The 72,089-nt window shown below is 38.4% G+C and overlaps 4 protein-coding genes across 4 annotated transcripts; all 4 read left to right on the top strand.

Annotated features, from left to right (window-relative positions):
• The first annotated feature begins 1,926 nt into the window (after positions 1-1,926).
• Positions 1,927-2,946, top strand: TAAR1 (trace amine associated receptor 1). Its single transcript, XM_049874259.1, has one exon. The coding sequence runs from the start codon at positions 1,927-1,929 to the stop codon at positions 2,944-2,946; it is 1,020 nt and encodes a 339-aa protein (XP_049730216.1).
• A 29,988-nt stretch (positions 2,947-32,934) lies between these two features.
• LOC126085680 (trace amine-associated receptor 2) lies at positions 32,935-40,797 on the top strand. The gene is made up of 2 exons (XM_049901287.1): positions 32,935-32,981; positions 39,798-40,797. Exon 2 carries the CDS (start codon positions 39,805-39,807, stop codon positions 40,795-40,797), a length of 993 nt encoding a protein of 330 aa, XP_049757244.1. The 5' UTR covers positions 32,935-32,981; positions 39,798-39,804.
• Positions 40,798-50,927: 10,130 nt separating this feature from the next.
• Positions 50,928-51,962, top strand: LOC126070235 (trace amine-associated receptor 3). Its single transcript, XM_049874245.1, has one exon. It carries the CDS (start codon positions 50,928-50,930, stop codon positions 51,960-51,962), a length of 1,035 nt encoding a protein of 344 aa, XP_049730202.1.
• A 12,518-nt stretch (positions 51,963-64,480) lies between these two features.
• LOC126070229 (trace amine-associated receptor 4-like) lies at positions 64,481-65,524 on the top strand. Its single transcript, XM_049874231.1, has one exon. The coding sequence runs from the start codon at positions 64,481-64,483 to the stop codon at positions 65,522-65,524; it is 1,044 nt and encodes a 347-aa protein (XP_049730188.1).
• The last annotated feature ends 6,565 nt before the right edge of the window (positions 65,525-72,089 follow it).

Below are 72,089 nucleotides of genomic sequence, written 5' to 3'. Positions count from 1 at the left end.
AGAAAGATGTTTACCTGTGTCTTATTGACTATGCAAACACATTCGACTGCGTGGATCATAACAAATCATGGATAACATTGCGAAGGATGGGAATTCCAGAACACTTAATTGTGCTCATGAAAAATCTTTACATAGATCAAGAGGCAGTTGTTCAGACAGAACAAGGGAATACTGATTGGTTTAAAGTCAGGAAAGGTGTGTGTCAGGGATGTACCCTTTCACCATACCTATTCAATCTGTATGCTGAGCAAATAATACGAGAAGCTGGACTATATGAATAAGAATGGAGCATTAGGATTGCAGGAAGATTCATTAACAACCTGTGTTATGCAGATGACACAACCTTGCTTGCTGAAAGTGAAGAGAACTTGAAGCACTTACTGATGAAGATTGACGATTATAGCCTTCAGTATGCATTACACCTCAACGTAAAGAAAACAAAAATTCTCACAACTGGACCAATAAGCAACATCATGATAAATGGATAAAAGATTGAGGTTGTCCAGGATTTCATTTACTTGGATCCGCAATTAACAGCCACGGAAGCAGCAGTCAAGAACTCAAACGATGTATTGCCTTGGGCAAATCTGCTGCAAAGGACCTCTTTAAAATGTTGAAAAGTAAAGGCTAAGGTGCGCCTGACCCAAGCCATGGTATTTTCAATCACATCATATGCATGTGAAAGCTGTACAATGAATAAGACTGAAGAAGAATTGATACCTTTGAATTGTGGTGTTGGCGAAGAATATTGAATATACCATGGACTGCCAAAAGAATGAAAAGAATGAAGAAATCTGTCTTGGAAGCAGTACAACCAGTATGCTCCTTAGAAGCAAGTATGTAAGACTGCCTCTTACATACTTTGGACATGTTGTCAGGAGGGATCAGTCCCTGGAGAAGGACATCACGCTTGGCAAAGTACAGGGTCAGTGGAAAAAAGGAAGACCCTCAAAGAGGTGGACTGACACAGTGGCTGCCACAATGAGCTCAAGCGAAACACAATTGTAAGGATGGTGCAGGACCAGGCAGTGTTTCTTTCTGCTGTGCATAGGGTTGCTGTGAGTCGGGACTGACTCGACCACATCTAACAACAGCAACATATATGTATGGAAACGCTGGCGGCGTAGTGGTTATGTGCTACTGCTGCTAACCAAAAGGTTGGAAGTTTGAATCCACCAGGCGCTCCTTGGAAACTCTATGGAGCGTTCTATTCGGTCTTATAAGGTCCCTATGAGTCAGAATTTACTCACTGGCAATGGGTTTGGTTTGGGCTTTTATATATGTGTGTGTGTGTGCTTTACAAACTGAAAGTAAAGGTATGTAAGCTTCTTTTTATTCCTATAAGCTATAAAATAAGAAATGCCTTATATCTGACAAAGTGCAAGAGTGGGGCCATAGTGGGCACGTTTAAAACATTTCGATTTTCTTAAACTAAGATTTTATACTAAACTTTCTTGCAATTTATATCTACCCTTTAGAGTGTAAGCCTCTGCCTCTAGATTCTGACTTTCTATGGGCAAATAATGTTTCCATAATTAAAGCATATGAAATATTCATTATTTGACCTTGGCTGACCTACAAAAATGGCAGTTTCATAGAGTGCAAAGTAATAATTTATCTTTGCATTCCAAGCATAGCATCTACACCAAGTAGATGTTAACAAGATATTTGTTGAACCGAACTTTTGAACTGAACTTGGAAATAAAGCTCTTTCCAACATGATTTATTCTTCAGCAAGAAGTAGTAGGTAATACGTTTGAAGTGAGAGGAACCAAATTACCCCTAACTGACTCTTCTTTTTTTCCCCAGGTTTCTGAGATAAGTACGTGCAAATGGAGGAGACTGAATGCTAATCTAATTATGGACTCAGGGAAAAGATTCTTTCTGACACAAAGGGGAAAATAAACTGGTACATATCCTTCAGGGATGATGTCCTTTTGCCACGATGTAATTAATGTTTCTTGTGTGAAGAGCAACTGGTCAAATGACACCCGTGCTACCCTGTACAGTTTAATGGTGCTTGTAATTCTGACCACACTGGTTGGCAATCTGATAGTTATTATTTCTGTATCCCACTTCAAGCAACTTCATACCCCATCTAATTGGCTCATTCATTCCATGGCCACCGTAGACTTTCTGCTGGGCTGCCTGGTCATGCCCTACAGCATGGTGAGATCTGTTGAGCACTGCTGGTATTTTGGAGAAGTCTTCTGTAAAATTCACACCAGCACTGATATTATGCTGAGCTCAGCATCCATTTTCCACTTGTCCTTCATTTCCATTGATCGCTACTATGCTGTGTGTGACCCATTGAGATACAAAGCCAGGATCAGTATCCTGGTTATTTTGGTGATGATCTTCATCAGTTGGAGTGTCCCTGCTATTTTTGCATTTGGAATGATCTTCCTGGAACTAAATGTCAAAGGAGCTGAGGAGATATATTACAAACACGTTCACTGCATAGGGGGTTGCTCTGTCTTCTTTGGCAAAACACCTGGGGTATTGGCCTTCATGACTTCTTTCTATATTCCTGGGTCTATTATGTTGTGTATCTATTATAGAATATATTTCATAGCTAAACGGCAGGCAAGATCAATTAACAATGCAAATCAGAAGTTTCAAATTGGATTGGAAGAGAAAAATGGAATCTCACAAAGCAAAGAACGGAAAGCTGCAAAGACATTAGGGATTGTGATGGGGGTGTTTCTGATATGCTGGTGCCCTTTCTTTGTCTGCACAGTCACAGATCCTTTTGTGGAGTACACTATCCCACCCACCTTGAATGACGTATTGATTTGGTTTGGCTACTTGAACTCTACCTTCAATCCAATGGTGTATGCTTTTTTCTATCCCTGGTTCAGAAGGGCATTGAAGATGATTTTACTTGGTAACATTTTCCAAAAGGATTCATCTAGGTGCAAATTACTTTTAGAATCAAATCCATAGAATTATTCTGTTTAACTGTTTTTGCCAAACAGCTGGTGATCCTATTTATGACCAGCATAAGCAAATACATGGTACAGCATGGGTCTTTTTTCAGTTCTTTGAGTCACAGCACGTATGGTAAATTAAATTACAATGCTTATATGTAGTTTCCTATTTGGGGCATAGTAAGTGTGATTTATGTCATTCTTACTATGCATATTTAAGGTTTGCAAATGCAGCATTTAAGAATTTAAGAGCCTACATTTTAACTAAAGAACTTTTTATGTCCTTAGATAAACTGCCTTGAGATGACAGTGGCACCTTGCTCAATTGTTCAGTGATAAAGACCACACGGCTGCAACGGGATGCAAATTAAAACCACAGTTTTGCCATTCATTCATTTGGAAATTATATATATATTTATAAAATCAATTCAAGGTATAATTATTAATAATCATATTATTAAATAATTATCTACACATAATTTCTTATTTATCATTAATCCTTATTACTATATATCTCAGTACTTAAATGGCTGGATATTCATTTTTTAATATAGGCTTATCTGATGCTCATCTTTGTAAGAAATTTGGAAAATATAAAAATAAAATAAATTACATCCTGGGAAGCACCATATCATTTAAAGCTCTTAAAAACATTATTTTTTGGTGGCTGCAAAATGTTACATTGTATGGGTATATAAAAATTTATTTTAACCATTTCTTATTGTTGACTAGTTAGATTGTTTCCAATTTTCTTTAAATATATTAGAAAGTTCATGAAGTTTCTGCCCTTTACCTGCTACTGAAGCTCACAAAAATGTCTGGAAGGATTTCACCATATTTCAAGGTTATGTTTGGAATAGTAAGATAGAAAAAATAGGCTATATGGAATAATAAAAAATTCAGTCTTGGGAGCTCCAGGTAATACTGAAAAACAGGCAGTCACCCATCAAAGCAGCTGAACATGAGAGACAATAAGAGGTATAGCCAGGACAGACAAGCCATGCCTAATAAGATGTCATATACCAAAAGAAAAAAGAGGAACAAATATTGGCTTCAAATAAGAAGTAGGCACTCAATTTTAAACATTAACTTGCAAATAAACTTTTTCTCATAGAGATTTCACATAAATTCATACAATCTGAAGCTATGTTAAAATCTTCTATCTATTACAGTCCATTTCAGGACTATATATTTTGTTTCATTGATCTGTCTAGATTTTTGTTTTAGTACATTTAAAAAACTTTAATTGGGAATATGGTAAGACAAGTTGCTCCTATTCACTCTGAGTTTCAAAAACTACCTTGACTTTTTTTGCTTATTAGAACCATTTTGTCAAATCTAAAGGAAGGGAACAAAAGTATTTAGAGTTTTCTATAGTTTTTTTATAGTTCACAGTATGTTTCTGTGGTTTTCTTCATTTGCTCCCACACATTCCTTTTAAAGTTATTTCTAGGTGTTTTGTACTTTGTGTGTGTTTGCCTGTTGTAAATAAATCTTTTTTTTTTTTTTTAATCCATAGTATTTTCTATGTAGCCATTATTTCTGGCATACAGTAATGTTTATTTTAGCTTTTCAGCTGATTTATTGGGTTTTCACTATACAGAATCATATTATCCTCAAACAATGCTAAGTTTTATCTCCTTTCCAATATTATGATTCTTATTTGCAGCCCTTGCTTTAATTCATTAGACAGAGTTTCTAGAGCAATAGTAATAATAGAGAGATAAGAGTCAGTCCTTCTCTTATATGTATTTTAAATTATTATCCAGGTCTTAATATCGATTCCTCAATTTTCTTGGGACAAGTTCATGACTCAGATAATTTTTTTTTTTTAACTTAATGCTAAAGTCCCTACAACCTAGCTTTATTTGTAGTCTATGTTTTTAATACCCATAATAAGAAATAGTCCACCTTCTCAGCAAAACAGGAAAAAAGGGCTCGCTTATGGTTTTCCACAATCCCAGCTTTAACTAGCTTTCATTCGATCAAGCAGAAGGCATTTTTTGTCTTTTGGTTGTCCAGAGTCCATTTCCCATTTAGAACCCAGTCCTATGGAAGTGACCAGCCCCCTGCCCTTCCCCTTAATTAACAGGTAAGTGGACAACTCAGCCTAAAGATTTCAGATTTTTCTCTAGAATTTGAATCTTTACCAGAGGGAAAAGAATAATGAAATCATGTGGGATTACATTCCACCTAAGTGGTAAGATTACGACCAGATTGCTCTTGGTGTTGTTAGGGTTCTTGTTTCTTAGATTCCCGAGCTGCCTAATTGTAGAGTTCTCTAGCCTTTTAATGGATTCTGAGTTCCAGGTAGTCTTCTAATACATTTCCTTTGAGAATAGTTTTTGATTGTAGCCACAGAAAAACCTTATCTTGGTATACACTATTATAGTAAATAACAAGAAAAACATTGCAGCCACATGGTACTCCTGTCCAAAACCAAGTCAACTTCTAATTAAAACAGTCTCATTTTTCACTCTCCTGTCAAGAAGAGTGTTCATAGAAATAGCCACTGAGGTTCAGATAAAAGAATGTGCTGACAAGGAAGTTTGTTGGAACTGATTTATTATTAATAGTAATAAAAATAATAATGATGCCATATTAAGAGACTGGTGAACTGAAAGCTCCATCTGATTTTAAACTTTGTTCTTGTAGTCAGTCATCCAATTTTTGGAGAGTCATAAATACTTGCCAAAAAAGTGGGTCAAACCAGATGAACTCCAACCTATTGTGAATTCTGGTTCGCCAGTTTCTCTCTAGTTGTACAGTCAACAAGAGCTTGAAAATTGACAAATGTGTAAAGATACAGTAAGAAGGATTGTGTTCTTAAATTTAGCAAACTACAAAGTGTGTCAACAAAACAGTTATTCAGTAGTTGAGATATGCACTCAACAAATATTCTTGATGATGCAAGAAGCAGATGGAGGCTTGTTTGTTTGTTTTATTTTGTTTTTAAGATGAGTTACACATGCATTTCCTGGTGTTTCAAAACAGCTCATTGAATACATGGCAGCAGTAAAAAAAATATTCAAAATAAGTAAATTTGTCTATGACAGGTCCCCACCTTCTTTTCCATATCCCAACCTCACTTCCTAAATCTGCCTTCCCAAGTCTCTAAACTTGCAGTGAATTTACGCTGCTCAAGCGTTCCAACTGACTCTTCCATGGAGGCCGGTTCTACTGTGAAGTCCTTTCAGCGTAGCATCTAATTTGTTTCCTTCCCAACAGAAAGAAACCATGGACTCACACAAATAAAACATTGTTAGCATATTTACCAACTAAAGCGACATAGAAGCTTAAAGTTAAACCACTAGCAATGGTTTATCAATGGCAAGAGTTCCTTTTTAAATATATAAAGCAGATAAGCAATAACTAAGATTTTTTTCACTCATTAATGCTTTCACAATGTGATGTGTTGAAGTAGTGCTTCTCAACCCCGGTTGCTGCTGGGGAGATTTTAAATAATATGAATCCTGAGGCCCTATGCCAAGAAAATAACCTGTGATTAAGAGGGTAAATTTGAGAGCCAGTCTGCATGGATTTAAATCCTGGCTCCAATATTGATCAGCTTTTACTTGGGCACAGATACTTAACAGCTCCAAGTCTTAGTTTGCCCACAGGCAAAATGGGGACAAAACATTACCTACCTCATCGGGTTATTAATTATTAGATGAAAAATGCTGCCTAGCACTGGGCCTTACGTATAAAAACACTCAGAGAACATAGCCTGTTATTATTATTATTCCCTGACATTTTATTGTATGTGGTATGGTGGTGCTCACCCAGCATGTGCTAAGATGAGCACACACAGAGAAGTTGACTTAGGCGGACACTGCAGTTGGTTAAAAAAAAAGCTAGTGCAGAATGACATCATCCTCCTTTCTAATAAACATGACAATTGCTATTATGCAAAAAGATAGTAGAAGATTTAACCTAAGGTCTATGCAAAAAGGAGATAAACTGGTGATACATTTATGCGCTGTTAGTCTGCGATATGTCAGCGTTTGGTTTATAGCATATTTGAGAGGCTATGAAGATTTTTCTTTTTAAAAAGTAGTTTGTATAAAATGCATGAAAGCATTGGTGATTCAGTGACAGAATTCCTGGCTTCCACGTGGGATTGCTGAGTTCCATTCCTGGCCAATGCACTTCACGCTCAGCCAATACCTATCTGTTAGTGGGGCTTGCATGTTGCTATGACGCTGAACAGGTTTCAGCTTTCAGACTAAGATGGACTAGGAAGAAAGACCTGGCGATCTACTTCCAAAAATCAACAAATAAAAACCCTGTGGATTACACTGGGCTGATCCCCAACCTATCACAGGGATGGTGTAGAACTAGGCAGTGTTTCATTCAGTTATGCATGGGGTCACCATGAGTCAGAGGCTGATTCGATGGCAGCCAATAACAACAACGTGTGTGTACACACACACACAAAATAACTATATATTTATATGCATATACAATATTTATATCTAGATCTACCAGAAAAATATCTACCTATCTATGTATCTACCCTTCTAATGACTTTAAATGAAAACTTGTGCAACCTCTGAAATATGCTAGCATAGAACAAAGTCCCAAAACACTTTGGCATGAAAGGAGGTCTTCAAGCTTTGGAACCAGTTAAGCATGGGTTCCAATTCAAGCTTTCTTTGTAGTTCCAGATTTTCCTCCTTTGTACCTTTGTCTGTGTAGCCCCATTCACCTGGAAACCTCCTTCCTCATTGACTGACTTTTACTCATTTTTACAGACTCACCTCAAGGGCTACCTCTCCAGGTTATCTATAATTCCCTCAGGCCAGCTTAGGTGTCTCTCTCCGAGCTCCCAAAATATCCTCTTCACTTCTCTGTCAGTGCACTTGCCAATTGTATTATAATGCTGTGTGCGTCCACAGGACTGTACACTGTGAATTTCATAAGTTAGTGTTTTATTCATCTTTGTTACGCCTGTGCTTAGCACCATGCCCCACCCAGAGAAGTCACTCAATGCATGCTTTTAGGAGAATAAATAATGAAGAATAATAACGCATCCACAGTGATAAAGCTAGTAAGAATAAGAGACAGAATTTGAGCCCAAGTCCTTCTGGCTACAAACCCACCCTCTTTCCTATTTCAGGAAGCAGAGCCAAAGAGGATTCATAGCTTTTTCCCAGCCAAGTTTAAGAGGATGTGCCTATACTGGTTCATTTTGGCTGTAAACATGTATTCTTTATTAAAAGAAAAAAAAAAATTAAAAGGTAAAGTATTTAATCATGTTTTCTGAAACAACTAACTAGTTAGTGAGTGATAACAAGAATGACCTAATCCTATGGCCTAATACCTAGGCTGATGTTTGCACTGGAATTATTTGGGATGACTGGACTGGGACTCAGAAATCTGCAGTTTCCACCAGTGTTTCTGGTTCTTTGGAACACATTCGTTTTAAGAACCATTGACTTAGGTCTTTAAGAAAAAAGAATTTAAAGTTTTTTTCAGTTTCTGTTGCAGGTTGAAAATTTAGGGGAATTAAATACTATAACATATTTTAAATGAGCCCAGAGGCCTTGGTTGCGAGTTCCTATTTACAGGGCCTCATTTGTCTCTAGCACCTGCCATAGGGCCTGGTACAGAGTAGTTGCTGCATGAATAGCTCAAGGAAGTTCAAAGAAAGAAGTTCAAGGAAGGGAGGGAGGGAAGATAACTAATTAGAATGCAGTAATTTTGATTCAGCAAGTGAAAAACTACTCTTAAAGTTATACTTTGAAATTCAGATATTTTAATGTCACCGTGTGAACACAACGGTGCTTTAGGGGTTCCCAAATCCTGCCACCAAATCCTGGGGATGAGTGTCAGTGATGATAAACTTCTCATAGGTCAGAGTAAAGTGAGAAAATAAACACAATGTAGCAAGTTTTTCAAATAGAAAAATTTACTCAATTCAGTGCATTGTCTTTTGTCTAAGATTATGTCTTTGCTAAATTTCCAGGATTAAAATGTTCTTTTTTTTTTATAAGAATGTGGTAATCATAGACGAAGGTTTTTTAAATGACCTTAATTAGCAAACTTGTGTTTGCTTCCCATAAGAAAAAGAAAAAAAATATGAAATCCCCAAACTACTATTCCAGTTGGTTAGTAACTCTAGAAGTAAGAAAGGTGTCTTTGGCAACTGGGTCTTATGCTGCCTTTGAAACACACCATGGAGGCATCTGATCGGTGCCAATCATGAAAGAAAGAAAGTAACGAAGACCACTAGCTAATCTCCAGAGTCACAAGCCAGTGGAAACCGATGGCTAAGACAACAACTGAACACAAGCAAAGTAATTCTTGCTTCAAAAAAAAAAGTTGGCCTTGTTATTCCTCCTTTCTTGACTGATAATCTTAATTTATTAGATGTATGTAATTTGCTCATGACTTTCAAATTTGGAATCATTCTTTAAGGGACAAGCGAAATGAGTATCTAATTAAGTTTTTATTTTGGTATCAAAACCGGGGCTGAGGTGTGATATTAACTGAATGATTTTCCCGAGACTTCTGAAAACTTAAATATAGTGGACTCCTTGCCTTGTGCTCACAATGCCAGCTCTGTAAGCATATTTACATGAGATGAGAAAGGCAGAAGTCACTGTTTTGCTTCTCTTGCATCAGCTAAAGTTTTCTTTCTCAAATTTGCACTTTGCCTTTGGTTAATAGTCTGAGAATTCCCCAAACATTCCGCTCCTCAAATAAAGTTCTGTGATAAAAGTTTTTCTGTCTCCACTAAGTACAACTACTTCCCCAATGACTTACGATGGGAAATTATTTCCCATTATAACTGGTACCCTACAGCAGATGCGTTAATGATGCCCTTCGGTCTCTGTTTACGCAGAAGTTTGGCAAATGAGAACAAAGTGAGAGAAATGCTGCTTATACTTGTCTCTTTAGACTAGGGGCTAAAAAAAAAACATTTTTTTTTTTTTTAAGAGTGAGCCAAATTTCAGCTTCGAAGTGTGAAACTGTAAATGAAGTGGGAATTGGTAAATATCTAATCAACACATTTAATTACTGTTATTAACAATTCTCAAAAGACTTTACTTTTAACAAACAGAAGGGTTTCCAAACAGTGAGGTCATTTGCTTGAAATGTGTTGATAACCTTCTTTTCAAACGGCTTAAAGTTTCCATCTTGTTAGTATTTTCTCCAAAGCACAAAAAATTATAAAAAGTTTGGGGAATAAGAAAGTACACATATGTCATTAACTGGTTTTTTCATTCCATGGTTTATATTACAAGGAACAACAAAACGAAATACACCCAAACAAAATGCCACAGTCACACATATTTTTACTGCCATGTAGTCAACTAGGTTTGCAGTTACTTGGTATATTACCCCAATGCAAAGTTAGAATACACACAGCTATAACACAGGTTAGCTCTAAGTAAAAAAAGTGAAGTGAAAAATGGTCATTACCTGAGTAACTGAATCATCTAAATTCATGTCTTCATTACTCCCCTTACCACCACCAGAAAAGACCGCAAACAAAAAAAGCCAGAATCATTTCTTATTATGTACACTGGAAACACACTGGCCTGAGCTTGTATTCAAGCACTGGCAACTATTAACTGTGTGTCCTTTAGCAATTTACAAAACCTCTTTAAGTTTCAGTTTTCTCATTTGTAAAATGGATAATACATAACTTTGAGGATTGCTGCGATGATATATTCATTCATTAAATCATTCATTTATTCATGTGACAAGTGTTTCTTGGGCATCAATTACATGTCAGTTCATTAGGCTAGCTTGATGCTAAGGATACAGATGTGTACAAAACCAGCATGTTCCCATCCCTCTGGAGTTTTCACAGAAATGAACTGAGATTTTGGAAATGAAATGAGATTATATTTGTAAAATGTTAGCATGTTGTGCAATACATAGTTCATAGCACATAGTCAATAAATTAGAGTTATCACTATTATTACTTACAATTCACATTGTCAATCTTTTCACAACTGCAAAGATAAAATTAAACTATATGTCTCTGTCAATTTTGAGCTCAGACTACAGCATTACATGTCACCCTTTCTGTTTAACTGATACAACAAACTGTGAAGGTCATTGTTGTGATCATACACTTGCTGTTTTCGAGTTTCTGTCCTTGTATGGCCAACTTCATATTCAATACATTAGTATTTTTGTCTGTCTATTGGTCTCTCTGCTTCAGAAGACACCGAAAATTCGACATGTGTCAACCAAAACTAAATCATCCTGTTACCTTGATTTTCTTCTCCTATGTTATGGCATTCAAAATGGATGTTAGAAGAGACTCTGAAACTTGCTCTTAAATGTCAAGTAGCTAAAGCAAAAAGAAAAAATGATGAAGCAAAAGAGCTGAACAGATTTCAAAGCAGGGCTCCAGAAGACAAAGTAAAGTATTATGATGACCTATGCAAAGACCTGGAGATAGAAAACCAAAAGGGAAGAACATGCTCAGCATATCTCAAGATGAAAGAACTGAAGAAAAATTCAAGCCTTGGGTTGCAATGCTGAAGGATTCTACAGAAAAAACATTAAACAACTAAGGAAACATCAAAAGAAGATGGAAGAAATACACAGTCATTATATCAAAAAGAATTGGTCGACATTTAACCATTTCAGGAGGTAACATATGATCAGGAAACAACGGTACTAAAGAAAGAAGTTCAAGCTGCACTGAAGGCACTGGTGAAAAACAAAGCTCCAGGAATTGGCAGAATACCAATTGAAATGTTTCAACAAATGGATGCAGGGCTGGAAGTGCTCACTCCTCTATGCCAAGAAATTTGGAAGACAGCTACGTGGCCAGCTGACTGCAAGAGATCCATATTTGTGCCTGTTCCAAAGAAAGGCGATCCAACAGAATGTGGAAACTACTGAATAATACCATTAATATCTCACATAAGTAAAATTTTGCTGAAGATCATTCAAAAGGGGCTGCAGCAGTACATTGACAGGGAACTGCCAGAAATTCAAGATTCAGAAGAGGACTTGAAATGGAAGATGCCATTGCTGATGTCAGATGGATCCTTACTGAACACAGAGAATACGAGAAAGATGTTTACCTGTGTTTTATTGACTATGCAAAGGCATTCAACTGGGTGGATCATAACAAACTATGGACAACATTGCAGAGAATGGGAATTCTGGAACACTTAGTTGTGCTCATGCGGAACATGTATATAGACCAAAAGGTAGTCATTCGAACAGAAAGAGGGGATACTTCGTAGTTTAAAGTCAAGAAAATTGTGTGTCAGGGTTGTATCCTTTCACCATACTTATTCAGTCTATATGCTGAGCAAATAATCCATGAAGCTGGACTATATGAAGAAGAATGGGACATCAGGATTGGAGGAAGGCTCATTAACAACCTGTGTTATGCACATGACACAACCTTGCTGGATGAAAATGAAGAGGACTTGAAGCACTTACTGATGAAGATCCAAGACCACAGCCTCCAGTATGGATTGTGCCTCAACATAAAGAAAACAAAAATCCTTACAACTGGACTAATTAACAATATCATGATGAACAGAGAAAAGATTGAAGTTGTCAAGGATTTCATTTTACTTGGATCCACAATCAACACCCATGAAAGCAGCAGTCAAGAAATCAAAAGACAAGTTGCGTTGGGCAAATCAGCTGCAAAAGACCTCTTTATAGTGTTAAAAAGAAAAGATGTCACTTTAAGGACTAAACGTATGCCTGACCCAAGCCATGATGTTTTTCATTACCTCATATGCATGTGAAAGCTGGACAATAAAGAAGGAGGACCTAGGAATTGATGCCTTTGAATTATGGAGTTGGCAAAGAATATTGAATATACCATGGACTGCCAGAAGAACCAACAAACCTGTCTTGGAAGAAGTGTGACCAGAATGCTTATTAGAAGCAAGGACGGTGAGACTTTGTCTCATATACTTTGGACATGTTATCTGAAGGGACCAGTCCCTGGGGAAGGACATCATGCTTGGTAAATCAGAGGGTCACTGAAAAAGAAGATCTTCAACAAGATGAATTGACACAGTGGCTGCAAAAATGGGCTCAAACATGAGAATGATTGTGAGGTGGTGCAGGACCAGGCAGTGTTTCATTCTGTTGTCCACAGGGTCACTATGAGTCAGAACTGACTCAATGGCACCTAACAACAATAACATGTTGTCCATTGAATGACACTATCCTTGCTTAAACTTGAATTCTTGACTCCTCCTCCTTACCTTTCATATCCAGTCACATATGGGGAATGTATCTTAATTCGGGCCCTAACTTTCCCTCCCATGAAAGCAGAATAAACCTCAAACTGGGTTTATTCCTCAAATATTGATCCTTTCTATCTATTTTCCACACTGTAACCACTGGTTCATCTGAAACACAAATCTAACCATGTATTTGTGCTATCGAACATTCTCAAGTGGTTTTGTATTGCTGTTGTTGTTAGATGCCACCAAGTCAGTTCTGACTCATAGTGACCCTATGCACAACAGAGCAAAACACTGCCCAGTCATGCACTATCTTCACAACTGTTGCTGCGCTTGAGCCCATTGTTGCAGACACTATGTCAATCCGTCTCGTTGAGGGTCTTCCTCTTTTTCACTGATCTTCTACTTTACCAAGCATGATGTTCTTCTTCAGGGACTGGTCCCTCCTGATAACATGTCCAAAGTATGTGAGATGTAGTCTCACCCTCCTTGCTTCTAAGGAGCATTCTGGTTGTATTTCTCCCAGGATGGATTTGTTTCTTCTTTTGGCAGTCCACTGAATATTCAATATTCTTTGCCAACATCACAATTCAAAGGCATCAATTCTTCTTCAGTCTTCCTTATTCTTCGTCCAGCTTTGGCATGCGTATGAGGCAAGTGAAAACATCATGGCTTGGGTAGGCGCACCTTAGCTCTCAAGGTGACATCTTTGCTTTTCAATGCTTTAAAGAGGTCTTTTGCAGCCTATTTGCCCAATGCAATTCATCTTTTGATTTCTTGACTGCTGCTTCCATGGATGTTGATCATGGATCCAAGTAAAATGAAATCCTTGACAACTTCAATCTTTTCTCTGTTCATCATGATATTGTTAATTGGTCCAGTTGTGAGGATTTTTGTTTTCTTTATGTTGAGGCGCAATCCATACTGGAGGCTGTGGTCTTGGATCTTCATCAGTAAGTGCTTCAAGTCCTCTTCACTTTCATCCAGCAAGGTTATGTCATGTGCATAACACAGGTTGTTAACGAGCCTTCCTCCAATCCTGACACCAAGTTCTCCTTCATAGTCCAGCTTCTTGGATTATATGCTCAGCATATGGCTTGAATAGGCATGGTGAAAGGATACAACCCTGATGCACACCTTTCCTGACTTTAAACCACTCATTATCCCCTTGTTCTGTTCAAACGACTGCCCCTTGATCCATGTGCAGATTCCTCATGAGCACAATTAAGTGTCCTGGAATTCATATTCTTGAAAATGTTGTCCATAATTTGTTATGATCCATGCAGTCAAATGCTTTTGCAAAGTCAATGAAACACATGTAAACATCTTTCTCATATTCTCTGCTTTTGGCCAGGATCCATCTGACATCAGCAATAATGTCTCTGGCTCCACATCCTCTTCTGAACCCAGGCTGAATTTCTGGCAGTTTTCTGTTGATATACTGCTGCAGCGCTTTTGAATGATCTCCAGCAAAATTTTGACTGCATGTGATATTAATGATATTGTTTGATAATTTACGCATTCAGTTGGATCACATTTATTAGGGATATGCATAAATATGGATCTCTTCCAGTCAGTCGGGCAGGTAGCTGTCTTCCATATTCCTTGGCATAGTTGAGTGAGCACCTCCAGTTCCCCATCCATTTGTTGAAACATCTCAATTGGTATTCTGTCAATTCTTGGAGCCTTGTTTTTCACCAATGCCTTCAGTGCAGCTTGGACTTCTTCCTTTAGTACCATTGGCTCCTAATCATATGTTATCTCCTGAAATGGTTGAACTTCAACCCATTCTTTTTGTTATAGTAACTCTTCTTTTGATGCTTCCTGCATCATTTAATATTTTCCCTGTAGAATCCTTCAGTATTGCAACTCGAGGCTTGAATTTTTCTTCAGTTCTTTTGGCTTGAGAAATACTGAGTATGTTCTTCCCTTTTGTTTTTCTATCTCCAGGTCTTTGCATACGTCATCATAATACTTTACTTCGTCTTCTGAAGCCACCCTTTGAAATCTCCTGTTCAGCTCTTTTGCTTCATAATTTTTTCCTTTTGCTTTAGCTACTCAACATTCAAGGGCAAGTTTCTGAGTCTTTTCTGACATCCATTTAGGTCTTTTCTTTCTCTCCTGTGTTTTTAATGCTTTCTTGCTTTCTTCATGTGTGATGTCCTTGACGTCATTCCACATCTTGTCTGGTCTTCAGTCATTAGTGTTCAATGTGTCAAATCTATTCTTCAGGTGGTCTCTAAATTCAGGTGGGATATACTCGAGGTCATACTTTGGCTCTCATGGACTTGTTCTAATTTTCTTCAGTTTCAATTCAAACTTGCATATGAGTAATTGATGGTCTGATCCATAGTCAGCCCCTGGCCTTATTCTGACTAATGATATTGAGCTTTTCCATAGTCTCTTCCCATAAATGTAGTCAATTTGCTTCCTGTGTATTCCATCTGGTGAGGTCCATGTGTATAGTCACCGTTTACATTGGTGAAAAAAGGTATTTGTGATGAATAAGTCGTTCATCTTGCAAAATTCAATCATGTGATCTCTGGCAATGTTTCTATCACCGAGATCATATTTTTCAACTGTCGATCCTTCTTTGTTTCCAACTTTCATGTTCCAATCACCAATAATTATCAGTGCATCCTAACTGCATGTTCCATCAATTTCAGATTGTGGAAATTGGTAAAATCTTCAATTTCTTTATCTTTGGCCTTAGTGGTTGATGGAGAAATTTGAGTAATAGTCTCATTAACTGGCCTTCCCTGTAGGCGTATGGATATTGCCTTATAACTGACAGGGTTGTACTTCAGGATAGATCTTGAAATATTCTTTTTGACTATGACTGCAACACTATTCCTCTTCAAGTTGTCATTCCCGGCATAGTAGACTGTCTGACTCAAAATGGCCAATATCAGTCCATTTCAGCTGACTAACACCTAAGATATCAATCTTTATGAGTTCCATTTCATTTTTGATTATTTCCAATTTTCCTAGATTCATACTTCATACATTTCACATTCTGATGGATGGATGTTTGCAGCTGTTTGTTCTCATTTTGAGTTGTGCCGCATCAGCAAATGAATGTCCCGGAAGCTTGACTCCATCTGTGTCATTAAGGTTGACTCTACTTTGAGGAAGCAGCTCTTCTCCAGTCCTATTTTGAGTATCTTCTAACCAGAGTGTCTCATTTTCTGGCCCTATATCAGACAATGGTCCACTGCTCTTTGTAAGGTTTTCACTGCCTAATTCTTTTCAGAAATAGACCACCAGTCCTTCTTCCTATTCTGTCTTAGTCATGGGTGTCCCTGCTGGTATTTGAATACTGGTGGCAAAGCTTCCAGCATCACAGCAACATTCAAGGCCCCCACAGTACAACAAACTGACAAACATGTGGGGAATATTTTCATTAGGTATCTTAAGTTGTACTGATATTTAGTCTGCTTATTCTGTCAACTATTGAGAGATGTATGTAAAAATTTCCAACAATTATTGTTAGTTTTATCTCTTTTTTATCTCTTCCTTCTTCCCTTCCTCTCTTCTTTCCTTCCTTATTTTCTTTTTTTGTGGTATAAGAAGATTTCATTTAAAATATAATTTATTAGTGTGAGGTTTTTTTTTTTTGCAAGCTGGGGGGAGAATAATGGTATGCATAAAACGGAAAACACTTCAGTATAAACTAAGAATCTCAATAAAAAGCATTTGAACAACAATGAAAGCTGCTACAATGAGTACTTTAGCAATTTAAAGGGTTAAGAAGATAGTATCAGCCTGGAGTGACACTACCTACCTTCTTTTGAAGGTTAAAATGGCTTGTGTACATTTAAAAAATTCTTAATATGCATTTAAATTTCAGAAACAGTAAAAAATATTACATCCAAGTCACAGTGGTTAGATTGAGTGATAAACTGTGATGTTTATTTTCCGGAAATGGACATAAGCTACATTTTGAGACTAATTTTCTTACTAAATTAAAGACTAGAAGAAAGTTGTTCTCAAAAGATTTTACTCACGTAAAAGATTTTTTAATTGTCAAATTAAAAAAAAAGCTCATAAGTGGTACGTATAAGTGCGTTTTTGAAAAGCAGTTTCATCATTTTGTAATGATACCTCAATCAACAATGTTCCATAGGTCTTAAACAGTACAATACATTAAGAACAAGAAATTGAGAGTTTAAGGATCAGAAAGGGGGGAATAAAACCATAATTATTTACAGATGATATTATTGCCTATACAGAAAACACAAAAGAAGCTACAGAGAAAATTTTAAAATAATAGGAAAATTCAGCAGCTTGGATAGATATTTGTGCCAGTAATAAGCAAAAGGAAAATGAAACTTAAAAAAGGACACAAATATAAAATTGTAAGCTACCTAGTGTCATGGATGAAATTGTGTCCCCCCAGAACAAAGGTTGAAGTCTTAACTCCTGTTACCTATGAATGTGACCTTGTTTAATGTATGGCATATCTGTATGACAGATCAATGGAGAAAGAAAGATCTAGTCAATAAATGGAGATTGAAAAACCTGGTTTATATTTTTAAAAACAAAATTATATCCTTCTTTCACACCACGCACAATTCCAGATGGGTTGAAAACTTAAATGCCAAAGGCAGAACTTCAAATTTTTCAGTACAAATTATGGGTGAATATTTTTCTGACTTTGAAGTAGGAAAGAATATCTTTAAAAAAAGTCACAAAAAATAAAAGATTGATGCATTTAGCTACATAAACCCAAAAACCAAACCAAACCCTCTGCTGTTGAGTCAATTCGGACTCATAGTGACCCTATAGGACAGAGTAGAACTGGCCCATAGAGTTTCCAAGGAGCGCATCGTGGATTGACTGCTGACCGTTTGGTTAGCAGCTGTAGCACTTAACCACTATGCCACCAGGGTTTCCAGCTACATAAAAGAACTTTTTTTAAATTTTTTAAAAATAATTTTTATTGTGCTTTAAGTGAAAGTTTACAAATCAAGTCAGTCTGTCACGTATAAGCTTATATACACCTTACTACATACTCCCATTTACTCTCCCCCTAATGAGTCAGCCTGCTCCCTTCTTCCAGTCTCTCCTTTCGTGACCATTTTGCCAGTTTCTAACCCTCTCTACCCTTCCATCTCCCCTCCAGACAGGAGATGCCAACACAGTCTCAAGTGTCCCACCTGATAAAAGTAGCTCACTCTTCATCAGCATCTCTCTCCAGCCCATTATCCAGTCCCTTCCATGTGTGATGAGTAGTCTTTGGGAATGGTTCCTGTCCTGGGCCAACAGGAGGTTTGGGGGCCATGACTGCGGGGATTCTTTTAGTCTCAGTCAAACCATTAAGTCTGGTCTTTTTATGAGAATTTGGGGTCTGCATCCCACTGTTCTCCTGCTCCCTCAGGAGTTCTCTGTTGTGCTCCCTGTCAGGGCAGTCATTGGTTGTGGCCAGGCACCATCTAGTTCTTCTGGTCTCAGGATGATGTAAGTCTCTAGTTCATGTGGCCGTTTCTGTCTCGGGCTCATAGTTATTGTGTGACTTTGGTGTTCCTCATCCTCCTTTGCTCCAGGTGGGTTGAGACCAATTGATGCATCTTAGATGGCCGCTTGTTAGCATTTAAGACCCTAGACACCACAGTTCAAAGTGGGATGCAGAATGTTTTCATAATAGAGTTTATTATGCCAATTGACTTAGAAGTCCCCTTAAGACATAGTCCCCAAATCTCTACCCTTGCTCTGCTGACCTTTGAAGCATTCAGTTTATCCCAGAAACTTCTTTGCTTTTGGTCCAGTCCAGTTGAGCTGACCTTCCCTGTATTGAGTATTGTCCTTCCCTTCACCTAGTAGTTCTTATCTACTGACTAATCAGTAAATAATCTTCTCCCACCCTCCCTCCCTCCCCGCCTCGTAACCACAAAAGTATGTGTTCTTCTCAGTTTATACTATTTCTCAAGATCTTATAATAGTGGTCTTATACAATATTTGTCCTTTTGCCTCTGACTAATTTCACTCAGCATAATGCCTTCCAGGTTCCTCCATGTTATGAAATGTCTCACAGATTCCTCACTGTTCTTTATTGATGTGTAGTATTCCATTGTGTGAATATACCATAATTTATCCACTCACCCGTTGATGGGCACCTTGGTTGCTTCCAGGTTTTTGCTATTGTAAACAGTGCTGCAATAAACATGGGTGTGCATATATCTGTTAGTGCAAAGGCTCTTATTTCTCTAGGGTATATTCCAAGGAGTGGGATTTCTGGTTTGTATGGTAGTTCTATTTCTAACTTTTTAAGAAAATGCCAGATAGATTTCCAAAGTTGTTGTACCATTTTACATTCCCAGCAGTGTATAAGAGTTCCAATCTCTCTGCAGCCCCTCCAACATTTATTATTTTGTGTTTTTTTGGATTAATGCCGGCCTTGTTGGAGTGAGATGGAATCTCATCGTAGTTTTAATCTGCATTTCTCTAATGGCTAATGATTGAGAGCATTTTCTCATGTCTGTTAGCCGCCTGAATATCTTCTTTAGTGAAGTGCGTGTTCGTATCCTTTGCCCACTTTTTGATTGGGTTGTTTGTCTTTTTGTGGTTAAGTTTTAACAGAATCATATAGATTTTAGAGATCAGGCACTGGTCAGAGATGTCATAGCTGAAATTTTTTTCCCAATCTGTAGGTGGTCTTTTTACTCTTTTGGTGAAGTCTTTAGAAGAGCATAGGTGTTTGATTTTTAGGAGCTCCCAGTTATCTGGTTTCTCTTCATCATTTTTGGTAATGTTTTGTATTCTGTTTATGCCTTGTATTAGGGCTCCTAAGGTTGTCCCTATTTTTTCTTCCATGATCTTTATCGTTTTAGTCTTTATGTTTAGGTCTTTGATCCACTTGGAGTTAGTATTTGTGCATGGTGTGAGGTATGGGTCCCGTTTCCTTTTTTTGCAAATGGATATCCAGTAATGCCAGCACCACTTGTTAAAAAGACTATCTTTTCCCCAATTAACTGACACTGGGCCTTTGTCAAATATCAGCTGCTCATATGTGGATGGATTTATATCTGGGTTCTCAATTCGGTTCCATTGGTCTATGTGCCTGTTGTTGTACCAATACCAGGCTGTTTCGACTACTGTGGCTGTATAATAGGTTCTAAAATCAGGTAGAGTGAGGCCTCCCACTTTCTTCTTCTTTTTCAGTAATACTTTACTTATCGGGCGCTTCTTTTCCTTCCATATGAAGTTGGTGATTTGTTTCTCCATCACTTTAAAAAATGTCATTGGAATTTGGATCGGAAGTGCATTGTATGTATAGATGGCTTTTGGTAGAATTGACATTTTTACTATGTTAAGTCTTCCTATCCATGAGCAAGGTATGTTTTTCCACTTATGTAGGTCCCTTTTAGTTTCTTGCAGCAGTACTAGTACTTCGTAGTTTTCTTTGTATAGGTCTTTTACATCATTGGTAAGATTTATTCCTAAGTATTTTATCTTCTTGGGGGCTACTGTGAATGGTATTGATTTGGTGATTTTCTCTTCGATGTTCTTTTTGTTGATGCAGAGGAATCCAAGTGATTTTTGTATGTTTATCTTGTAACCTGAGACTCTGCCAAATTCTTCTATTAGTTTCAGTAGTTTTCTGGAGGATTCCTTAGGGTTTTCTGTGTATAAGATTATGTCATCTGCAAATGGAGATAATTTTACTTCTTCCTTGCCAATCCGGATGCCCTTTATTTCTTTGTCTAGCCTAATTGCTCTGGCTAGGACCTCTAGCACAGTGTTGAATAAGAGCCGTGATAAAGGGCATCCTTGTCTGGTTCCCATTCTCAAGGGAAATGCTTTCAGGTTCTCTCCATTTAGAATGATGTTGGCTGTTGGCTTGGTTTTGTATAGATGCCCTTTATTATGTCGAGGTATTTTCCTTAAATTCCTATTTTGCTGAGAGTTTTTATCATGAATGGGTGTTGGACTTTGTCAAATGCCTTTTCTGCATCAATTGATAAGATCATGTGGTTTTTGTCTTTTATTTTATTTATGTGATGGATTACCTTAATGGTTTTTCTAATATTAAACCAACCTTGCATACCTGGTATAAATCCCACTTGGTCATGGTGGATTATTTTTTTGATATGTTGTTGAATTCTATTGGCTAGAATTTTGTTGAGGATTTTTGCATCTATGTTCATGAGGGATATAAGTCTGTAATTTTCTTTTTTTGTGGTGTCTTTACCTGGTTTTGGTATCAGGGAGATGGTGTCTTCATAGAATAAGTTAGACAGTATTCCATCATTTTCTATGCTTTGAAATAGCTTTAGTAGTAGTGGTGTTAACTCTTCTCTGAAAGTTTGGTAGAACTCCGCAGTGAAGCCATCCGGGCCAGGGCTTTTTTTTGTTGGGAGTTTTTTGATTACCGTTTCAATCTCTTTTTTTATTATGGGTCTATTTAGTTGTTCTACTTTCGATTGTGTTAGTTTAGGTAGGTAGTGTTTTTCCAGGAATTCGTCCATTTCTTCTAGGTTTTCAAATTTGTTAGAGTACAGTTTTTCATAATAATCTGATATGATTCTTTTAATTTCAGTTGGGTCTGTTATGATATGGCCCATCTTGTCTCTTATTCAGGTTATTTGTTTCCTTTCCTGTATTTCTTTAGTCAGTCTGGCCAATGGTTTATCAATTTTGTTAATTTTTTCAAAGAACCAGCTTTTGACTTTGTTAATTCTTTCAATTGTTTTTCTGTTCTCTGTTTCATTTAGCTCAGCTCTAATTTTTATTATTTGTTTTCTTCTGGTGTCTGATGGATTCTTTTGTTGTTCTCTTTCTATTTGTTCAAGTTGTAGGGACAGTTCTCTGATTTTGGCTCTTTCTTCTTTTTGTATGTGTGTGTTTATCGATAAAAATTGACCCCTAGCCCTGCTTTTGCTGTGTCCCAGAGGTTTTTATAGGAAGTATTTTCATTCTCATTGCATTCTATGAATTTCTTTATTCCCTCCTTAATGTCTTCTATAACCCAGTCTTTTCTGAGCAGGGTATTGTTCAGTTTCCAAGTATTTGATTTCTTTTCCCTGATTTTTCTGTTATTGATTTCCACTTTTATGGCCTTGTGGTCTGAGAAGATGCTTTGTAATATTTCGATGTTTTGGATTCTGCAAAGGTTTGTTTTATGACCTAATATGTGATCTATTCTAGAGAATGTTCCATGTGCACTAGAAAAAAAAAAGTATACTTTGCAGCTGTTGGGTGGAGTGTTCTGTATAGGCCCATGAGGTCAAGTTGGTTGACTGTAGCAATTAGGTCTTCCGTGTCTCTATTGAGCTTCTTACTGGAAGTCCTATCCTTCTCTGAAAGTGGTGTGTTGAAGTCTCCTACTGTAATTGTGGAGGTGTCTATCTCACTTTTCAGTTCTATTAAAGTTTGTTTTATGTATCTTGCAGCCCTATCATTGGGTGCATAAATATTTAATATGGTTATATCTTCCTGGTCTATTGTCCCTTTAATCATTATGTAGTGTCCTTCTTTATCCTTTATGGTGGATTTAACTGGAAAGTCTATTTTGTCAGAAATTAATATTGCAACTCCTGCTCTTTTTTGCTTGTTGTTTGCTTGATATATTTTTTTCCATCCTTTGAGTTTTAGTTTGTTTGTGTCTCTAAGTCTAAGGTGTGTCTCTTGTAGGCAGCATATAGATGGATTGTGTTTCTTTATCCAGCCTGAGACTCTCTGTCTCTTTATTGGTGCATTTAGTCCATCTACATTCAGCGTAATTATAGATAAGTATGTGTTTAGTGCTGTCATTTTGATGCCTTTTTGTGTGTGTTGTTGACAGTTTCAGTTTTCCACTTCCTTTTTTGTGCTGAGACCTTTTTCTTTGTAAATTGCATGTTCCTCATTTTCAAAGTAGTTGAATTTATGTTTGCTGAGTCGTTATGTTTTTCTTGCTTTTTATTTTGAGTTATGGAATTGTTAGACCTCTTTGTGGTTACCTTAATATTTGCCCCTATTTTTCTAAGTAAAAACCTAACTTGTGTCATCCTGTATTGCTTTGTTTTCCTCTCCATACGGCAGTTCTATGCGTCCTGTATTTAGTCTCTCTTTTTGATTATTGTGATCTTTTACATAATGACTTCAATGATTCCCTGTTTTGAGCATTTTTTCCTTTTTAAAATTAATCTTAATTTGTCTTTGTGATTTCCTTATTTGAGTTGATATCAGGGTGTTCTGTTCTGTGTCTTTGTGTTGTGTTGTTATCTGATCTTATTGATTTTCTGACCAAACAATTTCCTTTAGTATTTCTTGTAGCTTTGGTTTGGTTTTTGCAAATTCTCTAAGCTTGTGTTTATTTGTAAATGTTTTAATTTCACCTTCATATTTGAGAGAGAGTTTTGCTGGATAAATGATCCTTGGCTGGCAGTTTTCCTCCTTCAGTGCTCTGTATATGTCATCCCATTGCCTTCTTGACTGCATGGTTTCTGCTGAGTAGTCTGAATTTATTGTTATTGATTCTGCCTTGTAGGATACCTTTCTTTTATCCCTTGCTGCTTTTAAAATTTTCTCTTTATCTTTGGTTTTGGCAAGTTTGATGATAATATGTCTTGGTGATTTTCTTTTTGGATCAATCTTATATGGGGTTCGATGAGCATCTTGGATAGATATCCTTTTATCTTTCATGATGTCAGGGAAGTTTTCTGCCAACAGATCTTCAACTATTCTCTCTGTATTTTCTGTTATCCCTCCTTGTTCCAGAACTCCAGGCACACACAAGTTATTCTTCTTGATAGAGTCCCACATGACTCTTAGGGTTTCTTCCTTTTTTTTTTTAATTCTTTTATCTCATTTTTCTTCAGCTATATTGGTGTCAATTGCTTTATCCTCCACCTCCCCCACTCTGCATTCCAATTCCTCTATTCCGCTCCTCTGACTTCCTATTGAGTTGTCTAATTCTATAATTTTACTCTTAATCTTTTGGATTTCTGAATGTTGTCTCTCTATGGATTCTTGTAGTTTATTAATTTTTCCACTATGTTCTTGAATAATCTTTTTGATTTCTTCAACTGCTTTATCAGTGTGTTCCTTGGCTTTGCCTTATTTCATTTTTGAGGTCATCCCTGAGGTCTTGAAGCATTCTGTAAGTTAGTTTTTTATATTCTGCATCTGGCAATTCCAGGATTGTATCTTCATTTGGGAAAGATTTTGATTCATTAATTTGGTGAGTTGCAGAAGCAATCATGGCCTGTTTCTTTATGTGGTTTGATATCGACTGTTGTCTCCGAGCCATCTATAAGATATTGTAATGGTTTATTTTATATTTGCTCACTGAGTCTTATCTTCATTTGTTTTCTTTCAATATATGTAGATGGGCTACTAGATTGCATTGTCTTGATTGTTGTAGGCTTTGAATCACTTATGTCCTCTTACCAGTTGGTTTGGGCTGGTACCAGAAATATAAGCCTAAGAGTCCATTCACTATTCTTGAGTAGAATCTGATTTTGGGTCACCAAGTGTGTGGGGTAGACTGTCACCTATTTGCTTAGAGGAGTAGTGGTGATAGTTGTGTGCACCAGATTCTAGTAGCAGCAGGGGGTTACACTCTGGGGGGGGCAGGATGCTGACAGGCTTCCCTCAAGTGCCGGTGAGGTAGGTGTGTCTCTATTCCTAAAGCACTTTGGTGGGTGGGCTCTGCAGCTGTACCTGAGGCCCCCAATGCCAGTACCTCTACAGGTTGGTAGGTGTCACTATCCTCAGACCCCTATGGAAGGAGGTTAGGTGGTTTGGGTGGAGCTTCAGCCCTCAGTTCCCAATTGTGGGTCAGTGAGGGCTCTGTTTGATAGGTGGAGATATCAGACCTGGGAAACTTGTCTTTCCAATAATCCGCTAAAACAGTTACAGTCAGATCACTATCAGAATTGTCTTTGCATTATAATAGTCACCTTGTTCCCTGTGGGATGAAAGCCCAAGACTGTGGATCACAAATGCTTGGCTGGAGCTGGTTCTGTGTTTTTAGTCCAGTCTCGGGAAATGAGGGAAGGATTCTTGGTCCCTGGGTTTTTTGTAGCTTCTTCTCTCAGGCCAGGAGAATGGGTTAGGAAAAGACAAAACAAAGAAAGAAAGAAAAAAAAAAAAAAACACAGAGCACTTCACTCTCTGGCCCAAGAAATTCCAATGTTAATGAAGCCACGTGGGAAGGGGAGGGGAGGGGTCAGATAGATAGGAGAGAGTAGCACCCAGGAATATAGACAAAGGTACTTATCTTGTTTGATGATGACTGTTTTATCTGAGATTCCCAGGGGTGTGTAGCCTGTGTGCGTTGGCTGGGTAGAGATTGCCTCTGAGGGTCAGGTCCACCTCCTGTGCTCGTGCTGTCCCAGAAGCCGTGGTTAGTTCCTCTGCTCCCAGTCTGAGGCCCAACGCCAAGGTTCCCCGGCTGGGACACTGCACTCCAGGCTCCAAAATCAGTCGCTGCCTCCCAGTGACTTTTCCTCCTGTCAGCCACGTTGCTGCGCTGCCTGTGTGCACTGGCTGGTCTTCCCCCGGGGTCACTTCAGGGGGCTAGGGCTGCACCCCGTGTTTGTGCCATCTCAGGATGCCATACTCAGCTCCCCTGCGCCCAGCCCAAAGACTGGCACCAAGGTTTTCTGACTGGGACGCTGGCTCCAGGCTCTGAAAACAGTTGCTGCTTCCCCATGGTTGTTCATTCTCTCGTTAGCCCAGTCAGTGTGCAGCCTGCTTGCGCTGGCTGAGTCTCTACGGAGGTTACCCCAGGGGGCTAGGGGTTAGGGCTGTGTCCCGTGCCTGCCCCACCTCATCAAGCCACAATCAGCCCTGCCACTCGGCACCAGGGAACCCCGGGGGCTCAAGGCTGTGGGGTGGGTTGCGGGTTCCAGAAGTGGTCGCTGGTTCAGGGTGTAGCTTTTTGTGTACCTGTCACTCAGGTAAACTCTTTGCAACTGTGTTTGATGGTCAGGGTTCATAGATTGTCATGTATGTGATTGATTCACTTGTTTTTCCGAGTATTTGTTGCAAGAGGGATCCAAGGTAGCGTCTGCCTAGTCAGCCATCTTGGCCCCCCATAAAAGAACTTCAAATTACCAAAATATATTTAAAAAGGAGAGAAAGGTAAGTTATCTATTGGAAGAATAAATTTGCCACCTATGTTAACAAGATTATTATTAAGAATATAAAATAATTTTAATAAATCAATAAGAAAAGGAAAATGTTCCAACAAAATGACAGGATTTCACAGAAGGTGAAACAAATAAAGACAATAAACATACGAGTAAATGTTCTACCTCATTGGTAATCATGGAAATGCAAATAAGACTACAATCAAATGCTATTTTTTTCACTCATTAAATTGGTCAGAATTTAACCCTCACAGTACCACGTGTTGGCTGTAGATTGATAGAATTTCAAAAAATTTACATTAGTATTGTCATTTTCCCCCACTTGTCTGTAAGTTTTTTGTACTGTGGGGGCTTGTGTGTTGTTGCGATGCTGGAAACTATGCCACCTGTGTTCAGATACTAGCAGGGTCACCCATGGAGGACAGGTTTCAGATGAGCTTCCAGACTAAGACAGACTAGGAAGAAGGACCCAGCAGTCTACTTCTGAAAAGCATTAGCCAGTGAAATCCTTATGAATAGCAGCGGAACATTGTCTGATATAGTGCTGAAAGATGAGCCCCCCAGGTTGGAAGGCACTCAAAAGATGACTGGGGAAGAGCTGCCTCCTTGAAGTAGAGTTGACCTTAATGATGTGGGTGGAATAAAGCTTTCAGAACCTTCATCCGCTGATGTGACACAACTCAAAATGAGAAGAAACAGCTGCAAACTTCTATTAATAATCGGAACTTGGAATGTATGAAGTATGAATCTAGGAAAATTGGAAATTGTCAAAAATGAAATGGAACGCATAAACATCGATATCCTAGGCATTAGTGAGCTGAAATGGACTAGTATTGGCCATTTTGAATCGGACAATCATATAGTCTACTATGCCGGGAATGACAACTCAAAGAGGAATGGTGTTGCATCCATCATCAAAAAGAACATTTCAAGATCTATCCTGAAGTACAATGCGGTCAGTGATAGGATAATATCCATACGCCTGCAAGGAAGACCAGTTAATACGACTATTATTCAAATTTACTCACCAACCACTAGGGCCAAAGATGAAGAAATAGAAGTTTTTATCAGCTACTGCGGTCTGAAATTGATGGAACATGCAATCAAGATGCATTGATAATTACTGGCAATTGGAATGTGAAAGTTGGAAACAAAGAAGAAGGATCAGTAGTTGGAAAATATTGCCTTGGTGATAGAAACAATGCTGGTGATTGAATGATAGAATTTTGCAAGACTAACGACTTCTTCATTGCAAGTACCTTCTTTCACTAACATAAACGGCGACTATACACATGGGCCTCACCAGATGCAACACACAGAAATCAAATTGACTACAACTGTGGAATGAGACGATGGAAAAGCTCAGTATCATCAGTCAGACAAGGCCAGGGGCCGACTATGGAACAGACCATCAATTGCTCATATCCAAATTCAAGTTGAAACTGAAGAAAATCAGAGTAAGTCCATAAAAGCCAAAATATGACCTTGAGTATATCCCACCTGAATTTAGAGACCATCTCAAGAATAGATTTGATGCATTGAACACTAGTGACTGAAGACCAGACACGTTGTGGAATGACATCAAGAACATCATCCATGAAGAAAGCAAGAGGTCACCGAAAAGAGAGGAAAGACAGAAAAGACCAAGATAGGTGTCAGAGGAGACACTGAAACTTGCTCTTGAGCATCGAGCAGCTAAAGCAAAAGGAAGAATTGATGAAGTAAAAGAACTGAACAGAAGATTTCAAAGTGCATCTGGAGAAGACAAAGTAAAATATAATAATGACATGTACAAAGAGCTGGAGATGGAAAACCAAAAGGGAAGAACACCCTCGGCATTTCTCAAGCTGAAAGAACTGAAGAAAAAATTCAAGCCTCGAGTTGCAATAGCGAAGGATTCCATGGGGAAAATATTAAATGATGCAGCAAGCATCAAAAGAAGATGAAAGGCATACACAGAGTCATTATACCAAAAAGAATTAGTCGATATTCAACCATTTCAAGAGGTGACATATGATCAGGAACCGGTGATACTGAAGGAAGAAGTCCAAGCTGCTCTGAAGGCATTGGCGAAAAACAAGGCTCCATTAATTGATGGAATATCAATTGAGATGTTTCAACAAACAGATACAGCGCTGGAGGTGCTCACTCGTCTATGCCAAGAAATATGGAAGACAGCTTCCTGGCCAACTGACTAGAAGAGATTCATATTTATGCCTACTCCCAAGAAAAGTGATCCAACTGAATGTGGAAATTATAGAACAAAATCATTAATATCACATGCAAGCAAAATTCTGCTGAAGATCATTCAAAAATGGCTATAGCAGTATAACAACAGGGAACTGCCAGAAATTCAGGCTGGTTTCAGAAGAGGACGTGGAACCAGGGATATCATTGCTGATGTCAGATGGATCCTGGCTGAAAGCAGAGAATACCAGAAGGATGTTTACCTGTGTTTTATTGACTATGCAAAGGCATTCGACTGTGTGGATCATAACAAACTATGGATAACACTGTAAATAATGGGAATTCCAGAACACTTAATTGTGCTCATGAGAAACCTTTACATAGATCAAGAGGCAGCTGTTCAGACAGAACAAGGGGATACTGATTGGTTTAAAGTCAGGAAAGGTGTGCGTCAGGGTTGTATTTTTTCACCATACCTATTTAATCTGTATGCTGAGCAGATAATCTGAGAGGCTGGACTATATGAAGAAGAATGGGGCATCAGGATTGGAGGAAGACTCGTTAACAACCTGTGTTATGCAGATGACACAACCTTGCTTACTGAAAGTGAAGAGGACTTGAACCACTTGCTAATGAAGATCAAAGACCACAGCCTTCAGTATGGATTACACCTCAACGTAAAGAAAACAAAAATCCGCACAACTGGACCAATGAGCAACATCATGATAAATGTAGAAAAGATTGAAGTTGTCAAGGATTTCATTTTCCTTGGATCCACAATCAACAGCCATGGAAGCAGCAGTCAAGAAATCAAAAGACGCATTGCATTGGGGAAATCTGCTGTAAAGAACCTCTTCAAAGTGTTGAAGAGCAAAGATGTCACCCTGAAGACTAAGGTGCACCTGACCCAAGCCATGATATTTTCAGTCACATCATATGCATGTGAAAGCTGGACAATGAATAAGGAAGACCGAAGAAGAGTTGACGCCTTTGAATTGTGGTGTTGGCGAAGAATATTGAATATACCATGGACTGTCAGAAGAATGAACAAATCTGTCTTGGAAGAAGCGCGGCCAGAATGCTCCTTAGAGGCAAGGATAGCGAGACTGCGTCTTACATACTTTGGACATGTTGTCAGGAGAGATCAGTCCCTGGAGAAGGACATCATGCTTGGCAGAGTACAGGGTCAGCAGAAAAGAGGAAGACCCTCAATGAGGTGGATTGACACAGTGGCTGCAACAATGACCTCAAGCATAACAACGATTTTAAGGATGGCGCAGGACCAGGCAGTGTTTCGTTCTGTTGTGCATAGGGTTGCTATGAGTCAGAACCGACTCGAAGGCACCTAACAACAACAACAACAGTCATTTTGGAGCACAGTTTGTTTTTGTCTTGTGAAGCTAAATATTCATGTCCTTTAAGACTTGGCAATTACTTTCTCATGTATATTCCCAAGAAAAATCTTTTGAATATGTGCACCATACCAGAAGGCTTAGACTAGAATGTTCATAACAGCATTGTTCATAATAGCAAAATAACTGGAAATAATTCAAATGCTTATTAATAGGAGAAAAGATAAAGAGATTGTTATATGATAGTTAAAATGAATAAACCACAGTTATACGTAGTATGGAAATCCTGGTGGCTTAGCGGTTAAGTGCCACGGCTGCTAATCAAAGGGTCAGCAGTTCGAATCCACCAGGCGCTCCTTGGAAACTGTATGGGGCAGTTCTACTCTATTCTATAGGGTTGCTATGAGTCCCAATCGACTCGACCGCACTGGGTCTGGGCTCTGTTTTTTTTTTTTTGTACATAGTATGTAGCCCCTGTGGTGCAGTGGTTAAGAGCTTGGCCATTAGCCAGAAGGCTGGCTGTTCAAATCCACCAGCCCCTCCTTGGAAGCCTATGGGGTATATTGACTCTGTACTATAAGGTTGCTATGAGTAGAAATCAACTTGATGGCAAAGATTTAGTTTTGGATTTGGTATACATAGTATAAAGGAGCCCCGGTAGCCCAGTGGTTAAAGCATGACTGCTAACTGGAAATTGGTAGTCCAAAACCACCAGCAGCCCGGTTGGAGAAACATGTGGCAGTCCCCTTCCACAGAGATTTACAGCCTTGGGAACCCTGTGGGGTCGACTATAAGTTGGAATCGACTTCATGGCAGTGGAGTACAGGGGCGGGATCGGGGGCAGGGGAGTACATAGCCAAAATTGATTCCGAAATTAAAATCAAAACAAATTACGGAAGACAAGAAAGAGCGTGATACCCATTTTGTGGAGAGTTCTAAAAGAAATTGAACCAAAGAATATCTTGATTTTACATGATAAAGTTATTAAAAGCATGAAGAACACATGGAGATGGTGGGCAGAGAGCAGCATACAGACGTATGCAAGCTATTGTCAGTCTAGTTCACGATCTTGGGTGTACATTTTATGTTACAAATAGATAAAGCAAGCAAGACATACATGGCAAAATTGTGATTAACTTGAACTTTGTGCACCCGAGTTCCATTAAAAAAAAGTATGTTAGTGATATGTTCCTCCTTTCCAGCTTAAGGTATAATATAATACCATTTCTCTTTGTATTATTTAAGCTAATTAACCAGCACTCCTTTTCCCTTTGGGTCTTCTCTTTTGATTATACTCTCGGGGGTCTTTCTGAGCCCAAAGAGTCAGTTCCCCACGTTGCCGCAAGGTGTCACTGTTGAAGATAGGTGGTCACGCTGTCGATGCTACCATTCCCACCCCAACGATACAGAGATGTAGGACACGGGGTCTAGCATAAGGGTTTAGAAAGAAGAGGAGCAAGCCGACGCTTCATTACATGTGTATTCACCACAGAGTTGTTACTCTCAAATCTTGCCCTCAGGATTAGAGAGGCTATTTCAGAAGAGTTTTCAAGGCTCAGGTCTGTATTGTTCTTTCCAGATATTCTAATAGCACCAACGCCTTATTCCCTATGTTCCTTGTAGGCATCTTAGTTTTTTGGTTTTTTTTGTTTGTTCGTTTGTTTTTAATTTTCATTAAGGTTAAGAGCTCGGCTACTAACCAAAAGGTTGGCAGCTTGAATTCACCAACAGCTGCTTGGAAACTCTATGGGGCAGTTCTACTCTGTCCTGTAGGGTTGCTATGAGTCGGAAACGATGGTGATGAGTTTGGGGTTTTTTTGTTTGTTTTTTTTTTTTTTGTTTTGTTTTTGGTTTTAACCTTCCCCTAAGCTCCCTGTGTGGTACAAATAGTTTGTGCTTGACTACTAACCTAACTAAAGGTTGGCTGTCTGAAACACCCCCGGCCATGCCCTGGGAGAAAATTTTGGCGATCTACTTCTGTAAAGATTAAAACAGCAACAACAACAAAAAATCATTGCAGTGGAGCCCACTCATGGCGACTCCTTTTAAAACAGAGTAGAACCGAACTTCATGAGGATTCGTTGGCTATAATCTTTACACAAGCAGATCGCCGGGCCTTTCTTTCGTAGCACTGCTGGGTGGGTTCAAACCACCAACTTTTCAATTAGTAGCTGAGTGCAAACCATTGGCACCACCCAGGGACCTTCCATAAAGATTACTGCCAAGAAAACCCTGTAATTTTTCTACTTTCTAATAGATGGGGCTGCCATGAGTTGGAAGAGACTTGAAAGCAACGGTTTGGTGTTTTCGTTTAACCTCCCGGGTTACTTGTCTCCCCTGTGTATAATTTAAAGAGACTGCTTAAGTAATTCTTCATGGAACCAGAAAGCTTTGTCCAAAATGACTTACCATCTCCCTCAGAAGAAATAGAAGATGTTGGCAACTTTTGAGTAGTAATGTCTTTTGCTAACTATTAAAAAAGAAAAATGAGGTTTTATTTTCTTGGCAAATAACTGTGCTAATATTTGTTAACTTTCATTTAAAAAAAAAGGAAAAAACTTTCATATACATTTTCTCATCATAAAAAAAAAAATCAAACCCATTGCCATTGAGTTGGTTCTAACTCATAGTGACCCTATAGGACAGAACAGAACTGCCCCATAGGGTCCCTAGGTTGTGATTTTTACAGGAGCAGAGCCCTAGGTATTTTCTCCCTCAGAGATGCTAGTGGATTTGAACTGCTGACCCTGGGTTAGTAGCCTAGTGCTTAACAGCTAAGCCGTCAGGGCTCCTTTTCTCATGATAAAACATGATAGCATGATATAAATGTGAATATGCTATAAAATGGAAGCAGAGATTTTTCTTCCTCTTTCTCTTCTTCAGGAAGAGCTACTGAAAGAGACTGAAACAGCACAGCCCGCATAATTTGTGAGGCCCACTGCAAAATGAAAAGGCGTGAGCCTTTGTTAAAAAGTGGTTTAGAATTGTATGATGGAGACAGCACAGAATCACATAAGTGTGGGCCCTTCTAAGCTCATGGCCTGTGTGACTGTCCGGGTCCCATGTCCATGAAAGGGCTGAGCTGGCTTGGATCACTCAGAATAGGTATAATTTTAATCCAAACAGAAACCTAATGTCTTCTAATGACCAGTTTTATTTCATCTACATCTGGAATATGTTACCTCTCAAGGCTGTTACATCAGTGTAAGATAAACTTTTACATTTTAAAAGAGAAAAAACAAAACAGACCCTTTAACACATAAGTAGATTTAAACCAATAGCATCTGAGAAAATTTGGGCATAATCATGTAAGTTTCTTAAAAAGATGATAATTATGCCCTGTTTCTTCAGATCTGGAGTCCCCAAGTGCACAAACAATTAAGTGTTCAACTGCTAACTGAAAGGTTGGCAGTTCAAATCCACCCAGAGGCATCTGGGAAGAAAAGCCTGGTGATCTGCTTCTGAAAGGTCACAGCCCTGAAAACCCTACAGAGTGCAGTTCTGCTCTGCACACGTGAGGTTTCAGTGACTTGATGGCAACTGGGCAAGAGGGTTGATGAGATTTGTTCTTTTAGCCACAGTTACACAAAGAAAAAGAGAAAAACAATGGGTGGTAAGGCGCCCGCTCCGTGGCTGGAATGTGAGAGAAAATGTGGAATGTGACAGACTCAGATCTTCCTAAAGAGAAAACCAAAACCAAACCCATTGCTGTGGAGTCAATTCTGACTCCTAGTGACCTTTTAAGACAGAATTGAACTGCCCTATAAGATTTCAATGGAACGGCTGATGGATTTGAATTGCCAACCTCTTGGTTAGCAGCCAAGTTCTTAACCACTGTGCCACTAGAGCTCCTCCTAAAGAGAAACCAAAAAAACAAAAAACCCACACCCGTTGCAGTCGAGTTGATTCTGACTCATAGTGACCCCACAGGACATAGTAGAACTGCCCCATGGAGTTTTCATGGAGCGCCTGGTGGGTTTGAACAGCCTACCTTTTGGTTAGCAGCTGTAGCTTTTACTCACTGCGCCACCAGGGTTTCCACAAATCCAATTTTATGCTTGAACCACTGATCCCATCTATGTGTAGTTGGGATCAGGTTCCTTCCTCAGGGCCACGTGTCACCTGGTTCAGATTTGCTTTGACAGTCTTTAGGTAATAGTGAACTTACAGCCTTCAGAACCGCAGGTGATGCAAACTTAGGTAAGCAGAGATGCCTGAGAAGATGGAGGCCTGGCATGGGCTCATTTAGCTGTTAAACTTTAGAATGGCTTGACTTTTTTTTTTTTTTCTTCTTAATTTCCCAGTGCAATTCCTTTGGGACTAATTGTTCAGGTATAAAACAGCACAATTTACATAGTCGAGGTCTTCCAGTCCCACATAAGCATTCATAGTGGTTAGAAAATAAAAAAAAAATAGAAATTTCCTTCCATAAGGAGTCAACAATGGCGTCTCCTGCAGTGCAACAGGTATGTAGAAAAGGGATGAAGACAGATCTCCGCTTTCTCTTAAGTTTTTGTTGCGAAGGAAATTGCAGCCGTAATAATGCAGTAGGATTGCTAGTGCACTGATGCTTCCTGTTTGCATTTTGATCATATACAGAGAGTGAGACTGTGTAAAAGTCAGAAGGTTGTAGAAGATGCAGGACTTTCTTTGCATTTGTACTAAAAGGCAGAGTCATTTGAATATGTGAATAGGATAATGTGCCACTTCTTGGCAGTGCCACCTGTTTCCCAGGAAAAAGATTTAGAATCCTGGAAAGAGTCACCTGTTCATAAGTGGCTGAGTAAATTATTTATCGTAAGTATTCATCTGGGCTAATTACATCTAAGACCGTTCCTTTACTTTCTTAGGAGAAAATTTTTCTAGTCCAATGTTTTGTTGAATGTGGTGGTCATCCCCAACAAGGCAAGGAGGAGGGAAGGAATGGATGGAAAATGAGAGGAAAGCAGTCTTTACTAGTGTTCGTTATACATTAGGCACTGTGCTAAAAAGTGTTCATATACATTGTTTCAAGGAGTCCCGGTGGTGTAGTAGTTAAGCACTTGGCTTCTCACAGAAAGGTCCGCAGTTCAAACCCACTAACTGCTCCGAGGGAGAAAGATGTGGCAGTCTGCTTCTGTAAAGATTTACAGCCTTGGAAACCCTATGGGCAGTTTTATTCTGTTCTATAGGGTCACTATGAGCCAGAGTCAACTCGATGGGAATGGGTTATACATTATTTCATATGGTAAGATTCATTAGCTTTAAAGATTTAATAGAAATTGAATAACTGAAAAAATCAATAGCTTGAATAAGGTCAAAATAATTCAGGGAAAGCAGAAAGAACGATAAGCAGGCAGAAGGATTTTGTAAAGCCTCTAAGAAGTCTTAAGTCTTAAATAATGGCTAACAGTAGAGGAAATATTTAAGTGCTGGAAGTACTATTTACATTTAATGACTGGGTAAAAAGTCATGAGATCACATTAGAAAAATCAGCTTGAGAAAATTATTACTGTGGTCATGGTCCTGCAGTTAGTTACTTTTTCCAGGAATGTAAAAACATTATTCTTTTAACAATAGAATAAACAAAGTGTTAGACATGGTATCTATTCGTAAGCTGAATGGGCAAGCAATTCATTGTGTTTCAAATCTTTCATTTTTATGTCTGACCTTCCCTTGGAAATATATAGTAATGAAGGAAAGGCCAGACTTACCATTTCATTCTGTTACAATTCATGTATCTATAGGTTTAAAAAAATAGAAAATACTTGAAAAATCTAGACTTGAAAATATTATTTTATGCATTTAGCTTTCCGCAGGTAATCAATCTGAAAGTTATGAAAGACATAGCCACTGAAAGGTTTAAACTGGGTGACGGATGCCACATGCAAGCAACTTGCCACCTATACCAAGGCAAATGATGATACTTAAATGGAATTTACTTAAAATACTATTGATGAACTCATCAAATAGTCATGTAATGTGCCCCTGTTCTGTGACAGATGTATAAAGAATACAAATATGAACTTATTCATAGTATTATGTGCTTCAAAGAACTTTATCCTAGTTCTTAGAGCTGATTGACAAATTAAAGTGACATTCCTGAATGCCGAAAGGGAAGGGGGTTGAGCTCCCCCACACCGTGGTTTTACCTTAGAGGGACTGAGTGTGACTTCTACACTCAGAAAAGTGGGAGCATAGATGATTAATGACATCAGAATAATTACAGCAGGAACACAAAGAAACGTACCTTTGTTATGGAGTTGACTTTAGGATAAGAATATTGTCTTTTTTTCCTTTTTGCCATTTTTATTAAGGTGAAATCATTTTTATTTCTCGTAGCTTTCCTCGCTAAGAATTAAAGTGGTACAGAAAACAAACGAAAGTTCTTTGGCTCTCCTGTTTTTAATGAGCGTGCTGAAAGTGACTAGGAGCTTTCTTATTTCCCCCAGTATTTTCTTCTGCAATGGTGCTTAACTAGTCAACAGGTGGCAAACAAGGAATGGCAAGTAACCAAAAAGCTTGGTAGCAAAAGTGGGAAAATCCTTCTGCTCTTACCTTTTTCCTGTGAGAATGTTAGGAGGAACAGGAAAGAAATGCCATGTGTATATTAAAGCCAGGTTACCAAATCATGGAGTCAATTCACTCACGGTGACCCCATGTGGTGTAAATGTTAATGCAATTGGCTACTGACTGAAAAGGTTGGAGGTTCGTGTCCATGCAGAGGCATCTTGACAGAAAGGCCTGGCAACCTACTTCTGAAAAATTAGCCACTGAAAACTCTATGGAGCACAGTTACACCCTGACACACATGGGGTCACCATGTGCATATTAGAAATCCCTATTTTTAGCTTTTATTTGCTAAAAATGTTGGAGAATCAGTTGTAACATTTTAGAAATTTTTGAAAAATTTCTGCCTTTCAGAATTTGGGGCAAATTTTGGATACAAATGTTTTGAAGAAACGAGCTTTCAGGAATAACTCTGTCAGTATTCTAAACAGCAGCCATGGCATTATCTGGCAGACTCTAAAGGCAGTTTGGTAGTGTTTCTACTACAGGATGTATGAGCACGCATATCCTGGATTTAAAGATGGCTCCTTCCCCTTTAGTTCCGTTGGTAAAATATGTCCCGTCAGTCAGTCAGGCCATTAGTAGTTCCACGCAGATGGGACAGGACCACAGAGCAGGAAAGATAAATACAAAATTGCCTTGGAATCTCCATTTGGAAGTTGTTGAAAAATATTTTCATTTCAAATCTGCACTTATTCTTCTATAACTAAATTAATTGCTTTAATTTTTTTTTTTTTTAACTCATTACCCAAATTTAAGAACAAAGTGAGAAAGCTCCTATTGATTATATACTTGCTAAGAACATTGGCTCGGGAATAACAATGAAACTAGAAACCCCTCCCTTCTCCCAATCTATTTTCTCCAACATCAAACCAAACCTGTTGCCATCTAGTTGATTTTGACTCATAGGGACCCTATAAGACAGAGTAGAAGAGGAGCGGGTGGGCTCAAACAGCCAACCTTTCAGTTAGTAGCTGAGTGCTTAACCACTTTGCCACCAGGGCTCCCTGTCTGCCCCTCAGACCCTGTATTTTCCTATGAGGTCTCAGAGATCACTGAGAATTACTGTCTGGAGATCTCAGAACATCCACAGCCTCCTGTCTTTTCTTCACTCTTCCTTTTTTGCTTAGGACAGGCTTTTCCTCCCTCAAATCAAATCCTACTCACCCACCAAGACCCGGATGAAAAGTCAGATCCTCACTGAAGCAATTTGTCTATCCCAGCCTGAGGTTATCTTGCCTATTTTTAATCTTTGAGCACACATTTTGCCTAGACGTCTCTTCGGCCAATTAATCACCACTGTTGCACTTATTGGAGGACCTGGTGGCACAGTGGTTAAGAGCTTGGCTGCTAACCAAAACATCAGCAGTTCGAATCCACCAGCCGTTCCTTGCAAACCCATGGGGCAGTTCTACTCTATCCTATAGGGTCACTATGGGTCGAAATGGACTTGACAGCAACAGGGTTTTTTTTTTTTTTTCTGGTAGCTTTTCTTGAAGGAGCACTGGTGACACCGTTGTTAAGCGCTAGGCTGCTAACCCAAAGGTGGGCAATTCAAACCCACAAGCTGCTCCACCAGAGAAAGATGTGGCCATCTGCTTCCGTAAAGATTTCAGCCTTGGAAACCCCGCGGGACAGTTCTACTCTGTTCTATAGGGTCGCTGTGAGTCAGAAGGCCTCTACTACAGTGGATTTGGTTTTTTGGTTTGGTGCTCCTATTTATGGCGAGGCATCAGTTACGTTTTAAGTGTTGATGTGCTGTGTTTTGTCTCTTTAGCTGTTTTGTAGAATGTTTGAAGCCAGGGACTATGTTCATGCTTTCTTTTTCCTTTCATTGTGCCTTGCATATTTTGGGCATTCAATAAATATTTCTTGCTCATTCCGTAACAGAGGTCTTACAACACCGAAACACCAAACCTGTTGCAGACGAGTCAATTCTGTCTCATAGCGACCCTATAGGACAGATAGGGTTTCCAAGGAGTGCCTGGTGGATTCAAACTGCCGACTTTTTGGTTAGCAGCCGAATGCTTAGCCACTATGCCACCAGGAATTCCAACACAGATGAGAATTTATGGTTGATTTTTTTATTAACTGGTCAAGTCTGTTATGTATGGGGTCAGTCATGCTCAAAGGCTTTTCTGCAATATTAATAGCCATACTTTGCATTTAGATAGTGTTTTTCTTCTAATGTACATTTGAAAAATTATCCTCATACATGTTACATTCCCAATTTACATGTAAATGTTAACATACAGATTTATATATGCAAAATGAATATCCTGACCCTCTACAAGGAGAGCATGAGTGAGAGTTGTTTGTCTTGTAGTGAAGCTGGCTTGTTGTCCTAAAGCCCCCAAACCACCTGCCCCTCAGCCCTCTCTGTGACCCACTCACCAGAAGTTGTCAGACAGTTGTTGCCTGTTTTGTGTTGCACAGGGCTCTGAGGAAAGGTACTCAGGAGGTACACTTGCTCTTAACAAAGAAGTGAGGGCAGCCCAGCTTTGGCCTCTGCCCACCTCTGAATTAGCTGCTCTGGCTGGTGAGGTGCTTCTCAAGGCTTCATGACTGACTGAAAAGGATGAGTCTACCAGATCATTAAAAAAAAAACAAAAAAAACAATGTCCATCAAGTTGACTCCAACTCATGACACCTCAGTTGTGTCAGAGTGGATATTGCCCAAGGTAGAAATGTGCTCCATAGGGTTTTCAATGGCTGATTTTTTGGAATTTGATCACCAGACCTTTCTTCCAAGGCACCTGTAGGTAGACTTGAACCTACGACCTTTCAGTTAGCACCCAAATGTGTTAGACATTTATATCATCCAGGGACTCCACCAGATTGTAGGGGTCCATAAATGGTTCTTCTTCCTTAAAATAACACACACACACACACAAATCAAATCAAGGTGAAAAGAATAGAACACATGAATAAAACTACTTTCAAATAATAACCTCCAAATCCCACAAGGCAATAGATCTTCATCAGTTCCAATCTGACTACATATTCCGAACTCATTCAAGGAAGAAGTGCATGTGTTGTCTATTAGATGCCTGTTCTTTCTAGGCGCATAAGGAGGATCAATTATAATAAGTTCAATAATGTGCTTCTTTCTTCTTATTTTAATTTCAAGTCCTGGAATAAAGTAAGAACTTATTAATGTTGGTGGAGTAACTTGAACGAAGGAAAGTAAAAAGAAAATAGTGATCATTTAAGCCCATTATGTGGCACAGTGTGGCAAAGGTCGGGAGTTCGAATCCACCAGCTGCTCTTTGGAGACCTATGTGGCAGTTCTCCTCTGTCCTATCAGGTCGCTATGAGTCACTATGGGTAGAACCCTACGAATTTACGAATGAAGGTTAAGATAAATGTGAAAGATTATAAATATTTTAGCATGCACGAATTGTCATCTTTGACTCTTCTGTGTCTTTCATTAGTCTTTTTATGAAAGTATGTACAAAATATAGAATTTTTGCTATTATCTAACAAAATTCTGTGTGTTTTTGCTTTTCTGAAGGAAATGCTTGATTGCTCCGAATATGGAAATGGATCTTGCACAGAAAATGAAAGGTCAGTGGGTGTCCGAGCTGCCATGTATGTATTTTTGGCTGGAGCTATATTCATCACGGTGTTTGGCAATCTTGCCATGATAATTTCCATTTCCTACTTCAAGCAGCTTCACACACCAACCAACCTCCTCATCCTCTCCATGGCCGTGACTGATTTTCTCCTGGGATTCACCATCATGCCATATAGTATGATCAGATCTATGGAAAATTGCTGGTATTTTGGGCTTACATTTTGCAAGATTCATTATAGTTTTGACTTGATGCTTAGCATAACGTCCATTTTCCATCTTTGTTCAGTGGCCATTGATAGATTTTATGCTATCTGTTACCCTTTACATTACTCTACCAAAATGACGGTTCCGGTCATTAGACGGTTGCTACTTCTCTGCTGGTCAATACCTGGAGCATTTGCGTTTGCGGTGGTCTTCTCGGAGGCCTACGCGGATGGAATAGAAGGCTATGACATCTTGGTTGCTTGCTCTAGTTCCTGCCCTGTGATGTTCAACAAGTTATGGGGGACCACTTTGTTTATGGCAGGTTTCTTCACTCCTGGGTCTGTAATGGTGGGGATTTATGGCAAAATTTTTGCAGTATCTAGAAAACATGCTCGTGTAATCAATAACTTGCCAGAAAATCAAAATAACCAAATGCGGAAAGACAAAAAAGCAGCCAAAACTTTAGGAATAGTGATGGGCATTTTCTTGTTATGTTGGTTTCCCTGTTTCTTTACAATTTTACTGGATCCCTTTTTGAACTTTTCTACTCCTGCAGTTTTGTTTGATGCCCTGACATGGTTTGGCTATTTTAACTCCACGTGTAATCCCTTAATATATGGTTTCTTCTATCCCTGGTTTCGAAGAGCACTTAAATACATTTTGCTAGGTAAAATTTTCAGCTCACATTTCCATAATACTAATTTGTTTTCTCAAAAAGAAACTGAATAGATTTATTCTGTATGAGTGAATTGAAACAAAAGGACTGGAGCTTAGAAGAATAAAATTGTTTAAAATGTGTGTGTGTGTGAAAGAGAGACAAAGAGAGAGATTTTGGCTAGCATAAAAAACTTTTAGGTTTTAAGACTTGAGGGGGAAAAAAAAAAAGAAATCTCTTTGTACTAAAAACCCCTCCAATTTTTTATCAGAATCCTTCCTACAACCACTCCTTCCAGGTGGAGGGAAAACAGAGAAAAGAAAAAGTAGGTGAGGAATTGAATGGGAAAAAGACAGGAATGTAATGAGGAGAACACACAAAAACTTTAATACTATTCAGAAGGAATCAAAACACAAGTTGAGCTTGGTGAATATTGTCCCCCATGAAAAAAAACCACACATGCTTTGTGTGACGTTTTCCTTTACTTTTTGTTCTTCAGTGTCTGATCGGATGTATTTTGGAACATCAACAGCTAAAATTATAGGGAAGTCAACATGAAAATAAAAATCTCAAATAGCCATTGTCTGTCAGACATCAGTCATTGGTTAGCTGAGAGTCAAGCCTTTGCTAGATTTTACAGTTGTGAGAGTAAACGTTTTTTAAATGAAAGAAGAAAGGGAAAGCTGTGCAACTGAGGCTGCAGATTCCACACAAGTTTTCATTAATGTATCATCTTAATCATAGCAGTTGGCAATCTTGTGATTTAGGAAGCCAGAGAAGTCTATACAGTACCTTCCTTTCTGCCTCAGGCTCCTCCATATTGTGTACTGCTTTTTGGTGGTCTGATTTTTAATAAAAGTATCTACCAAAAATACATTGCATTCTGAACCCATCATTCCTTTTTGCTTAATATTTATACATATATTTTTGAATAGGAGAGTAGTAGTAGGAAGATGCGAAGAAGAAAACTAATAATTACAGGGGCCTCAAATTTTTTTTTTTTTTTCTGGGTACTAGCAGGAGCCCTGGTGGTGCAGCGGTTAAGTGCTCAGTGGTTTGAACCCACCATCTGCTCTGTGGCAGAAAGATGTGGCAGTCTGCTTCCATAAAGATTGCAGCCCTGGAAACCCTGTGGGGCAGTTCTACTCTGTTCTACAGGGTCTCTGTGGGTTGGAATCAACTCTACCACACTGGATCTTTTTCTTTTGGGTTCTGGGTACTAGAAGCTTTGTATTTGCTATTTAGTGTCTTTTTTTTTTTATAGCTGTAAGCTGAGGCTCAATTAATAGCTTGTAAAATTAATGAATCCATGTAGTGGAAAACCCCAGTGCTGTCCAACGGTTTTGGGTCGAGTTGATTCCGACTCATAGCAACAGTGTAGAACTGCCGCATAGTTTCCGAGGAGCGCCTGACGGATTCGAACTTTTGACCCTTTGGTTAGCAACCGTAGCACTTAACCACTACGCCACTACAACAAATGGTGTGCTGGTAAACGTTGTTTAACAGTTGCCTGTCAAAACAAACAAACAACAACACAAAAAACACTATGATTTGTAGAGTTTATCAATCTCCGTGTGTAAAATAAAGTTCCATCACAGCTGATTTCAAGCTACTAGTGTAAAATCAACTGGCTTTCAAAATTCCTAAAAATTCTCACAAGCAGGTGTAAGTGGTTCCAGTGTACCACTGGCTGAGAACACTTCTAACAAAAATCAAGCTAGAATAAAAGAAAATAGAAAATTGTAGTGAGGCTAAGTATTACCTTATGAATTTTTCATTTCATACACATGCACACACATATATAAACCCATTGCCATCGAGTCAATTTTGACTCATGGTGACCCTATAGCTCTGGTGGTGCAGTGGTTAAGAGCCATGGCTGCAAACAAAAAGGCTGGCAGTTGGAATCCACCAGTGGCTCCTTGGAAACCCTGTGGAGCAGTTCTATCCTGTCCTATAGGGTGTCTCTTTCTCTCTATGTACACATATGCTATTGTTGTTATTTGCGGTCGAGATGACTCTGATTCATGGTGACTCCATGTGTGCAAAGTAAAAGTGCTCCATAGGGTTTTCAAGGCTGTGACCTTTCAAAAGCAGATTGCCAGGCCTGCCTTCCCGGGACCTCTGAATGGATTCAAACTGCAAAACTTTCACCTAGTTTCAAGTGCGTAACCATTTGCACCACACAGGGACTATATATACATATGAATATGTGTGTTCATAAATGTAAATGGACTATGTTTCACTGAGATATTTTTTAATTTATATTATACCAATGAACAAATTAACATTTTTTTAAATCTTTGTGGAAAGTTTACTCGATTACCCACATGTATACTGTGATCTTCGTCCACTGCATACCATGCAATTAAACAGTAACAATTGAGCAGCCAGCTTAAGTATTAGTCTTGTCGGGCTGCCCAAAGGTGGGTCTGACACGTGTTCTGAAGATCTTGTCTGACACTCCATCCCCACTGGCTGGTTCGTTCCTCCCTATAATCTATAGCCTACAGGATATAGGCAGAATAGGTAGAACTTCTTTGAAATGGCCCAGGAAACTGCAGATACAAAAGAAAATATGGAAAACTTGGTTTTCCAAAAACAGAATAATTAAAACCAAGTGCAGTTATGAAAGTTAATCTAGTATGTTGGATACTACTGAGTTTATGTAGTAATTGAAGTTAAGAAAATGATAGTGTTGATGCTGGTTTTGGTATTTACACACACACATACAAACACACTTTCTGCAGTTTCTGTTTTAAAATACTAATTGATAAAAAAATTGGTAAAATAGATTTTAACCTTACTGAAAAGTAGAATTATTTTGAATGAATAAATTTTTAATTTGTCTCGATTCATTTACATATGACTTTAGGAAATAAAATTAAATATGTTGGTGCAAGGTTGCCCCTTGCCATTTGTTGGAATGGAGTTTATGACTGTCCTACATTATACAGAATGATGATATTTCTGACAGTGGTTTTTTGTTCATGTGGGTGCTTACAGGAAAATATGGGGCCATTAAGTTCCTTATGACACTTCTGCTGTGTCCCTATTAGAATTCTATTCACATTTTAAAGCATAATGCAAATAGGCCCCTTTGGAAAGATCTGTTCAGTTATTCTCACTGAAACACATAATTTCCTCTCTACCTTTCACTGCATTTCTAGTTTCATAGTGTAGCTTCCTGACTTGTTTGCTAGGAAAGGAAATGGAATGTTCGAGTCTCCTATGTACTCACTGTACTTGCTGCCTCACAACATTCAACCTGCTTTCATTTCCCTGGGTTAGTAAAGCATTCCTTCTCCACACCTAGGATTTTATAGGAAGTTACAGATGAAAAAAAATGAGGCCAAAGAGATTAAGTGTTTTCCCCTGATTATACAACTATTATTAGAAGCAGGACTACAACCTAGCTCTCTCTCCTGACGTCTTATTCGGTGTTCTTTGTTTCCTGAGCCTGTGCCCTCAAGATGTGCGACATGTTACCTGGCTTTTTTTAACCAAGGGTTTTAGTCAAATTGGTACAAATCACCGAAGCAAAAATAAATACCTTCCTTCCACCCCAGTATCTTCTCATTACATTTCAGAAACAAATTGTAAATATGATTCAAATTGTAATTTATGACTCAGATAATTATTCCTCCTTTGGATATTAGCCAGCATTGACTGTAGCCTGCAAGTTATCTATTTAGTTTTAATATTCAAGACTTAATATTCTGAAAGTTCACTGTCCTGGAGTTAAGCCCAAATGACCATGAAATCAGATATGAACTTGTTGTCCTTCATTTGGGAAAGAAGCAATGGAAAACTATCTAGGGCATTAAAAATACACAGAATATTTCAATATCCCCCTGGAAAGATAGTTAAAAGAGCAATTCCACTGGGTTTCTGCAGTTAATTCCTCTCTTGGAGCTCCTGAATCTGAGTTCTCTACTCTAGTTCTCTTGAGAGCAGAAACAAACTTATATGCATTGGATCCTCCACACTAAACTTTCCAGAATAGCCTGTCCTCCCATCTGCAAAGCCACCAGAAGAGACTCAGTGATTCACAACTAACTTTTCAGGAGAGGGAAGGTACCGGGTCAATACAAAGAAATAGGAATGTGCTATCGTTTTTTCTTTTTTTTTTTTGCTGCATTTATTTTCTTCTTCAAAATAATTGACCAGCAAGAATTATATTTTACAGAGAATCAGAAATTGTTACATACAGGTTGTAACAGAGAAAGGAGGGGTTTTTTGACTAAAAAAAATAGTGATATTCAAGTGGAACAAAGGGCTTTTATTTTTTCATCAAATCTTGTTTGGCAAGGTTTGTGGTGCCATATAAAAATGTTTTTTTTTATAAATTGCAGGAACTATGCAGGACGTGGTTCAGTAAATTGAAGGTACTTATGCATTTCAATTGTGCCAAAATGCACTTTCCTTTTTGGCATTGTACCTTGATAACAAAAATACCTATTTTATACTACATATTTCATTTTTGACATTTTTCCTTTGCAAGTAAAATTTACTTAAGATATTTATTACTCTTTGCTCCTCAAAACCATCCATTCAGATTCAGAAGAGTATCTAAACTAAAAATGCAGTTTTTCTATTGTCTAAAAAGGTTTTTCTCAAATTCAATGGGCGTACAAACAACATTGGTATCTTGCAAAGATGGAGATTTTGGGATGGGACTGAAATTCTTCATTTCCAAAAATTTCCCAGGGGCTAAAAATGTGGCTGATCCACAGACCATTCTTCGATTATCAAGGTCTAGATAGGGGAAACTGTAAGCAGCTGAAGCCATAAATTTTCTTGCTGCACCAAACAAAGAAATGAATTGTTGCTCAATATTGACGACCGTGAGGGGTGGTGGGGCACTCAAAGCAAATGGAGCCAGCACACCTGGTTCCAGCATTTAGTGACAGTGGCTACCTCGGGACCTCAGTTATTTCACATACATGCAGCAGTTAGAAGGATGCAGTGAAAATGTGCTCCCCGGTAATTAAATAGACGGCACTGGATTTCTGGTAGTAATGAAACAAACAAACAACCTTTAAGACCCTCAGAATTTTCATTGTTAACTGGGTTTCTTTTGGAATACTGTTTGTTTTGGGAGGGTGTTTATTAACTACTTTCTAAACAGCATTTGCTGTTTTCTTAACATTTTAATCTCTCCCATGTCAGAGATCTTTAGTACCATGAGACAAAATGCCTATTGGCTGGGTTTCAGGATATGTTGGGATTAATTTCTTTCCATCTAATCGAGTAAATTTTTACTGCTTACCTGTCTTGTGTAAGGTACTGTGCTAAGTGTTGTAATGATTGGATGGTTAACGGAATGTTATCTCCATTCTCAAAAAATTTACAATCAAGATAAGGCACTCTTAGAAAAAAAGTGCGCTGGAAATACAAAACAAACTAAGGTCTTTGAATCATAGTCAGCTGTAAAATGAAGCAGCGCAGGCACCTCTCTCTAAGATCTTTGGCTGCTCCAATAGTCTATAATTTGGGGGGATTAACTTCAACTGGGAGAGTCTTTCTTGGCTCTTTTGACTTCCTTTTGGAATGAAGTGATATTTGAGTTGAGCCCTGAATTGGTCAGAAAGAGACTGGCAATAGGCTGGAGGTAAGGAAGCTGGCCAAGGGAGATCTACTGTGGTTAAAGGTGGCTGGAATGTTGGAGACTGAAGGGAGGAAGGGCAACAACTAGGGTTTCCATGGAAATAGATGCTGAAAAGATACACCAAAGCTGGGCGATGCAGTGCTTCTAGCATGTAAGCCTGACTGTCTAGCTAAAGTGTGTTTTCCCAGGCCCTTTTTTTTTTTTTTGTAGCCATCAAAAACGTGAATGTGCTTTTGGGAAAGGATTTATTTAGATGAATTCGTCTTGCCCCTCAACCTACCTGTAACATATTCTCTGATAATTAGTTTTAGTAAAAGTTTTTCTCTTCTGTTAGTTTTCAAACAATGCTACTGTTTGTAACTAATATAACAAAGATGCTTTAGTTTTAATGTTCCTTCTCCTTTTGGTCTCTCTCTAAAATGGAAGCTGTTCTGCCTGTTCTCAGTGTGTATTTACTGTCATTTAAATTGATTTTCCTGTTCCCAGCTGTTTTACCAAGATAGTAGTTTCAAGATGTCACCTCTGCCTGTTGCCAACTGCCTTGTGAGCTACTTGGAATAAATCAGTCATCCCAAGTAGCCAGATAATATTATTACCTGTTAATGCCATGATGCTTAAAGTACTATATATTGTTATAAATTAGATTTGTAGCAGAAAAGTTTTTCTACTGTTTATTTTCGCTTTCAGCACTATATTTGAATATAGTCTATTTATTTGTCAGTCCTGAAATGGCCCCCAAGTGATCTTTATGGTTGTAATCTTTAAACATTCAGGAAACTAAAAATTTCACCAGAAAAAAAAAGCTAAATCATAAATAACAAGTTTTTGTTTATTTTTCTGTTATACTACATATACCATTTATACTTTTGTAATAAGATACTACTCATAATGGTGAAATTATGTATGAAATTGTAGTTTTGCCTTGTTGTCTTTACCTCAAAAAGTTTAATTGAGAATTAATATAAATCTACTCTTTGGATGGAATTTGCTTTTAGACTGAGAATGATTTTAGAGCTTTAAAAATAGATTTTATTTTTAAGACTTTGTTGTTTAAGATTTTTTTTAATGGTCTATATCACATTTGACATTATTTTATGATCTATGGCAAAAAAAGAAAGGATGAAGCAATCATTGCAAGCATTGGTTCCAGGTCTTAAAATTGGTGCTGGTTTAGTTAAGACAGTCTTTCTCCTACCTGGCATCCTGTAAGTCGGCATTCAGAACAGTTTTTGGTTTATAGAGGCTAGTTTGAATCTTCATGTGGATTCTTTTGAGCTGCTACCTAATCAGTTGAAATCCCTAGACTTCAGATTTAAATTCCAGGAAGGATGGGGCAATAAGACTTTAAAAGAGAAAGAAAGAAAAAAAAATATTTATGGACATAATCCAAATTTGTGTTAGAATGAGAGAACCTTAAAATTTACTTCTTAGTGCATTTAATTCAATATATAGTTCAAAATTTTAAAGAACTATAACAGTAATGGCTCATTTCCTTCATAACCCTTCTGAAAACCAAAAAAAACCCAGTGCTGTCGAGTCGATTACAACTCATAGCAACCCTATAGGACAGAGTAACCCTTCTTATCTGATGTTTTTCCAACTAATAAAATGGAGAGAAACAATGTGGCTTAATTTATATGTTTGCATACACATACATAGGTGACAATAACAGTTGTAGGCTGCTTACCTGAATGATTAAGTTCTGAAAGAAGGGGACCGTGTTTTATAGTAATGGTGACACTTGTGTTATGCAATATGTGAAATTACCTGCCTCCTTTTTTTTTTTTCTGTTAGAATCATGGGTCATAGATTCCCATTTTCTATCACCCGCTGCCAATGAGTCGGTTCTGACTCATAGCGACCCTATAGGACAGAGCAGAACTGCCCCGTAGAGTTTCCAAAGAGAGCCTGGTGGATTCAAACTGCAACTTTTTGGTTAGCAGCCATAGCTCTTAACCACTGTGCCACCAGGTTTTCCATTTTATACTACAGTTTATAAATATTCATACTTTAAGACTATGAAAATTAGATTTTGAACCTACAGTTTGTTGTTGGATCACATTGACTCCCACTGAATAATGTGACAAGCCTATTGAGTATTATCTTCAGGAAGCCTTGTTGAAGTTTTTTTGGGTGCCATTGAGTCAATTCTGACTCATAGCAACCCCATGTGACAGAGTAGAACTGCCCCATAGGGTTTTCCTGGCTGTAATCTTTAAGGAAACAGATCACCACGTCTTCCTCCCAAAGAGCTGCTGGGTGGGTTTGAACGCAAACCTTTTGGTTAGCAGCAAAGTGCTTAATTGGCCCTCTGTCTGTAACATAATCTTGCACTGCAAATCTGATCTCTTGCAAATGTATGTGCCTGGAGATATGCCAAACTTATTATCAGTCAGTGCTTAAAGCTGAAATTTGAGGGAGAAAGGACATAATCCCAGTGAAAATTATTAGTTTGAACCATACGAAATTGACAATACTTGTACATTTTTAACCTATAAAATGATGATTTTTGTAGAGGTTACATGGTTTAATATAGCAACGTAATCCTATAATTACATGTAACACTCAAAAAAGAGAAGAAAAATTGAAGTAGGTTCCATAATTGTTATGAGGAAAAGAAGGGAAGAGAGTAGGAACCATGCTAATGGCCTCAGATATCTAAATAGGAAAACAAAAGCTTATTTGCAAATAAGTTATTTAGAAATCAGAGTATAGTTTTCCATAAAACATTGTTAGTTTGTTAAAGCTGATTAATAGGGTCTTCACTGAGTGCTTCCTAGATAGATGCTAGGCTTTTCATACATTATCTAATGTTTAGATCAAATGTGTAAAGTAGGGTGCATTATTCTTACTTTACAAAGGAGGAAACTGAGGCTCAGAGAGAAGTAATAAGATTAATAAGCGGTGGAGCCAAAAACCAAACCTAGGTCTATCTGATTCCAAAATCATACTGTGGAATGTAGGAGAAGGCTTAGGAAAGTAAAGGGGCTGGAAACTGCATCACATAATAAATCTTTGTAAATATTTTTGTAACAACCTTTCTATTAGCATAATTCCCAGACTTTTAGAGCTGAAGGGCCTGTAAAGGTTATCCAGTCCAGTACATCTTACTTCTCCAGGGACCTCACAGCTAGCTAGTGCCAGAACTTGGATTAGGAAAAAAACTCCCAATCCAAGGTTCTTTTGCTACCACCCTCTTACAAAATATGTGATATAAACCACTAACCTAGAGCAAAACAGGGTCATGTGGAGCAGTCAGCTTCCACTTCCAAACAGGAACCTTCCCAGGACTTGGGAATAAGAAGATGCTCTAGATAACATCATCGGTAAAGAGTGAAAGAATAAAAGGAATGGTAGGAGTCTTTGATATCTTGCAACCAAGGAATCTTTCTTGTGCTCTTTCTTAGGGTCCTAAGGAAAAAACGTAGTTGAATCTGACCGTTGAACTTGATAAATGCACACTAAGGTTGAATCTCTATGGCTTGAGAGAACCTGACATTGGCTGAGAGTGTCTCGTATGTCTGGTTCACTCAGGATTGGACCTACTTTTCTATAGTTCATTAAAAAGACTTGATGTTTGTTATAAGCAAAATGTCAAGCTTCTCTACAGCCTACAAGTGAGCTGTTTTTCATGGTGGTATATAACCCAAAGTAAAATTAATAAAGCAGTTGAAATAAGTTATATTGAAATCTGAATTTATGCCAATTTATTCACCCTCTTTTAATTCAGTCCACTGTGTCCCTAGAAACATGTAAGATTTGACTGGTCCGGGCCTGAAAGCATGGAATTTGTGACCTTTATGGTCCCTCATGGGTGCAGCATGTGACATGGCTTCATTAATTAGAATCTCAGATAAGTGAGAAGACAGAAGAAGATGGCAGAAAGGAGAGGAAGAAAGTAGAGAGTACAGAAGTTAGGAAACTTGTTGAGCCAGGTGAATGGTTTAACCCATAGGTATGTGGCTTTCTGTATATTTTAATAACAACAGAACATTTTTAACTCTTACAACACCTGTGGGAATTTTACAAATGTAGATTTCAAATTTTTGAAAGAGTACACACAGAAAAATATTGTGATTTCACTTAGCTTTTGTGCATTAAATATTTTTATGGTGAAAGAGATGTTAGTTTGTTGTAGTCCAAAAGAATTCCTAGGACAGTTACTAGTTATGATGGAAGTTGAACGTATACTGAAAAGTTTCTGAGACATCACTAGGAACAGAGCAGTCGATAGATAAAACCCATATTGAATGGATGGTGGATGGATGGATGGATGGATGAATGGATGGATGGATGGATGGATGGATGGATGGATGGATGGATGGATGGAAGGAATAGACTAAATAGAATAAAACAAGAAAGAATGAGAAGTTGAACTTTTTCTTTTTTTTCTAATCTGATAAAATAACCCAGAAAGCACACACAGTTGATGTAATTTTAAGTATTAAAATGAATTATAATTGAAGTGATCGAATAACAGGTGACTCTGAACTTTATCGTTCCATTAGGAGCTGAAATATACTAGAACCATTTTTAGAAGAGAAGAAACACTGACTCATCACTGTAGAAAGGAATTTGAAGTGATAAAGTGCCATGGATCTGACTTATATTCCTGAAGACCTAACCAACTGTCCAAAGTTTGGAAATAAATCTTGTCCTCCCACCAACCGCCCTTTTAATGTCCGGGTGGTAATGTATTCAGTTATGACTGCAGCCATGGTTATCACTATCTTTGGAAACTTGGTTATAATGATTTCCATATCTCATTTCAAACAGCTTCACTCTCCTACAAATTTTCTGATCCTCTCCATGGCAACCACAGACTTTCTGCTGGGTTCTGTCATTATGCCATACAGCATGGTGCGATCAGTAGAGAGCTGCTGGTATTTTGGGGATGGCTTTTGTAAATTCCATGCAAGCTTTGACATGATGCTAAGCCTCACCTCCATTTTTCATCTCTGTTCCATTGCTATTGATCGATTTTATGCTGTATGTTACCCTTTACACTACACGACCACGATGACCATCTCCATGATAAAGCGTCTATTGGCATTTTGCTGGTCGGCACCTGCTTTCTTTTCCTTCGGTTTAGTTCTATCTGAAGCTAATGTTTCTGGTATGCAGAGTTATGAAATTCTTGTTGCTTGTTTCAAATTCTGTGCACTTACTTTCAACAAATTTTGGGGGACAGTATTGTTCACTACCTGCTTCTTTACTCCTGGCTCTATCATGGTTGGTATTTATGGCAAAATCTTTATCGTTTCCAAACGACATGCCCGGCTCATCAGCAACATGCCTGAAAACACAAAGGGGGAAGAGAAAAAAAACCTATCCAAGAAAAAGGACAGGAAAGCAGCTAAGACCCTAGGTATAGTAATGGGAGTGTTTCTAGCTTGCTGGTTGCCTTGTTTTCTTGCAGTCTTGATTGACCCGTATTTAGACTACTCCACTCCCATAATAGTACTTGATCTTCTAGTGTGGCTTGGATACTTCAACTCCACTTGCAACCCCCTCATTCACGGCTTTTTTTACCCATGGTTTCGGAAAGCTCTTAAGCACATAGTATCAGGAAAAATATTTAGTTCTCATTCAAAAACTACAAATCTGTTTCCTGAAGCACACTACTAAAAGATCATTATAAATGTGAATCAAATATTGAAAATGAGACATATTATTTTGACCTGTCTCACATAACATCCTCATATCAATGCAAATATTATACCATCAAATTCCAATAATTTAGTTGAGTGTTCTATAATCTGAACATAAGCTAAATTCAATAATTTTTAACCAATCAAAAAATTAATTGTTAATTGATAATTATTAATAATAAATCAATTATTAATTGTGAACTCTGTAGCCAACCCTTACTCACCTCTGAGTGGTGGGAAAAATGTACAAAAGAAATCTCAAACACAGTTCAGAATAGTTGAACTGTGTTTACATCCATGACACGATTAAAAACCAATATAAGAATAGAGAAAATAACGTGCTATCAGTTTTGGCTCTCATTTGATTTCACTCTAGAAATTCAGAAGAGGGAAAATCAGTATTACCTGGGGAGCCGTGGAACAAATTTGACTTAAGGTTGGACTCTATTATCAACTAGCAGTTCACCCTATCATTTGGCCTGGAAGGATTATTGTTGTTGGGTGCTGTCCAGTCAATTTCAACTTACAGCGACCCCATTTGACAAAGTAGGACTGCCCCATAGGGTTTCCTAGGCTGTAATCTTGACAGAACCAAATTGCCACATCTTTCTCTGGTGAAGCCACTGGGTAAGTTTGAACTGCAAAACCTTTCGGTTAGCAGTCAAGCATTTAACCATTGTGTCACCAGTGTTCCTTTGGAAGAATCATTAACCATCATTATATAAATCCTTCTGTTTTTTCTGACACCTGGAAGCTCGCTACAAAGAGGATGCCACAGGAGAAGCAGTGAGATTGTAAATCATCATAAGCAATTTGAGCTTTTACTCTTGTGACTTTTCACTGTGTGGTTTACGTTTGAAATGACTTACTGTTTCCTCTGTCTCTAGCTTCCTAGCCTGCATGGTATGTCTTCACCATTGGCCAGGAATCACAAGGCCTCTCCTTGTAGCTGCTTCAACCACTTTTTCTGGAAGCCCTGCCCTGGGGCCCTGGCAAATAAATTTCCTCCACACCACAATGCCTATGATTTAAGTCAGATTGTTAAGATTTGGTGAAAATTCTTCCAGTGATTTTTCTGTGAAGCATTAAGATACAGAGTGTTTCTTGTATTTCACAGGTTGGGAAATACATGAGTTCATGTAAAAATGATTTCTAAGTGCCCTTGTGCCTAAAAATATGATATGGGAGGGAGAAAACGAGGAGCAGAAGCAGGTTAAATCCTCCCCCTTTTTCTGGGTCAAGGTCAACCTTAAGTCAAACTTTGAAAGAAGAAATTTCGCCCTTGGTTCTTTCCCATCGCTCTTCTGAGCTTTTCTCTCCCAATACCCAGACCCCCTGTGACCTAGAATCAACTGAAAAAATTACCCGAGTTCAGCTTTCTTCTGAAGGGCAGTATGATTCAGTAAGGGTTACTTCCACTTTAACTCTGCTTGTTAGGAGAAAAATCAATGTACACTTGATAGTTGTGAAGTATTCTCATGTTTACCAAAGAATGTTTACTAACCCAAACTAACTATTGGTCTTGAGGTGAGCAATTTAGGCAGTCTAAACCAAAAAAACCCCAGTTACCATTGAGTCTATTCCGACTTATGGTGACCTTGGGTGTGTCAAAGCAGAACTGTGCTCCACAGGGCTCTCAATGGCTGATTTTTCAGAAGTAGCTAGCTAGCTTTTCTCCAAAAGAGCCTCTGGGTAGACCTGAACCCCCAACCTTTCGGTTAGAAGCCAATCCCATTTGCACCATCCAGAAACTTGAAGAGATATTAGGTATGAGTAGCACTGCCAGGATCTTTCTTCCTGACAATCCCATAGAATGAAGGCCCAGTCTGGTCTGTAAGGAAGAGACTGCATCCCCTAGTCATGTCTCTCCCTTCACAGATGAGGACATCACTTATCCAACTTTGTTAGTGATAGACAGTTCATGCCCAGAGATCCTTTTAATATATTTGGCTTCCTCTCTGTTCCTGCTTTTTAAATTCTCATTTGTTTCTCTACTTTTCAACTATTTCTTTACTGTAAAAACTCCACTTTGTGTGTGGGGGGGGTGGGGGTCCATGTTCTTCTCATGCTAGCAGCATTAGGGATTGTCAAAGAACAATTGTGAGGATGGTGTAGGACCAGGCAGTGTTTTGTTCTGTTGTACATAGGGTCACTATGAGTCAGAAGCGACTCAACGGCACCTAACAACAACAACAAAAGGGGGAAGGGAGCAGTATAGCAACAACTAGCTTTAGTACATAGGACATTGGCACATGGTTGTTAGACTGAGGACTGTCTGTAGATACACACTGATCTAGCATAAATGGAGTGATCTATTTGGATAGGCTTAGCTAGCTAGTTGCATGCAATACATAACTATAAGGTTATTTGAAACCTGTGCAGAACCATGAAGATACATACTGAGTCCTCAGTAAAGGATTCAAATATTTATTTAGAAATTCATCTGTAGCATACACCTTCCCCTCCCACTGATGCTATCTCAGCCTGAGTCCGGGCCCTCTTCATTTCTTGAACAGGATTTTGCATCAATTTATTGCCCATCTTGGCTCCAGTTTCAGATCTTTCCAATCTACTCTGCACAGCTATCTGAACCTGGTGCTTTACTCTTAAATATCTTCGAGGGTCTCTGTGCTGAATCTCTTCTGTTTACCCCACCTTCTCCATCCTGCTCTTCACAGGAAGCTGACCCGGCTCTGGGGTTTCAGTGGCATTTTATCAGTGGGAAACACCCATGGGAGATCAGAGGGTGGAATGATGATTAAATCAGGCTACTTATCTCTGAGTAAAGTGACGATCCCTTTGGCTAAAAAAGTAAAAATAGGTACTAATATATGTGGCAACCTCTTTGCCAAATTGCCCAGGGCTGGCTGTGTTCCTCCAGGAGAGGCCGTCTGGAGTTCCTACCCATGCAGCTCTACTGTGAAAATTCCTAAAGCTGCTCCCTTCTCCCGCCACTTCCGGCCTAGGCTTCTCTATTGCTGCCCCGGGTACTACACTGTTTCTTCCTTGTTTCCTTAACCGCTGCCCACGCCTTTGTAAATAGTACCTTTATTAAACTTTCCTCAATCACTCAGGTTGATTGTGCCATCTGTTTTCTGCTGGACACCTGACTAATGTAGCTTTTCGTTGCTCCGAGACAACGTTTCTGAAGTTCTCCCCAAACGCATCAAGTCCTAGACAAGCCGGACGTGGCCTTTATGTTTCCACATTAAATCACTCCGCTAGCCTCTGCACTCCCCAAAGGTGTCACTGGGTCCCCCCACAAGTCTTTCTCCCCTGGTTGCTCTGTTGTGAGGGGCCATTCATCTTCCTGCTCCACTTGGCAACTTCTATTTTTTTTTTTATTTTTTGAAGATCGGTCTTAAAATCTCAACGTGAGATTTCTAGTGTCCCTGAGAGTGGCTTTTGCATAACAGAAAAGATTATTCGAGGTAATTCTGGCTATTAAAATTAATCCTAGATTCATAACATAATATTTAAAAACCAGCTGTTCCTCAAAATTTTGTTTAGCGTATTACTTTTACTTTTCTATCTAGACGTTTAATAGCTTCAAACAATACATTTTAAAGGAGCAGTTGCAGCCTAGTTAATTGAATTCTGTAAATATTTGCATTCTCAGACTAAACTATTTCCATTTTTAGTAGGATAATTGTCATACTAATACATAAAACCTTTCCCAATACTTAAACAACTCTTATAAACATAATGAATTATTTACAATATAGGAATCTTAGGGTTCTTAAACATTATAATACTATTTATAAACTTAGTGAAATCTTTGTTCTTGTGCCTTTCACCTTACAAATCACGTCTAAATCAATTACTTAATAACACACTATAAATGGAAATCACAAAACTATTCTGGTAAATACTTTAATATACCAAATTCTCTTGCACACTAAATACTAAAAATCACAAGTATACACAGATTATTCCTAAACTGAACACAAGCTGTACTAATACTATAGGTTTGATTTACTTCATCATTTCCGTACCTAATTCAGAGCCTTTACAATCATAAACATAAGGATTCTTTAGGCCTTCTCTATAGCTAGAATAAAGTGATAATTATTTTGATTAAAATAAATAAAAGTGTTTATTAATATGTGACAAATGTATTTTAAATTATTTTTTAAAAAGATAATAAATGCACATTAAAACAATTCAAAAGAAACAAAAAGTGTATACACTAAAAAGTAAGTCCCCCTCCAATCCTAGTCCTCTATAGTTTTCAGCATCTTCCACAGAGAAAATTAGTTTCTTATATAACTTTCCAGAGATGCACAGGCATATCATAAACAAGTAGAAAAAACACAAACCAAACCAATTGCTGTGGACCCGATTCTGAATCCCGATGACCACATGTCTTACAGAGTAGAATTTTTCCATACTGTGTTCTTGACTGTAATCTTTTTTTTTTAATAATTTTTATTGTGCTTTAAGTGGAAGTTTACAAATCAAGTCAGTCTCTCACACAAAAATTGACCATAATCTTTACAGAAGCAGATCACTAGGCCTTTCTTCCATAGAGCAGCTGGGTGGGATCGAACCACCAACCATTAGGTTAGTAGTCACGGGCAATCTATTTGCACCACCCAGGGCCCAGTATAAACAAGTAGGCATGTACATATTGCTCCTGACACTTAAAAAGAAAAACAAAAGGTGATATACTAAACATGCTGTACTGAGACTTGGTTGTTGCACTTAGTAATGTTAGTAAATATAAAACCCAATCCAAACCAACTGTAGACAAGTCTATTCCAATCTATATCAACCCTACAGGGCAGAGTAGAGCTGCCCCATAGGACTTCCAAGGCGGTAATCTTTACAGAAGCAGATTGCCACATCTTTCTCCCAGGGAGCAGCTGGTGGATTTGAATCACCAACCTCTCGGTTAGGAGCCGAGCCCTTTAACCAGTGTCCACCAGGGCTCCTTACCCATAAATGTAGAGCTGCTTATTTTTAACAAGAATGTCCCATTATTTGGAAGTATCATAATTTATATAAATAGATCCCTGTTGTTGTTAGGTGCCATCAAGCGGGTTCCGATTCATAGCGACCTTATGCACAACAGAAAGAAACATTGCCTGGTCCCCCGCCATCCTCACAATCTTGTTATGTTTGAGCCTATTGTTGCAGTCACTGTGCCAATCCATCTAGTCAAGGATCTTCCTCTTTTTTGTTGACCCTCTACCTTACCAAGCATGTCTTTGTCCAGGGGCTGGTCCCTCCTAATAATATGTCCAAAGTACAGGAGATGAAGTCTCACCATCCTTGCTTCTAAAAAGCATTCTGGTTGTACTTCTTCCAAGACTGACTTGTTCATTCTTCTGGCAGTCCATGGTATATTCAATATTCTTTGTCAGCACTGTAATTCATAACTAGATCCTTACTGATGAGTATTTCTTATTTTTTTGGCCATAACAAATGATGTTGCAGTAAACATCATGTAAATACAAATTTATTCCTGTAGTATCAGTAAATACCTTGGTTGTTTTGATTTTTGAAACATGTGGAGAGGTGAACATATATTTTGCAAGGCTTTTGACTAAGTATAATTAATCTGACCTGAACTATTTGAATTTAGAATTTATTTCAGAGCTATTGTTATTTAATGCATGAGAAAAATTCTATTAAAAATTAAAGTTTTCAGCTTAGGAGTACCTGTTTGGTGTGTGCATTTTCTTATTTTCATTTGTTCTTTACTTTGTTTACTTTTTCATTTATCTTTGCTTAATGTTATTTCTTTTATTTTACTTTATTCTTTGTTAAATCTTACTTTATTCTTCTTGAGGAATGAGCATTTGAGAGTGATTTACTGGTAAGGTGATGCCAAAGAAAGAAAACATCTTTTTAATGTCCGAAGTGTATAATGGGGGGCTGTGGGGGGGAATGCAGAACAGAATTTCAAATTCTTATGGAATCCAGAGTACTGGAGACATGGAGACAGGATGAACCCCTGAAACTATTGCCTTGAGATAATCTTTAAAGCTTAAATGAAAAGTGTCCTCTGAAGTCTTCTTAAACAACAGTTTAGCTAGTTTAACTAGTAAAGAAGATCTGCCTTGAGCATTGTGCTCTTTTAAGATTTATCTATACGGGATCAAACTGACAACAGCAACATGAAAGATTAGATAGGAACCTTGGGGGCAGTAAGTGTATGTTAATCGGGGAGGAACAACTCAGAAAAGGAGAGTGAGAGTGGTTGCACAACTCAAAGAACATAAACAATGTCACTGAATTGTACACATAGAAACTGTTAAACTGGTGGGTGTTTTGCTGTGTTTATTCTCAACAACAAAAACAAAAAATAAAATACAGAAAAAAGTTCATAAAGTTTTTAACTTTTGCAAATTAACTTTTGTTGTTCCTACTTTTAGAAATATTAAAGTCCTGGGACTCCAAAAGTCTTGGAGTCATTTCACACTCCGTTGGAGCCCAGCAGGACTGTCGGAGCAGCCCACACTGGGGGTAGCTTGGACAGCTCGGTATCTCTCAGTCAACTCTGTGGCAGCCCAGAGCCTGTGCTTTATGTTTAGCTAGGTTGGGAGCTAACTGAGGAGTTATTTTCAAGCTAAAAATTTCATTTAGCCAAACACCATTGAAATATTTGAGTTCTTGGGTGGTGCAAATAGATAATGTATTTAGCTGCTAACCCAAAGACTAGAGGTTGGAGTCCACCCAGAGGTGCCTCAGAAGAAAGATCTCTTTCCAGAAATCAGCCATTGAAAAAGGAGCTCTGTTGGCACTTGGCTGCTAACCAAAAGGTAGGGTGTTCAAACCCACCAGCCACTTCATGGGAGAAAAGACTTGGTGCTCTACTTCCATAAAGATTACGGCCAAGAAAACCCTATGTGGCAGTTCTACTCTGTCACACGGGGTCATTATAAGCCAGGATTGACTTGATGACACACAACAGCAGCCACTGAAAACGCTACAGAGCACAGTTCTACTCTGATACATGGTCACCATGGGTTGGGGTCAACTCTATGGCAACTGCTTGGTCGGTTGCCTGGGCCGAGTTGTCTAGACAAACTCCTGAAGTCACTGAGAGATCTCCTCCAGCAAGGAAAGTACATAAATGAGTCAATTTGTGAACAACAACCATCTGGCTCTTTTGGCAAAGTAATTCATATACTTCTCCACCACCCCAGTCAAAAGAAAGCAGAAAGAAAAAGAAATAAAAAAACTCACTTCCATAAGAGGACCCCTTCCAGGCTTCTGAGGAACCAGCAGCAGTCAGGCAGCAGCCTGTGTCAGCTCTGGGGAGCCCCTGCTCCATTTTAAGGTGTTCATAGCCCTACCACTCCCTTTGTTCCCACGCACAACCGGTAGATGCTTTCTGCAGTTACTATTATCCCTGTTACCCTATTGTTCCCTTTTTTACTTTTTTAGTCCTCTAATACCTCTTAACATAATTTCCTAAGTTTACTTCTATTAAAATAAGAATTTCCTTTTCAATTTCCTGACTTGACCCTGACTGATATTACGGAGTAGTACTGCCCATGGGATTTTCATGGCTGTGATCTTCAGGAGGCAGATCACCAGGCCTTTCTTCTGTGGTCCTGCTAGGAGCATTCAAACCACCAACCTTTAGGCTAGTAGTTGAGCGCAAAGCACCTGTGCTACCCGAGGTACCTTATAAAAATGTACTATAAAGTTATTCTCTATGTGGGAAGAAGTTTAGGAACAGAAGTTTTGTGAACACATCTGAGCAAAAAAAATAAAACCTAACGTCATGCAACCGCCACCTCTCATCAAGACTTTGAATTTTATGAAGGAAGTCCCCAGCAGGTGTAAAAAAGTTTGTTTTTGCCAGTTAATGTATAGGTGAATAATTTGATTCGATTTTGATAAATGCTTACTCATTGTGTATTTTAATAGATTTATTTTATGGCCATGATGGACCATAAAATAGTCAATGTAAACTATTTGAAGCTTAGTGTATGAAACTATGCCACATTAATGACAATACTTTCTATAACCATTCAAATTCTCACATGGTGATGGGAATTTTTACTTTTCCTGCAGATGCTATGAAACTTTGTTTAGGCTAGAACCTCTATGTGGCAAACTGTGGAATTAAAAGAACTGCACTGTGAATGGACACCACTGGTTTGTTCATGGCAGCAAAAGGAAAAGATATAACTGAGTCAAATTTTTACTACGGAGTAAGGAACACACTGTTTGAAGAGGTTATCTAGCATTTGGTAATATGTGAACTGAGCATTTTGTGGGTTTGAATTAAATTTTCCTCTTCCTTCCTTCCCTCCTTCCTCCCCTCCCCTCATTCCTTCCTTCCTTCCTTCCTTCTTTCCCTCCCTCCCTTCCCCCCCCCACTTCTTCCTTTATTTTTATTCTTTTCCATCTTTGACTTTGAGTGAGACTAGTCTATGTTATCCCTTCTGAGGTCACTGCAATAAGAGCACAAAACTGATTCCCTCCCCTGGAGCCAATTCTCTGAAGGCTCACAGTAATCTTTTTGCTGGCAACACACTGAAGATTGTTAAAGGGCAAACTTGTCAAAAGCAAGACACAGGGTAAAGCATCTCAAGAGGCATATTCTGTGTATAAATGCTGCTGAGAGCATAGCCTGCCAGGGACCTACCTGCTAGAGCTTGGGCAGGGCAGGGGGTGATGGAGCACGATGCTCACTTGAATGGTAAGAACTTTTAGTACAACAGATAACTCCCTTTTAAATTATTTTAACTCAAAACTACCTAATCAGCAAAAGAAATTCTGGTAAACCCAAAAGGAGTATATTAAAAAAAAAGAGATCTGACTGATTTATCTCTTGTTTTTTTTTTTTTTTTTTTGCGTGTTGAAAGGAACCACACATAATATAGTCATTGGTATAAATAAAACTAGATCATTTTTTAAAATCACTGAAATTCTAAAGAGGTGATGATATGAAGACCTACAGCAAATCTTTCTTATGTTTAACTCAAGAGTCATATCTCTTATCTAAGAAATTATAACGGGGGCAAGACATATCAAAGCAAGGTGAAATAATAAGTTTAGTAGAAATTGTCCCAGAGGTAGAGTGTTTGGGCTGTGCAACCAGGAAAGAGAAGAGGAATCATGCATAGTAAAGAAGGTGTGATGTGTCCTTTTTAAATTTTTCCCCATTTAATTTGTTATAAATTATTGAGCCTTAGTGAATATTTTCCTTTCCTGTTTGAGGCAAATAAAGATACAACCCTTAACATAAGTTTAGACATGTAACACATGAGGAAAAAATATCATGTAACTCCTTTTCATCTTTTCCTTGAAATCTGGAGAACTTTTATGTTTTCAAAATCATTTCAGAGTTCTTATGTCTGTTCCCTGGTTCTGTATTCTTTTCCTGTCTTTCTCCATTTTATATACTTTAAAAAATACTATGCAATTTTCACACCTATCCAGAAATGTTAGCCAAGGTCTCTTTTTTACTTCCTGGCAGAAATAAATGACAAAATTCTCTGCTTTCATTAGGTGATTGTTTTTAATTCTATCATTAATTTGGTCCTTTGTTGCTGGTGCCTGGGGAAATTTTATTAGTAAAAAAGAGTAAAAAACCGGGATGAAAATGTCCCGTGATAACATTTCTAGCTTTGCCAAAATACCTTTACCCTAGTAAATCACTACCTACATGCTTGAATTTATTTTATTTTTTAAATTACAGTGTATACCTTTTTTGGAGGTGGTAGAAAGTTATCTCTATTCTGTTAAATATTTGAATAAACAAAACCCTGACTCCACTTAATTTTATGACAATTTGTTTTTGTTTAAACCAAAGCAGTAGACCAGTAGTCATATTTGTAATTCATTTACTTACTTTTGAGTCAAGAGGTGAAGTTAGGAATTGAAAATTATTATTATCTTTGACATTAGCTTTATAATTCACTCATGTAATACTTTTTGAAATAAATGGTGTGTTTTTTGCTCTATCTTCTTGTCTTAATCTAGCACTTAAATGTTTAAACAGTTCCCTAGAATACGGAACCATGCATGAACCGGAACGTGAGAGAATAGTGTTAGTTTCTAGCAGCTGTTTCATACCATGTTTTAAAAAAGAAATGAAATTCACTTTACAAACCTAAGAAGTTAAATTATATCAATCCTTTCAGGGATGAGGTTTTCAAATGTGAAAGTAAAACTTCAAAGACTACAAAATGAAATGTTCAAGACTGTGCTCACGTGGAAGGGAAATGATATGTCCATGGATAGGCAGTGACAAATGCTTAAATAATGTGGTCATTGTTTGCTATCTGTAAAGATAATTAAAGAAAAAATTCACAAAATCAACACCAATAAAAGGCAAAAACAAAAAAACAAAACAAACCCATTGCCCTTGAGTCAATTCTGACTCATATCGACCCTATAGGACAGAGTAGAACTGCCCCATAGGGTTTCCAAGGAGCACCTTGTGGATTCGAACTGCCAACCTTTTGGTTAACAGCTGTAGCGCTTAACTGCTATGCCACCAGGTTTTCCAATAAAAGGCAAGCTAAAGTAAATTTATTAAAGAAGGTAACTAAGTGTATAGTATTTCATTATAGTCAGCATCTTAGAGCTGAGGAACCAAGTGATAAGTAAAGAAATAATTTGTGTTCTGTGTTCCAAAACTGATAGCCTGCAGTTTATAAAGGAGCTGAGTAAGTGTTTGTCTTTCTTACATTTTACTTCTCTACGTTTGGTTTCTCAAGTTCATCTCAGTTGCATAATACCTGATTGGTACAATTAAAAAGTATCTAAAGAAAAATGCTAACTGGAGAAATTAAATTACTATATCCAGAAAAACCAAACCTATTGCCATCAAGTCAATTCTAACTCATAGTGACCCCATTGGACAGAGTAGAACTGCCCCATAGAGTTTCCAAGGAGCACCTGGTAGATTTGAACTGTGGACCCTTTGGTTAGCAGCTGTAGCACTTAACCACTATACCACCACAGTTTCCACTATATCCAGAGCAGATAAAATGTGCCATAATGTTAAGATGCCAAATCATACACGGGCATTGGGGATAATTATTGAGCTAGAGCAGCAAATAGTGGAAATATTGTTTTCAAAGATGCTTGCATTCTCAGTAATGTCTTTTCCAAGTCAGTCTGATGAGGTTGTGGTTGTGGACTCATTTTCCCTAAGGACCCGCAGAACAGAGAGTTTTAGTGTATTCTCAGGCCAAAGCCCACTTCTCCAACCTGGCCTTGGATCTCACAAATGCTTGCCATTGGTCATCATAGTTACACATTGAGCCCCAGCACTGGAAAAACAAATTAAACCGGCGTCATGCTGAGGGTGAGTCAGTCTTGTTATTTTTACATTACAAAGGCAACATCATAAATTCTGTCAAATGACAAATTAAACAATGAACACTTCTACTTGTCCAATTTGTTATGAATATAGAACTTGCAATCTGTGGACAAGAGGATCTAAACTTAAATTTAAATTCATGAGTTCAGCTGCTAAGTGACAGAAGATAATCCACAAGATTGATAGAATCTGTCATGCGAGGTATTTTTTCCTTCTTTTTGAGATTATTCATGTATACAGTCGTTACCTTTAGCATATTTTTAAGTTATCATAATATTGCTTTAAATCTTTTTTATATTGTTCCCATTAGGGAGAGAAATGATTCCTTATTGATTTGCATGTAATGAATAACTGTAGCAAAAGCATTTGCAAATATCCACAAGAGATTTTTTTTTTTAAAAAAAGAAGTACAATCTTAAGATAGTAATTATTGTTTAAGCTAAAAGTTAAATAATGATACCAGTTGTAGTTGTTGTTTTTAGGTGCCTTTGAGTCAGTTCGGACTCATAGCAACCCTGTGTAGAACAGAATGAAACACTGCCTGGTCCTGTGCCATCGCACAGTTGTTACTATACTTGAGCCCATTGTTGCAGCCACTGTGTCAATCCATCTCATTGAGGGTCTTTTTCTTTTATTATGACTCTCTACTTTGCCAAGCATGATGTCCTGCCAGAGGCCCTAGTAATTCTTTAGGTGCTTTTATCTAGAAAGTTGGTTAATATAAGTGGTACAGATAAAATTCTCAATCTTCCTATGGATTTGGAATGGGAACCTCCAGAGTAAGGGCTACACATTAGTGCAACCAGAGCATGCACTATCTGGGTCACTCTGATGGTTTTAACTGAATTCATTAACTCAATTCTCCTTTAGCTCCTAGCTACTCAAGGCGTGGTCTTTGAACTAACCACATTAGCATCTCTTGGGATCTTATGAGAAATGTAGACTTTCAGCACCCACCCAAAATCAGAATCTGTGTTTTAAAAAGATCCCCAGATAATTCTTGTATACATTAAGGTTTGGGAAGTCCTGCTCCTGCCCAGTAGTGAGTTTGAACCTTGGAATTGGAAATATAGACTAGCTAAGGCTTTGTGAAAAGTTGCCCTATCAATAATCTTTATTGTTTTTCACCTTTCTTTCTCAGAAATGAGAGGAGCACAGTATTTTTGAAAAAGACTCATCATACCCCTGGAATAAAGACAATGAATTCACATGATCTTTGGAACCCCCCAGAAGTACAATTTTGCTTTGCTTTTGTTAACAGTTCATGCCCTAAAAATGTGAGGTCTCTGTTGAGTGCCTTTGCCATGTATGTGGTCATGATTGGGGCTATAGTGATGACCATGCTAGGCAACATGGTCATCATCATTTCCATTGCACACTTCAAGCAACTCCACTCCCCCACCAACTTCCTGATCCTGTCCATGGCCATCACGGATTTTTTGCTGAGCTGTGTGGTCATGCCCTTCAGTATGATCAGGTCCATTGAGTCCTGCTGGTACTTTGGAGACCTCTTTTGCAAAATCCACAGCTGCTGTGACATCATGTTCTGCACCACCTCCATTTTTCACCTCTGCTTCATCTCAGTTGACCGCTACTATGCAGTTTGTGACCCATTGCATTATGTCACCAAAATTACCATCCCTGTCATAGAAGTCTTTCTACTTATCAGTTGGTCCTTCCCTACCTTTTTTGCCTTTGGCCTGGTATTCTCAGAATTAAACAAAATTGGTGCAGAAGATTTTATTGCAGCCATTGACTGCATAGGTTCATGTGTGTTGATATTTAACAAGCTCTGGGGCACACTGGTCTCCTTTATAGCATTCTTTCTCCCTGGCACAGTGATGGTGGGCATATATATACACATTTTCGTAGTAGCCAGGAAGCATGCTAAGCAAATTGACATGGGGCCAAAGATGAAACAGGTTGGGTCAGAAAGCGAAATAAAGAACTCATCCAAAAAAGAAAGCAAGGCCACCAAGACTTTAAGCATAGTCGTAGGAGTATTTGTGTTGTGCTGGTTACCTTTCTTTGTCTTAACAATCACGGATCCTTTCATTAATTTTACAACACCTGAAGATTTGTACAATGTCTTCCTCTGGCTGGGTTATCTCAATTCCACCTTCAATCCCATTATATATGGCATGTTTTATCCCTGGTTTCGGAAGGCACTGAGAATGATTGTCACGGGGATGATCTTCCACCCTGACTTTTCTACCCTAAGTCTGTTTCCTACACATGGTTAGGTAACGCTCCCCGTACCCTAGGCTTCTTTTTAGATAGACAATCCTGGATGCTCTTTCTCTCTAGAGGCAGAGGCAGGGACTAACTCAGGGAGACCATTCTTCCAGTAATTGTAACAGACACCTAATAGGACCAATAGGTCAAAACTTCTATGTCAAAGTCACCAAAGTAGCCAATTTCTGGGGTTCTGGGGAAGATACCACCAATAAAACAAAACTCTCTGCTAAGGCTTGCTGATTCCTGAATTAGCACAGTTAGTGATTTAGAATTTCACTCATTGGCTTAAATCAAACAGAATTTTTCTCTTTTTAGCTTGTAAACAGCATCAGTGGAGGAGACATAGCAAGTCTTTCTACTCACTGCAAGTCATGTACAACTGAGTTTATGTACATATTTCTTGAGATAGCTTGAATAGACCAGAAGCCTAGGTTATGGAACATGTACTTGGCATGAAAGGGGAGAAGGAAGCAGAGAGTTGGAGTTACTTCCAATTTTACTGGTTCTGACTTAAACATCCTGTGTCAAAAAGAATTGATATGAGCCTTGCAATCTTTTGGTAAAATTGCACTGTTTTATTGAATAAGGAGAATGAATAGAGTTTAGGAAAACATTCTTTCACTCAACATATACTTTTGGTCCACACAGTCATGTGATGCTTAACATCCACAATACGTTCTGTGAAACAGGCTGTTATGTGAGTTGGACGTTGCATGAACACCATATTATATACAGGCAGTCCCTGGATTACAAACGAATCCCATTCCTAAATTTGTCTTTAAGTCAAATTTGTACCTAAGTCAGAAGAAGGCACCTTTTATATCTAATGTCAGTTAGTCGGATTTTGTCTTAGTATACAGTATATAATCTACCTTTCTATGAGTTAAAAAAAAAATTAAAGAAACATTTTCAGATACACTAAAACATCTTTAACATACTAATACAGTAAAATAATAATAATGTTTTGATACACATCACAAAGTAGCACCCATTTGTTATTATGAACCTTTGTATGTGCTTCAAATTTCTAATAGCCTTTACAGGGGGCTGGGACCACAGAAGGTATGCACTGGATGTTGCCCTAACAGACGTTATGTGGTGCATGACCGTATATAAATTCTGCTTGTGTCTGTACATACAGGTAGTGTCCACGTCTATGGGTATGTGTGTGCAATACTAGCTATCCAGCAAGATTAACTTCATTCACAGAACTGAAGTTCTTTCCCTCTCTCAGAGTTTTAGGATAATATTTACTGCCTCAATAAATGTCTCTTCTCTGTCTCCTTTTTTTCTTTCTCCTCCTCCTCTTCCCATCCCATAAACACATTTCACCAAATTTTGTCCTTTGCATTTTTTTTTCATCCTTCACAACCTCTCTCTGTCTCTCTAATCCAGAATCTCTCTAACCTGTCTCAACCAGGGGAAATTTTGCCTCTTGGGGCGATTTGACAATGTCAGGAGGCATTTTTGGGTATCATAGCTGGCCAGTGGGTACTACTGACATCTTGGATGTAGAGGCCAGGGATGCTGCTTATCATCCTACAGTGCACAGGACAGCACCCCACAAGAAACAATTGTTCAGCTCAAAACTTTAAGAGTATCATGGTTGAAGAACTCTAATCTTACCTGTCCTCTCAACTTCCATGACCATGTCTATATAGGTTATTCTCATATAGACTTATTTTCAACCTTACCATTCCTCCCACGTTCAAGTCCTTTATTTCTTATTACTGATGAAATATATATATATATATATATATATATATATATATTTTTTGAGTGCTCCACTGGCATCTCAAAATCAACATATCTAGAATCTTCCTTTTACTTCTACCCTGAAACCAACCTTTCCTGGCCTCTACTTTGTGCACATGTGTTGGTTCTTCATGTAGACTATAAATATCTTGTGTGAAATACTATGTCCTATTGACCTTTGTGTCACACAGTGACTACTATGGTACCTTTTCCATAAAAACTTCTCTGAATATATTCACTGAATACCTGAAACCCAGGCACTTTGAGGAAAATGGGAGAGAAAATCTCAAACTTGTATTCACAGAAACAAACAATTAGAAAGTAACAAGTGGTGAAGTGGAGGCTCTTTCTCTTGAGGAGAAAGACCGAGGAAAGGCCCTATTTGTAAAGAAGAAATTGAAGTGAGTTAAATTCTTGTATTCACGGGCTTTGGTAACATCTGCAAAATGTTTTGCTGGGGAACTTGGGGACCAGGCCAGTGGAAGCACATACTGGAAGGTGACTCATTAATTCGGAAACCTTTGCAAAGCTCAGCATGAAGCTTTCTTGCCAACATAGTAAACTCTCTGAGGACAGAAAGTATGTCTCCTCTTCCCTTTTCTAACACCTTAATAGTGCAAATGCTATAGAGAAAATCTGGCTACATAAGAAATATTCTTGATTATTTTAAGGATTGGTAAATTTCTTAAATAAGGATGTCAGAAAGAAGGACACTTAGAAACGCATGCTTTATTCATCAATCTTTGCTTATTTTTGCAACAAGTAAGGTTGATTTTTATAACAATGACTATAAGACACTGTTATGTTGCAAAGAAAAAAAACATGTAAACAGCAGCGTACATCTTTTTGAAAGTTCAAACTTTTTTTTCAATTGTTGTAAAAATATGTATAACATTTTAATGTTAATTGAATTTTAATCTATATTAAGTCTTATAGTAACTACCATAATAAGTGATTAACCAAATCCCTCCCATCATCTTCTGATCTGGACAAATGACATCAAACTTCTCTATGTAGCATTTCTTGATTCTGAGGTTTTTAATGTTCATGCTCATAAATCCTAAACTTTTATGAAATATTTTGCTTTTTGGAAGCTACGTTTGTTCCAGCCTATCTTTTTGGGAAACTACTTATACTCCAAAACTTGCCTTTAATAACATCTCAATTCAAATGGGAATTCCCAATATTATTTTCAGCTATGTGCTCCACTGAACATTAATAACTTCCCGAGGTCATCCAACTGAATGTGGAAATTATTAAACAGTATCATTAATACCACACTCAAGTAGAATTTTGCTGAAGGTCATTCAAAAGCCATTGCAGCAGTTCATCAACAGAGAACTTCCAGAAGTTCAAGCCAGATTCAGAAGATGACGTGAAACAAGGTATATAATTGCTGATGTCAGATGGAATCTGGCTGAAACAGAGAATAATAATAAAAAAATATTTACCTGTGTTTTACTGCTATGCAAAAGCATTCTACTGTGTGGATCATAACAAATTATGGATAATGTTGTGAAGAATGGGAACTCCAGAACACTTAATTGTGCTCATGAGGAACCTATGCATAGATCAAGAGGCAGTCATTAGAACAGAACAAGGGGATTCTGCACAGTTTAAAGTGAGGAGGGGTGTGTGTCAGGGTTGTGCCCTTTCGCCATAATTATTCAATCTGTATGCTGAGCAAATAATCCGAGAAGCTGGCCTATGTGAAGAAGAATGGGGCATCAGGATTGGAGGAAGACTCATTAACAACCTGAGTTATGCAGATGAAACAACTTTTTTTGCTGAAGTAAAGAGGACTTGAAGCACTTAGTGATGAAGATCAAAGACCACAGCCTTTTGTATGGATAACTCCTCAATATAAAGAAAACAAAAATCCTCATGACTGGACCAATAAGCAACATCGTGATCAATGGAGAAAGGATTGAAGTTATCAAGGATTTCGTTTTACTTGGATCCACAATCAACACCCATGGAGGAAGCAGTCAAGAAATTAAAGGACTTATTGCATTGGGCAAATCTGTGGCAAAAGACCTCTTTAAAGTGTTAAAAAGCAAAGATGTCACCTTGAAGATGAAGATGTGCCTGACCCAAGCCATGGTGTTTTCAATCACATCATATGCATGTGAAAGCAGGACAATGAATAAGATAGACTGAAGAAGAATTGATGCCTTTGAATTATGGTGTTGGCGAAGAATATTGAATATACCATGGACTGCCAAAAGAACCAACAAATCTGTCTTGGACGAAGGACAGCCAGAATGTTCCTTAGAAGCAAGGATGGTGAGACTACATCTCACATACTTTGAACATGTTATCAGGAGGGCTCAGTCCCTAGAGAAGGACATCATGCTTGGTAAAGTAGAGGGTCAGCAAAAAAGAGGAAGACCCTCAATGGGATGGATTGACACAGTGCCTGCAATAATGGGCTCAAGCATAACAATTGTGAGGATGCCACAGGATTAGGCAGTGTTTCTCATTCTGTTGTACACAGGGTTGCTCTTAGTCAGAACCAACTTGCTGGTACCTAGCAACAACAAGAATAACAACAACAATGAGGTCAGTACTTGTAATTTGATAACTTGAATATAAGAATTTAGATACTGAGATGCTTCAATAAATTAGTATTATCATTATCACAGGACCGTATTTGAAATCAAATTTGGGATTTGAGATGCCTGGCAGAGTGCTGATTCATTCTCTTCTCATTGCAGTAATTTAATCTCCTCAGGAGAACATTTCCTTTGCTACTGATCCTGAAGACAGCATTGCAAGGACTAAGGTACTCCTTCCTCTTGAAGAGTCAAAGTAACAGAAGGAGTTCCTGAAGCTTTAGGTTAAGTTAGACCTCACCCCAGGGCCTGCAGGGGAGATAAGCCTTTCAATTAGACCATCTTTTTGCTATTTAAAGGAGTCCCAGTGGCACAGAGTCTAAAGTGCTCAGCACCTAACTGAAAGGTCAAAAGTTGGAACCTACCAGCCTCTCTGTGGGACAAAGATGTGGCAGTCTGCTTCCATAAAGATCACAGCCTTGGAAACCCTGTGAGGAAGATCTACTCTTTTCTATAGGGTTGCTATGAGTTGAAATCAACTCCACAGCAATGGGTTGGGTTTGGTTTGGTTTTTCTGTTTAAGGAGCACATTTACAATTCACTTTCCACACTGAGACTTCCATCTTCCACTGGGTGTTCAACAAAGACATTTGAACTATTAAATGTGAGGGACGAATAGGAATGACAGCCATTTAGTCTGTGCTTACCCTAAGACGGAATCCCTGGTGGCGTAGTGGTTAAGTGCTACGGCTGCTAACCAAAAGGTTGGCAGTTCAAATCCACCAGGTGCTCCTTGGAAACTCTATGGGGGCAGTTCTACTCTGTTCTATAGGGTCGCTATGAGACAGACTCGACTCGACCGCAACGGGTTTGGTTTTTTTTTTGGTTTTACCCCAAGACAAGGGCTTTTGAAATGTTTTGTCATTTGATCCTTGGAACAACATTAAAAGTAAAATGTGACACATTAAGAAAGCAGGGACTCAACATAAAATGTGCAACTTGATAACAAGTAAGTGGGACTTGAGGTCATGGGTTGATCCTTTCTGTAGTCCAGCACTTACTTTTGCCCACTTTCTCTAGCTAGGAACATAGCTTGATAGAGAATAAACAAAGGAGCAGGTTGAAGTTTCTACTGTGGTCATCATCACGCTTTATCCTAATAAAAGACTTTTACAATTTACAAAGGGGGACCATGAAAATTAGCTCAATTATTTCTCAAGACAGCTTCCTTGTTCTTCCTTGGAGAGTCCAAGGAGAAGTGAAGCATTTCGTCATCTTCCTAATCCAACTATCCTCTTTCCAGGACTTTCCTACATTGAATAGAGTGGCCATTAGCTCAAGAGGATGGTGAGTGCCTTGGAGACTTTCTCTCTGTATGGAACACCATCTGTTCAATAAAAATATATAGAGCATTTAATATGTGTCAAGTGTTGCCCTGAGTGCTTGTGGTTCAGAGATGACTAAGACTCAGACCCTCACCTCAAGGGGCTCATGGTCTAATAGAGGAGACAGACAAATAAATATTCAATTATACTTCAGTGGAACATGTGTCAGCCACCAGACGCTATAGGAGTATGGAGAATAAAAATTTAACCCTCACTGCGATTTAGGGAAGGATGCCCACATTATAAGCCAAATGAACGTATCATCAGGGTTCAGTGAGGGAACCAGAGCATATATTAGAACCGTGAGAAGAGCTAAGGAAGTGAAAGTCTGGAAGGGGGTTAGAGATCAGAGAAGCGGCAACTAAGCTAAATTTCTGGAGACTAGCATGAGTAACAGGTTGGAGCTTTTAGGGAAATCTGAGATGGCAAGAACATCCAGCCACTGAAGTGGGGCTGCTAAGAAGGAAGTAGGGGAAGGAGTGGTCACTGTTGCCTCTGGGTAGCTACTGCTTCTGAAGGTTCTTAGCCAGGGATATGGCGGTAAATCTGCGGCCACTGTGGGTCAGCCGTGCCAGTGTCAAGAAGAAGAGCCTGGCACAGGGAAAAAAAGGATGAAGCCAAGCTGGAACCTGTCAGTACCTCTGTGCCAGTCGATCACCCTATCTGCCTGGAAACACCTTCACAGAGCAATGACTGCAGCTGCACTTTTTCGAATGTCACACAAGTTCCTCTTTGGGCCAACTCTAACCTAAAAGCATATAGGGAACAACGTTCTGGGAAATGCAGTTCCCTGCTTAGTTAAGTTGGAACGTCACAAGTCATCATAGGACATAAAGCAAGCAAAGGAAACAGCAGAATATTTGTGTGGAAATAGA

This window comes from Elephas maximus, chromosome 1 (assembly GCF_024166365.1).
Source record: "Elephas maximus indicus isolate mEleMax1 chromosome 1, mEleMax1 primary haplotype, whole genome shotgun sequence".
NCBI classification, from domain to species: domain Eukaryota; kingdom Metazoa; phylum Chordata; class Mammalia; order Proboscidea; family Elephantidae; genus Elephas; species Elephas maximus.
Note: the sequence above shows the minus strand (reverse complement) of the source record. Positions and strands in the feature narration are given on the sequence as shown.

What these genes read in the sequence shown, in the direction of transcription:
- TAAR1 (XM_049874259.1), top strand. Translation starts at nt 1,927, where the DNA reads ATGATGTCCTTTTGCCACGATGTAATTAATGTTTCTTGTGTGAAGAGC.
- LOC126085680 (XM_049901287.1), top strand. Translation starts at nt 39,805, where the DNA reads ATGCTTGATTGCTCCGAATATGGAAATGGATCTTGCACAGAAAATGAA.
- LOC126070235 (XM_049874245.1), top strand. Translation starts at nt 50,928, where the DNA reads ATGGATCTGACTTATATTCCTGAAGACCTAACCAACTGTCCAAAGTTT.
- LOC126070229 (XM_049874231.1), top strand. Translation starts at nt 64,481, where the DNA reads ATGAATTCACATGATCTTTGGAACCCCCCAGAAGTACAATTTTGCTTT.